General features: G+C 38.7%; 1 protein-coding gene across 1 annotated transcript; it reads right to left on the bottom strand.

Moving 5' to 3' along the window:
- Positions 1-15,851: 15,851 nt before the first annotated feature.
- Positions 15,852-57,901, bottom strand: si:ch211-216b21.2 (heparan sulfate glucosamine 3-O-sulfotransferase 3A1). Its single transcript, XM_026914739.3, has 2 exons — positions 57,008-57,901; positions 15,852-17,699 (listed from the first exon to the last, which is right to left on the bottom strand). The coding sequence occupies exons 1-2, from the start codon at positions 57,508-57,510 to the stop codon at positions 17,078-17,080; spliced, it is 1,125 nt and encodes a 374-aa protein (XP_026770540.2). The 5' UTR covers positions 57,511-57,901; the 3' UTR covers positions 15,852-17,077.
- Between the last annotated feature and the right edge of the window lie 14,188 nt (positions 57,902-72,089).

Genomic DNA, 72,089 nt, shown 5'->3' with positions numbered 1-72,089 from the left:
TGCATTTTCAAATCACACAAAACCTTTTTAATAAACAAACTAGACAATCTAAAAGCCTGTTTTTGATGTATATTTTATTAAAATTCAGAATCCTGCCCTTATGATGACCTCGTGATGTGTGGCACCTCAGATTATGCTGTTTTATCACATCAACACCTAAAAGTTTCCCTTGGCTCCATTACATTAAAGCGCATGTAGTATTTACGTCCCTGACGTGCTTCTGGTGGATTCTGAAGGCTTTTTAGCTGTTTTTGAAGCACCTTTAGTTCTCACGATCAAAGGCAGTTGCATGGATTGGCAGATCTTAGACTACAAGCATTTAAATGCTGCTGTGTTGCTTTTTCCTTCAAAGGTAAGGGTGTAGATTTCATGCCTCCAATGACTGGAACATCCCCTGAGAGTGGGGATTAGTGTAACAAATCCACTGGAATTGATGGGGTTAATGGCAGAGCCGCGGACCTCCGCAGTCTCACAGACACAGTTCAAAAAGCATGTTTAGCAACAGAAAGTCACCTGTAACTAAACTCCTCCTGTCCGTGTAATGCGATAAAACAATGTGGGATACGGTGTATTATACAGGCATGACTACGACTCTCTTATGATGATTAGCCTCTTAAAGTCCGGGATTCTCATTCAGTTATTCATCTTAATGGTGATTCCATGATTGCAGGGCCATTTTGCCATTTAGCTTTTTTTTTTTTTTTTTTTTAACAATTGACCATAAGAAAACTGATCTCAGGCAACAATACCTCATTTATTTACACAGTTTCTTTGTTGGTTGCATTTGCATCCACTTAAATGAGGATTAATCTGGGTTGAAAGTAATATGGTGCTGTTTTTTTAGCATAAGCAAATAAACCAAATGTGGTTAATTAGCATCCATGCTAATTATTAATTAATAACTTCTACATATCTAGAATTTAGAGAACAAGGTTGTACTTTCAGCTTTGTGAGTGAGAAAATGAAGAAAACAGATCTAGAGGACATACTTTTCTTCTTCCCATGATCTTCAGGAAATGTATGCAAAGCTCATAGATTGTTCCAAATATTTCATGGGGATGAGTGTGTTCAGGTAACAGGGCTGAGTGTATGAACTAAAATGCACAGTATATGTTTCATAACCTCTAACGGATGACTCATGGGAAAGGTATTATTTTAGTATTTTACTGATTATACTTGTAACATTTGAAATTAATTATCTGAGGCATGCACATAGGTTGTTGTGAAGGACTTTACCTGTGTTTAAAATGTGTTTACACAATTTACTTTGTATATATATTTAAAAATATACTGCCACAAATGACACGCCTATCATGGAATCATGCTTAAAGCATATTATTTAATAATTACAATCAGACTACTATGAAATGTATTTAGTTACAAGAGTAGAAGTGCAGGTGTGTTTGTATTTTCTTATCTTTCTCAGTTTTCTGATGCAGAAAGATCTGCTTTCATGGTTTTTCAAAGTCAGGTGGAGTCATTTTCATATGTGCAGCAAAGCAGCTACGGCAACCTGTTTAAAGCCATCAGCAGATGGGAGTAATTTTGAGCCTGCTGGAAAACAAGCGCACCTCGTTTAAGTTTTACTCTCCTAACGTCTGTTGCTCAAATGCTTCAGGAAGCTCTTTTTTTCATCCCTTCAGGCATCTGTTGCTGAGGACTGGTGGGCATATGTTTTCAAGGACAAGCCTTTTATACTGCTCGCTGATTGCACTTTTATGCTTAGGTCATGTCAAACATTGAAACAATAGCTAATGATAGGCCTAGTACAATAAATTATAAAAATAAAATGTTATCCACGTACCTCAGATGTAGTCAGACAGCCAAGACATGTCTTGTATCCAAGGTAGTTTTTGCACAAGGAGCTACAAGGCTAATGTAGCTAATAAATATGTTTATTATTATTATTATCATTATTATTATTATTATTAATAAATACATGTCAAAATCTTTATATACCTGCCTGAAACAACATGTTAAGCCATATACTGCCATTTTTAAATAAACAAATTAGTAAAATTGTTACTAGCTTACACTCTTTGGGGAGAAAAAAAGGATTTCCCATGAGCTCTTTGAAAAGTTAAGGCTTCCTAAAGTGTTCTATTTGGTACAGCTACTTGAAAAGGTTCTACATAATATTATTCAGCTAAGATTTTTACTTCATTTGGCAGTCTTTTTCAACTAAAACCACTTTCTTGAAGAGCAAGTTACATAAGATTCCTTCATACTTCTCGTTTTGAGCTTTTTTTCTTGACTTCATTAATTAGAATGAAATAAACTAGAATAGAACAAATCTAGGACTAGAGCTTGGACTCATTTGCACAACACCCACTACTGCAGCCTGATGTTGCGCAGCATACATTGCACAAACAACTGCACATATCTGCACCTTATTCAAAATACTGCTCGCACTGCTTCTGCCACCGATCTTACATCATATTTATATATTTTTATAGTTTTCCTTTCCTACCTGTATAGAAGTAAATTCTGATTTATGTACATTCTATTTTTATGCCACGGACAGTCGAAAAAAGCATTTCTCTGCATGTCGTATTGTGTATGGTTGTGTATGTGACCAATAAAATTTGAATTTAAAATTTGAATCTGAAATTATGTGAAAAATAAGAGGGTACAAACTGGAACCTCTTTTTTTTTGTAGGGGAATATGAATGGGTTAAACTTCCATTACTTATTAGCTGCATTATCATTTTATAGCATTGGAAACATTTTCTATGTAGGTTATATTTATAATAAACTACAAACACTTCATATTGTGTTATAATGCATTCATAAGGCATTATACACATTGTTATAATTATTTCTGAAAATGCCACTGCTTTAAGCTGTAATGCACTTTTAGAAATAATTGTAACAGTGTGTATAATGTCTAATGCCTAATGAATACATTATAACATGTTATGAATATGAAAAAGATCATTATGCATATGGCCTTAATAGAAGGTGGTACCAACCATTCAGTTAAAAAGCACAATGTGGCCATCTAAAGTGTTTTATTTATGTTGATATTCTGAGAAATCAATGCTCACAACATGGCAGCCAAGCTTTAATTTCACTCCTGTGTTTTTACTTTTGTCTCCTGGAAAAATGCGAAAGTTCATTAGGCATTTTTCTCTATTAGACAAATTACTCTGAACAGTGACTTTGGGCAATTTATATTCTGTTGCTTTATAAAATAATTTCTATATCATCATCTTAAAATATTCATGTTTTTATGGTTTTTTTTTGCTTGTTTGTTCTTCTTTCTTTGGGCTACAATGCAAAATCCACACAATTCTCCCAATTTCATCGCTAACATCTTTGTCCCACATATTGTTAGTTGTCATTCCTATTTTCTTCCCTGTACCTCAACCACAGCACATGCACTTTCTAAAATCTGCTGTAAACAGCATCCTTGTAGGCGCAGAATTATTTATGCATGCAAGGTAGCTAAACCCTATTCAGCAAGCATGGTGGACACAAAGCAATTCACTCTTCACATGATCAGTCTGTTAAATCATTAATTTGCTATCAGCATAGTTTAGGGAGTTGTCTATCCTGACCTTTAAGCGCATCACTTCTTCAGAATAACATCTTGGCCACCTCTTTACAAAACACTTCTGCACCTCCATCCGGGAGATTCGTTTGCATACAAACCAATTTGCAAGTGAAAGAGGCTTTGTAGACTGAAACCAAATGCATCCTTTTCCTGTAGCTCAGCTTGCTTCATGTAGTGCATCTATGTCCATGTGCTGGTCTGATTTTTCTCCAAACAGATTGACTGCTTCAAGTGTCCAATGATTTCTTTTAATTTTAACAGTTTTGAAAAGATTTTTTTGTTTTGTTGTGTTTTTGACCTTATCACATACATTACCAGAAAAATCCATCACATCCATATGTGATTCTTCCCCAAACTGTTGCCACAAATTAGGAAGCACACAGCTGTATAGAATGTCATTGTATGCTGTGGCATTGCAATTTCCCTTCACTGGAACTAAGAGGCCCAAACCTGTTCCAGCATGACAATGCCCCCGTGCACAAATCGAGCTCCATGAAGACATGGTGTGTGAAGGTTGGAGTGGAAGAACTCGAGTGTCCTGCACAGAGCCCTGACCTCAACCCCAATGAACACTTTTGTGATGATCTGGAACACCGACTGAACCCCAGACCTCCTCACCCAATATAAGTGCCTGATCTCACTAATACTCTTGTGGATGAATGAGCACAAATCCCTACAATGATGCTCCAAAATCTAGCGGAAATCCTTCCCAGAAGACCGAAGGTTATTATAACAGCAAAATCTGGAATGGGATTTTCAACAAGCACATATAGGTGTGATGGTCAGGTGTCCACAAACTTATGGCCATATTGTGTAGTTCAGTACCCGATGACATTTTCAGAGGTATGATGTGTATGATCCCGGGATGGAAGGAGGGGGATGCAGTAAACTGCAAAAAAAAAAAAAAAAAAATCATAAATCACTTATCTCTATTTGGAAAATGCAAAGGTCTTGATTACTCTAAACAGAGTTATAGAAAAGAAAAAAACCACTGAAGGTAAACTTTGCACACCCCATGATTTATGAATGTAAAAAATGTATATATAAAGATTTACCTCTATTTTAAAACATTTTCTACAATAAATATAATTCCAAGAAGTTAAAAATCCTGCCATAAGGCAATGAACTAAAATATGAGGCAAAGTCAAGACAAAAAATCTTTTTCAAAGCTGTTTTTCCATGATAGATTTAGTTCCCAGTCCTGATCTGCAGAAGGCAATATATGACTATATCTAATCCCAATATTACAAATGAGAGGATTCAAAAGCTGTGTAGAGGATATAAGAGGTTGATGAAAGTTATAAAGCATGGATGTACAAGTTATACGAGAACAGATTTATCACAGAAAGGAAAATACAAAACCTTAGCGTGATATAATTTTCTCCCAATATTAATGTCTTATTTTTTGTTGCTCATAATAGTGAAGGAACATCTGTGAAACTGAACCCACTAAATATCTTGTTGCTTAAATTAAATATCATTATCCTGTTGATTTTGTCCTAACAGTGTGCAAATGTTAGCACATTGTCCTACAATTAATACCAGAGCTGTCTCTGAGCCATTTATCCATTGGCATAAAGTCATCTCCCTATAATAAAGTGCTTATTTACAGTCCCATAAGGATGTGAGCACAGCCAGTTAATAAGTGCTTAAGCACAATGATTTAGGTCTTTGGTGGAACCCTTGTCTAATATTTTTACTTTTTGTACCCTTTTTTGTTTTTTCTTAGGCACTGATAGTGATTAAACGATAATAAATCACAACTACAACTACTCACTACATCAGTAAGTGAATAAATGATTCTTTATTCCCTATAATGGCTGATGCAAATTTATTCCTCCTTATATATATATCAGCATTTTTTTTTCTTAAATTCTTTTGAAGCTGTAAAACCATGGTTTAGTCTTAAAGATGCTTTCCAGGAGCTAACCTAATGCAGAAGTTCAAACGGGAGTCGAGCAGAGATGGTGATTCAAAGGCAGGACTAGCGAAAAGGTTAAAAGCTCCTGAGTCTCACAGACACATTCTTCAAGGGGCACGTAATAGGATCAGCGCTTCCATAACTCTAGTGAAGAGCCAATCCTGATCCGCTCCTGCCGGTCGAGCCTCAAAGGGACGCCTGCGTGGCGATGCGCACTGCTCTGGGGTTTTAAGAGCGGTGAGAGCTTTTTTTTTTTTTTGGCTTGAAACTCAATTTCCATGGTGTGTTGGAGAGGACACACTTTAAATCCAGGATATAAGGCTATTATAATTCAGGCCACATAACCTGCTCCTTCGATGGAAAGCCTCAGCCATGATTTAAGTGGCTTAAATGGACTTCTGCGGGGAAGGATTCATAAAAATAGCCCTTAACAAACTTTCCCAAGGCCAGGTCCTGCTCTGCTCTGTAGAGTCATCCCTCTTTGACATATTGTACTCGGCATCTTTAAACAAATTGTGTGATTTATGATGATGTATTGGCCCTATTTCCTCGTTCATCACATTAAAAATCCACCCAAGCACCTTGATGAGTGACTGAATGTGACTCCTCCATCACTGTAATTGTTCTTATCAACTCTCCAGACAAACTAGACTTAAAGATCTCTCATTTTCCTGGTTTGGACCTGGTTTTGAAGAATTCCAGACCACCACTGGTTAGCACTGAGGCCTTACACCAACAGGAAGTCACCAGACTACTGTATGAGAGCAATGTAGGGTGAACCGTGACCTCCCCTTTGCACCCGTTGAGAGATTTGTGCTTTGTCAGTGTAGACCTCCGTCTCCTATCGAGACTCATTAGTTATCGATTCCCCAGGTGCTCTGGCGAGCTGAGATTGAGATGGAGAACATGCGCTTGGTTGGACGTCTACACCCAGAGGTGAGAGAGCTGAAACCATGCAAGTCAGACATCCGCTGTTGAAAGACACCTCAGCGTGTTGTGACGGATAGTTCTTGTAACGACGGCCAGATCAAGAGTTAAAGCAAACACGCCAAGCACAGACACAAGCAGCTCAATGCCGCAGGATATCCTTCAACATGGGTCAATTTACAGCATCTCAGAACAGAAGCCCACCCCCCCCTCCCCCCCCCCCCCCCCCCCAAAAAAAAAAAAAAGAAAAAAAGAATCTAAGGGTTCTCTGGATGAATACTAAGCTTCCTAAAAGGGTTCAACTTGGAACACTCTTTCATAGGAATACACTCATTCTAGGGTTATACACAAATCTTTTTAGGCTTCCCCAAATGACCAACCAAAGGACCCTCAAAGGTTCTAGATTTAACCTTTTAAGTTAAGTACATAACAGTAAAACTGTACTGGAATATACAAGTAGTCCATATATTTTCATTTTGAAGCAATACATCCTTGAGGGGGGTCCTAAATGTTTCTTTGAAGCGGTGAAACTATGGATCATCAGGTTAACCAAATGCCGAAGTTCAAATGTGGGTCAAGCAGTAATGGGGTTCTTGGATACTTGGAAATTCTAAGTATTCCCCACAAGAACAAACTAATGAACCACAAAAGGTTGAAATTACCATTTTGTACAATTGTAAACATTTTTTTATTCTCTATATTTAATTTAGAAATACTAAATATATCTTATCTTCATGTTTTTTTAAGCTATACCAAATATTTACGGAAACTGAGATCCAAAAGCCCTTCCACTTTGAGGATGCTGGTTGATCATCATGAAGCAATGGAGCTTAAATAATAGACAGAGGCAATGTAAAAATGACTAATATAACCTTTTTTTTTATTTCATTTACAAAGACCAGCCATTTTAGTCACGGCATTTTAGTCACAAATTCCATGAATGCGATCTGTGTAGTATATATATATGGAAATCTGATATATGGCTATATATCAGATATACTGTACATGTAGATATATAAGTTACACATATGGTGATTATTTAAATAAATATATATATATATATATATATATATATATATATATATATATATATATATATATATATATAAAGACAGTATACTATATATTAACATATTCAAACATATACTGTATGTCCAAAACATATATTCAATGGTTGATTTTTAATTTTAAATAAAAATTCTGTGTTAAATCAGCTTACTGTACAAAGTACAATATGTTTGCACAATGTTTAAATCAATTAATATAATAATTATAAGTAATACGTAAGGAATAAAACAAAATGGATGGGGTGTGCTGTTGTAGGAAAACAATCAACAACAGGATGGTGTAATGTGGTCCAAGACAAAGCGGAATTATTATTTGTAAAGTTGATTATTTTCCAATAATAACATGTCACTCCTCTTATACTGTGATACAGTGATTTTAAGATTTTATCTTACATATACTGTGATACATTGACCACTTATACAGGGATTTGCAAAGATGTTTTATTTATTAAAGAATGACATCATCCTTTTTATCCATTTTTAGCTGCATTTAATGCTGTGGAATGCTTGTCTAAAAACAAGTTCCTGTTATCATTTGTGTTATAGCTACAATAAACAGTGGTTCTCTCACTTTATGCTGAAGTTAATAAGGCAGAAAAAAATGCAGCTTGAGGGAAATTGCATGGACTTTCCTGTTTTGGAAAACTTAAAGGGAACAGTTTTACCTGGCACTGACACTGGAGACTCCTTCCAAAAATTCTAAATAAACTTCTCCTCAGAGAAAATGTTAGCTTATCAACAATTACGCATTTCCGATATATAACTTCCTACTATATGAATGATAACATTTTAGGATGAATTTTCAGAGCTGCTGTTATAGAAACATTTCCAATGTTCCATTTTTAATAAAAAGGTTTAAACTTGTTAATTTAGTCCCATACAGAGTGTTAGGGTTAAGCAGACACAGACACAAACTTTCAGACTTTGAAGATGGATCAATTTACAGCATCACAATGGACTAAACCATCTATCATCCTTAGCTAATATGAGTTGCCTGCCAAAAAGAAATCTACCTGAATACACTATAGCCTTCTTCTGACATTGTATTTGAGCATGGTGTGGAATGAATAGTGTTCGGTAGAGCACAAGGCCTGTAGCAGATACAGTAGACTCGTGGAATGTGATACAGATGATTGCAATTTACGTTCACACACAATATCATTTAATAAGATGTGAAGCAGCTGACAGTTTCTACAAAGCCCAGAGTAGCACTGCACACCTTTTAGCTTTGGCTCTCGAGCGAATCTGCTTCTTGCCACTAATTAAAAGAGGTTCTTTGTGTCCATTTAATTCCTGTTCTCGTTTTAGCTGAGATCAGATGACAGCGTGAGGACAAAGAGAGAGCGAAGGTTCTGCGACAAAACACCAGGCTGTAAAGGATGACCTGAGGGTGCCCCAGGCTCACCACCTGGGATCTGTTACCTGAGACTTACACACACTGGCGTAAACACACCTGTATTTTTAGCTAACTCAGCCACATGGAATGGAAAGGATAGTCTGTTACGTATAACCTGTTTTTGTGCAATATTTACCTGGATGTCAGTTCTTTTCAGAAGAATTGATGTTGTTTCTTTAACCAACTTTCCACTTGTGATTCCAGGCTCTCAGTGGCACTGTACCTTCTGTAGATTTTTCAAATAAATGCTCGATGTGAGGAATGGCTGCCTCGAGCAAGCCGGTAATACATGAGGCATCATGCTTTAGCTAAACATTCCATGACTGTGTGAATTATTCTAGCAGCTGGGTGACACCTCAGACAGCTCAGTCATAATACAACATGTTTACACTGAGGCCATGTTTCAAATGCATTCATCACGCACTGAAGAAAGGCCCTGAAGAAACGCACTCTGCTGGAGAAAATAACGGAATGCCATACCTGTTTTTTTTTTTTAATGAATCTCAAACAAGACTTTATCACATTATAACATTTGTCATAGGAGAAATTTTGCAATCAGAAAAGTTGCACTTAACAAACTAGCCTAAATAAAGAATAAATCCCAAATGGCTCGCTGCTACCTATGTAAGTGCACTGCACAGGAAATGATGTAATGGCTTCTACATGGAATGTAGTACAGTGCGAGCCTGATATAAAGCGGACTGCTGAGGCAGTAATTAGCTAACCAGGTTTTAGCCAAAGGGTTGAATCCCAAGTGGTTGTGAAACTCAGTCCAAACTTTAGATACTAAAGACAAATATTAATTTATTAATATAATCTCTTCACCAAGGTCATGTTTCATTACCTCTTTTGTTGTCAGCTCACCCTAATTTCTGAAATAGTCAAACCTGATCTCTCAAGAAAAATCTATTCATTTGAATAAACAAGAGTGATTTTGTTTGATTCCATGCAAATGAAGTCATACAAAAAGATACAAACGCTAGGCTGCCCCCACCCCTTCCTTAACCTTCGTAACTTTGTATACAACTTTAGTCATGCAAATTGTTATGCTTTTGCAAACGAGACCACATTCTTGAAATGACTGAGATGAAACAAAAGTCTTTTGTTTACCAAAAGGTAAAGGTGTAAAGTTACTCTTTCTAGCAGAGCGAGTGTTCACAGGGATGTTAGCGCTAAGATTTAAACATGACTAACCATGCTTTTTTATTGTAATGTTACTAGTTACTAAGCTAGTTTTGCTGAGTATTGACTTCTTTGGAGGTAGCTAAGAAGCTGGGAAGATAATGAAGTTATAATGAAGGTATGAGATGATTCTGGTTTTCTTAAACAAAATAGAAAGGGGTGTGTAATGGGTTATATCCAATTTTCTGTCACCAGTTTGTCACCACAAAACAAGATTTGAAAAGCCAAAATGTACATGGACTAGTTTGTAGTAAAGCATTTGGGTTCTTAAAAGGTTTCCTAAAAGCGCTGTCTTGAACAGCAGAGCGAGTGTTCAGTGTAATGCTCATGCTACTGTTCAGCGATGATCTCAAAGCAGCGATGCTTTTGGGACTGTAAACATAGAAGTGTGAGTATCCGATGATGCTTTTAGCAAAGATCTCTGAGAAGAAAATGTTTCGCAACTTGATCAACTATGAGTTGATGCTCTGGTGTCTAATTGACCAGACTGACACGCTAACCTGATGACCGATCTGCCTGAAGAGATCAGCACCAACATATTTCATATATCTTCATTAATTAGACTTCCATGTAATCCCTAAGCCTTTGAATTTTGTGCTTTAGCTTGTGGTGGAGCTGCTGCACTCTTTGGTGCTGTGCTGCTTGTGTTTATGAATAATTGCTGGTGCTGAATTTAGTCTGCTCCTGCGTCTGCACATCACTCTGCAACTCTTTGCCTGTTAATTATTGATCTCCTCATCATCTGCACACCTCTGCCTGACTGAGCAAACTGGGTGCGCCTGAAACATGTCTACATGTAGGGTGTGTGTTATGTGATAAATGTGTGTACAACCAGAGTGTTTTTTTTTTAAAATAAAGAACAGTGATAGATAGAATAGCCCAAAGCATTATTCGGGTCTAAGGAAATGGTAATTATATCGCAGTTGTGTTCTTGAATCTGATTGGTCAGAAGGTGTGACAGCAATGCTAACAGTAGTTTAGCTGCTAATCACAGGTTTATATTAATGCGTTTATTCTAGTAAGTTATTCACTTCTGAGGTAACAGCTCAATCTCAGGGACTGCAAACTGTTGGTTGTGTTGCATCACAGGGCAGATAACACACAGGGAGGAAAGTACTATTTGCCCTCTTCTGCATGCCTGAGCTCATGGATGCCACTGATTGGTTAGTAGTGGTGCGATTGACAGGGAAGTGAGAGTATGTTCCTCCCACCTAGAGAGCACAGCCAGTTTTGCTTTCTTGGCCACAGATGGTTGTGGCATGGTCGGGATTGAAACTTGCGATATATCTTCAGATGATAGAGTGAACATTTTTCTGTTGCATCCCTCAGAAGCCTGATGTTGTCACAGGGAGTTTTTTTCCTCACCACCGTTGCCTCTGGCTTGATCAGTAGGGATTTAAATCCACATCTGGATTTCTGTGAAGCTGCTTTGTGACAACATCTATTGTTAAAATCGCTATACAAATAAGATAATGATGATTTTTGGGAAAATCAGCCCTGGATGTTTGGCCAATCACAGGTATGCGTTTATGGAGTGTTAATACTGGCGTAGAAAGAATTTATGTGTCTGTCACAATTTGGTGAAAACGTCAGTGTTTGTGAAGGTTTCTCTGTCTGATGTAATCTAATCTGCAGTCATAATAAGCTATGTGATGACTCTGTCCTGCCTTCTGTAGTGCTTCCTGACACTGGCTTATTTAACCTCAACATGGCACATAAGACTCGCGACAGCCAACATTTTAGCTCTAAACAAAAACAAGGTACAAAGCGCTCGGGACGAGACGTTTGACACGAACCACTGACATCGCAGCTTTGAGGAGTGACAGGACCTCCAGCAGCCCAGCGTCAGCTTCCTGACCCTGGGGAACGAGCAATCCTGACACCAGGCTTTTTCGGGCCTGCATGTTTAGACCGCTGTCATCCTGCTTTCCATCTGCTCAGTGAAAAATCTGAACTTAGCATGAATTCCGCTTTCCCTGAATGTCCTGATCAGTTAGGGCACTTTTAAAAGAGAGGGTTTCATTGCATTAGGAAGGACGCATGAAAAAGCAGTAAGCCATTTAAAGCGTGTGTCTGGATAGAAGGTCTTCTCTTAGATGCTGCTAATTACAGTTTAATGTTTATCTTCTTGAGCTGCACTTCAAAGCACACTTTTTTCAGTTTGATGCAAAGCATTGATATATAAGCCATATTATAGCCACTTCGTGACAGATGCAGCTATGATAAGCTTTGCCTGAGGTGTTTTTGCAGATCAGCCATATTGGAAAAATACAGATAAATCCAAGAAGCGGTGAAAATCACAGTCTCGTGCCGTGCTGTTACAGTAATACACGTGCTGGGCCACGCATAGCAGCCATGTTTGTTCAGGATTATCAGGATTCCTCTGAGATCTACAGAAAATAAAAAAAATCCTGTCCACATGAGGCCCATTGCATGACCCAAAGCTGTGTGTGTGTGTATCTGTGTGTATGTGTGTGTATATGTGTGTGTGTGTGTCTGGGTGAAATGGAGTACTGAGGCAGGTTTCAGTAAAACAGTGTCAGACCACCATCGCAGCATCAAAGAGAGCAGACTGATCCTGTTCTGCTGTTTACTTTCTTTTTACACGGCACAGACTCTCTCTCTCTCTCTCTCTCTCTCTCTCTCTCTCTCTCTCTCTCTCTCTCTCTTTCTCTCTTTGTGAATTCACTTCGATTTTTCAATTCATGCTGCTTTATTGGCTTGACAGTAACACTGCATTTGTATTGCCAAAGCTTAGGGTACAAAGTCTGAACATATTAAAGAGTAATAAAATAGGAGATTGAACATTGTAGAGTCTGTAAAATTACAAAATGAACAAGGTTAAGGTTACGTTAAATATTACAACACTAAAAGCCAGAGTAATAAAAAGTAAAGGAAAAAAGTTTTAAAAGGGTCCTGGTATATATATATTTTAAATTTTATTTTTCAGAAAATAAGCAGAACTTTTATTTTCCTTTAACAGCACATCCTCAAGTGATTTATAACAGTGATTTGCCAACATTTCAATTTTTTAATTTATTAATAAATGACATGTCATGTTTTCTTAGCCATTTATAGTTACCCTTAATGGTGTGAAATATCCATCAGAGAATTGAATTCCTGTTATCACTTAAGGCATAATGGTGATAAACTGTCATTCCCTCACCAGCTTCTCTTTTTTTCCTCTTTCTTGAAGTTAATAAGACAAAGAAATAGCTTGTCATGTTCCTGAGAAACCACATAGCGCAGATGACAAGTCTGAGTCTAAGGTTTAATGAAGATCTCACCGCTGGCTGTGGTGTATCTGAGAGACCCGGTTGAGGAATTTCATTTAACACTGAGCTGAGTTTACACACCGAGCCGTCTGCCCTCACCACTTATACACACTCGGAGTGTGAGTCTAGTCCACTCAGCAGGATAAAGACAGAAAAACATCCAGAATCCTAGTGAAAGTCTAAAACAAACACATGTCTAAGGAGAGAAAGTAAGGATGGAATGTGTAAAGGAGAAAGTAAGTAAGAGAAAGAGAAAGACGAATGGTGGCGAGTACAGATGTTCACAGAAGACAGAATAGAAAGAGAAGGAGCTTTGTGATAGCAGTAGGACCAAACACACAAACAATTGGCTAGGTCTTGCCTCTTTTTAACCATCCTAAATGTCCTTTGAGGAGCAGTGACCATCCACTTCATCCACAACCCACTTTTCTTAGCATCCAGACATGAATTTAAGCTCAGCCAAATTAGCCTCTTTGCTAAGTTTAGCCTGAGCCCTCAACTCAACAGGGACACACACAGGCCTGGTATAACATGCTCTCCAATGTGGAGTCCTCCGACAGCTTCTGGCAGAGAGAAGAGCAGGAGATAAGCAGAGACGAAAGGGAAAGGGTGGAAAGGGCGAGATAGGCGCACAGCCAGGCCTGTGGAGTAGAGGATTAAATGCAGGATGATGTGATGGCCTACGGTTGCCCAGAAGCTGGCACTCACAATGCAGTGTTTATAATATGCCAGATATTACAGCCATAGGGCCATTTATAAGGACCCCGATGAATGGGTTCTGTCATTCAAAGGTCAACTCCAAAATTATATTGTTCAAGAGTCCTGGCAAAATGTTTGACTCAAACAATTAAAAAAATATTACTTTTCCCCTAATAAAAAGTTATTCTCATAAGAACCTCCTTAAAAACACATATACAGTATATATTATATAAAATTGTAATACATAGCATACAATGCATTATTATTATTATTATTATTATTATTATTATTATTGTTGTTATTATTATTAATAATAATAATTTTTATTAAGGTTAGGAATTAGTCAAATTTATACACCCCTAAAGAATATTGGAAATAAATGCAGAATTTTTTTATACTAATTGACATGAAACATTATTTTTGCCTTTATTTCTTTTATGTCACCAAAACTGAGATGTCAGAAATCTCTCTTATCAAACTCCATGGACAAACCTGAAGAGCTTTCAACTCTAAAACCCTCACTTAGGAACACTTTGTGAACATTTTGACACAGAACTTTTAAGAAGAACCCACAGGATTTCTTTAAAAAAAAAAAAGTTAACATTTTTTTCTAAAAGTGGTCAAGGTAGAGCCTTTTGATTAAAAAAGTGTGTATGTAAGTATATAGAAAAGTATGTATAGAAAAGTATGCATTAACTGAATATTAGTTATCCACTATAAAAAAAAGAGTCATGCTGGTTCTTTATATTATTAAACATATTTTTCATTTTATTAAAAGTGTGCTTTATAAAAAAAAAAATCCATATGGGTTTAAATTAAAGCAACAAAAAACAGCAACACATGATTGATAATATTCCAAAGAAAAACCTCAGTTGCATTGCTCTCTCGAAATTGTCATTGAAAAGGTTGCAGAATGAGTGAGTGCTCCCTTGAGGCACTGTAAATTTCTGATATATACACACACACACACACACACACACACACATCCATTCACAGCCCACACAGCAGCATCACAAAACAGACTCATGAAAGCGTGTGACACGATCAGAAATAATACAACAGAAACAATGTGGGGTTGTTCGGTGCGACACAAACCATCAGAGTGAGACCATGTTCAACATCAACACACACACACACACACACAAACACGCACACCACGGACTGTGTCTGAGCACCTGAGCTGCAATCATTGGCATTAAAAACAAATAACTGCACCAACTGTGAAATGAGAAATACATAGTGTGGTATGGAGTGTAAAGAAAAGTGAGAAAAGCAAATATTTGGAACATAGAATTATACAGAATTCAGATTTAGGTTAGAAAAAGGTGTTATAAGGTACAAAAAAAAAAAAACATCATGTAACATTATGCACTCAAAACTCAACAGTTGAGGACAGATCCCAGTGAGGATTATTAAAAATATCTATACTATATGTGGGCTTGCATCATTTTTTAAAATAAATATATTTTAAAAATAGTTTTTATCTTTTGATCTTGTTTTAATGCAAAGCTTTACAAGCAGCTGGGAATTAATAAAATTATGGCAAAACTGGACTGAACACTTTTTTTTACATCATTTGATGCTTCACAGAGCATAAGTGTTCATCGGAAATGATGCATAGTTCTAGAGAAATCCAGAAATTTGACAAAATCCGGAAAGATCAATGCTCTCTGATGGTGTTTCAGTGCATTAGAGTTAACCAGCGGTTCTGAACATCGGTGCTCAGGACCTGCTGCCCTGCACAATTTTTCAGTCTGGAAGTGGAGTTTCCATGTTTTTCCCATGTCCATGTGGGTTTCCTCTGGGTTCTCTGGTATTCTCCCATGTCGTTCCTGCCTCATGGTCAGTGCTCATGGAATAGGCTCTGGATTCACCACAACAAAGTGGTTACTGAATACACATTTGATCCAACTAACTAGCTAATTAGTAAGCCCATAATGAGCCACCAAGGGTGTTTAGGGTAGGGAGAACTTCAATCTGTGGTGGGCAGATGGAACCTCTGAAGAAGAACGACATCCTCACCCCTGGCACCATGCAAATAACCAATCTGGATAATCTGGACTGGACTGGACATAAGTAATAAAGAATTGCATAGGTCTCTGTTGCTGATGAGATCAATGACATACACTTAACCCTCACGTTCTGTTCACTGGATGTCCCATTCACCCAAAGCATCTGTTTAGCTTTTATACATATACTATTGTAAAAATTAATTAGACATTAATTAGAAATTAATTTAAAAATAATTAAACATCTAATATACCTTAATCTCAATTATTTGCTATAATACAATATTACAGTATACCATACACACATACAAGTTTTAAAACGTTCCCATTTAGCACCTTTACAATTTGGTTTGTTTTTTATTCCATGTAGAATCTTACAATGGAGGGTTCCCTTTCAAAGAAAGAAGATTCCAAGTAGATCCTCTTTAGCAAGCTAATGATCCTCTAGCCAAACTATCCAAACTATCCAAAGAACCTCTGAGAAACCCATTTTCCTAAAAGTGCATCAGGGGAACCTTCTGATGGTTGGTTTGTGTGCACAAAAGGGAATATTAATAAGACTGGAAAGAAATATGAAAGTGATTAAAATGATAAAGAACAGTTATGTTTAACACTTTTACTTGATCTTCTTACCCTCATTAAAGAAATTGGACTAAACACAAAGTTTAAGTTAGAACAATATTTTTTTGCAAGTGTTCCAATTTGTTTTTAAATGAGTCATGCTCATCCAAACAGAATTTTTCAAAATGGTGTTACATACTCGTTACTGAAACTGAGGCAAGCGTGTAAGGGGCAGTGGTGTTTTATTGGTTAAGGCTCTGTGTTAATGATCGGGATCACCATGCTGCCACTGTTGGGCCCTCTGTTTGGAAAAAAGTGTAGGATGAATACATAAACGTAAATATTATCAATGTATCATAGAAACATTATGAAATGAACAGAACATAAGGGTCCACTAAACTTCATTTCTATACTGGTGTATTTCTTGTACTGAGTGGAACTGCAAGCAATCATAGTGTATGGTCTTTCCTCACACTTCACAAAGTTAGTCATCCCAGCCAAATATCCTTCCAGTCATCTGGTAGAACTTCATATTAAAGGGCCGATAGAAGTCTCGTAACCTCTGCACCACCTCAGGGTCGATGTTGGGGTGAGTTCGGCCTTTGGTTTTGCCCAGGCAGTGAGGTTTGCTGCTTCCTTCAGCCTTCTTCAAGCATGGAAAGCCCTTGGTCTCATTAAAATAGAAGTGTTTGTCTGTGATGATCCTCTTGAGTCCCAGGAAGTCCTGCACACGGCCGAGCTCTCCAGCTGGGTCACTGATCAGCCGTTCGCCGCTCACAAACAGGATCTGATGCATGGGAAAGAACTGGAGCCAGTTGTCCAGGTGCTTGGCGTAGATGCCGATCTGGATGGCGCTCCATGAGGTGTCAATAAGGCCTGTAGTCCTGTTTTTGAAAGTCAGGCTCTCAAAGGAGGGAATGTCTGGCTTTTTTGACAGTGTCTGTGTATAGTCTGAGATGGCCCGGGTGACCGGATCCCTCACCACCACTATGAGTTTGGTGGAACGTGACATGGAGTAGATCCGAGCTGGAGCTTCACGGGTCACAAAGTAGCTGGGTGTCTTCTCCATGGTGATCTGACCCTCCAGGGTCTTGGGCATCAGGTCTCTAAAGACAGGAGAGGGGAAGAGTCAGGAATCATTGGATGACCACAAACCACTCGGTAAATGTTTCTCTGCATTTCAGGCACAATATACAGTAGCTATTGGTCATTTATGAGCTCAAAAAAGTGTTTCCATTCTTCACAAAGTACCATTGTCATTCTCATGTTTAAAAGTGCAAGTGATCTAATAATCAATCCAGAAGGAATACCAAAAGTGAAATGGAATATCAGGCAAAGAATGTAACAGTCAATTAAACAGGAATACCAAAAGTGCAAAAGATCTAACAATCAGTCCAATATGAACACCATGTAATGGCTGTCACAATCAATCTAATAGGAATACCAAAAGTGTAAAGGGTTTAACAATCTGGTAGGAAAATGAAATTTTGTTTGCAGAAAGTTGTTTTTTCTACCAATGTTCTTGAGGAAAGCCCTTAACCCTCACTTGCTTCAGTGGTAGGGTGTCCTCCAAACTGGGACATACAGAGTTGATCATGTCATTGTATAGTACATGCCTATTTGTATAACAGAAATAGAGGCTATCCTTTTTTGACTCCTGCAGTCAAGCAGGATTCCACATCAGCAGGTTAAACTGACAGTGATCAATCAACAACAAATGGAGGATTGCCAATAATTATTGAGTCCCATTAAGGAGAGTGGATTAAGTGTGGTGTGACACTGACACATGAGCAGATTCTTTCCAGATGATCTATGAGCAGAATGACCTCTGCCAAGACAGGAGAGCCAGAGAATTTCCAACTAAAGCTCCCGTGGACCTTGGGACACATCTCCCCAGAGCCTTTTACAAACACCCTTCCATCACAGCAAAGCCTGGGTTTCTCTCACGCCACACTCAGTCTGATCTTTCATATTCCACCCAGACTACATCTGCTGAACTCCAAAATATACATGGCCGGCCAGTTCTCTTGCAGTAGCACTGGGTAAATATCATTTTCAACAGTATTGCTTTACAAAGCAAGCCATGATGCTATTGGACAAATAACCTCGGATTCACTTTAGAGCCACAGTCTATAGAAATGATCGATGTCTAGCAGATGCTGTCATGGTGGATACTTAGTTTCAGTGATGAAAGAATTCTGGTCATGAGAAACATCAACACATTGGAGAATCCATCAAAAGCAGTGAAACCTCCAACTGTCCAGAGGGATCAGACATAATATTTGGCTCATGGTTTTATTCAAACTTCGGTTTGACCTCGGAGGTTTAAAAGAAAGAAAAAGGCTAATCTATTAGTCTATGATGGACAGTCTCTGTCTCTCACTAACTCTCTCCTGTCTGCCCCTGTCTTATTCATTCATTTTTGCACTCTATCAGTCTTGTTCACTCATTCATTCTCTTTTTCTCCTCTCTCTCGGCTGCCCTCCAGGATAGTGACCTGAACCAAAGCGAATAAAAGCCCTATATTAACAATTTATAACCCTCATATCCACCAATTAGGACAGGGCAAGAATTTCCCCTTTACAGCCCAAGTAGAGAATGCATCCCTCAATTATTCATCCCATTCCACTCAGCATGGGGGTTAGGGACTGACAAAATGGCCCCCTTGCCCCCTATAGCAAGCACAGTTTACAGGCCATAAGTGCATTAGTGAGTCAAGGTCAGAGGCTTCATCGAGGCCCTCTGGTCTAACAGAAGAGATTCTCTGCACCCCACACCCGTGTCCCTCAGCAAAGAGCGTGTGTGTGTGTGTGTGTGTGTGTGTGCAGTGACTTTGAGAGTTTTTAGAGTGTGACAGCTAGTGTTTATCTGCCGCACAGCTGGGATGGTAAACGGTTGCGCTCGGATGAACACACAAGCTGTTGGAATGAGGCAGGAGCACTGCAAATCTCGACTCAATGGAGAGCGAGAGAAGGTGTTTGTTCTGCAATGTTTTAAACAGCCAGGCTTTTAGCGGGATGCAGTAATGTGACACACAACAAATGCTCTTTCACCATCTGTTGAAATCATAAATAAGACATGAACTTTTTTCTGAGTTGGCTCATTTGTTTACAGGGCTAGGTCAGGACTACATCCCATTATAAGTGATGGGTTTCCAAAACAAAGGGGTCTCTACTTAAAAGACCATATGATGTGCATTTTGAAATTCTTAAAGGAAAACAGAGGCTGAAGCAATATTTATCAATTTAACTCTGCTTACATTTATATAGTTCGATTTATAGTTTAAGACAATTTGTGGCATTTCATAAATGACTGAAGTCACTTCCTAGACCATGTCCTATTGGACGACACATGGGCACAACAGATACATTCTGTGAAAACAATGCCATGATGGTACAGTGGGTAGCGTTGCTGCCTCATCGATCTAGGGTCCCCGGTTTGATCCTAAACTTGGCTTACTGTCTGTGTGGAGTTTCTCCCAGTTGTTCTCCCAGTTGTTCTTACCAAAAGAAATTAAAACGGTTATATAACATAGACTAAGCTTAATCTCTGCTCACAATGTGTCCGAAGGCCATAGTACTTGGATAAAAATAACTTGTGCCTTGGTTATTTTCATCTTTGTTGTATGTGTGGACAGCAGCGTCTATGATCTGATCACGAGCCAGATCCTACGCTGTTAGTCAGGTGTGGTGAGGAATGGCAGCTACAGCACTCTGTCATGTTAAGACACGAGGCTCAGAGATGGAACTCGACCTCTCTATGGATCCGTAAGTGCAGACAGTGAGGTCAAGCCTCCCTTTCTCTGAGCTCCCAGGAATATGATAGTAACACCATAAAGGATGGAAATCACTGGAAATGTCTGGAGTCAATAATGGAGCTCATGTAAATACCGCTGATGATTTAGAGCTCCGATTCTTGGTCCAAGCCACAAAAAAAGTAGGCCTGATTCGACAATCTTCAATGTTCATCATTAGGAAAACAGTGAATATTTTAAAAGCATTTTAAAAGTAAACTACTCAGCCAAAACTGGATGGTGGCTGAAATAAAGGATAATCTAATGCACACTGTTGTATGAATCTCAGAAATTTGCTAGTACCGAAAATGTGTCTTATCTACCATCTGTGTGCAAAGATCATATCAAGTTCAGGACATTAATGAGTGGAGAACTGTTCCTGCTGAAGCTAGCGCCATTTTCTGCAGGCTGCTGATCCAAAAGGGACAACCACCCACCAATCCAAAATCTTACATGCATCCTCTTTGTAAAATAGATAGTAACCTCTGCAGAAGTAGCCTTTCATATTTAATAAGCTACATCTTGCTTGGTTAGTCAGAGCACCATCACTGTTGTGTTGGTTCATGGAACTCAACAGGGAGTCCAATCAAAATTTCATAAAGAGGGCAAGATCTGGTCGTATAGGATACTTTGGGGATACTTATGTCCAGTTTGTGGTTTCTTCCCTCCAGCTGTGGCTTCTTCCTTCCAGGCTGCTTCTTTTGTCCAGTCTGGGGCTTCCGTCATCCACCTTTGAGCTTTGTTTGTCCACCCTGGGGCTACTACTGTTCCTTCCATCCTGTTCCTATAGTCCAGTTGCTGCAGAGCTTCTTCTATCCATCCTGGGGTTCCTTTTGTCCAGCCTGGGACCTCTTTTGCCTGACTCTGGGCCTCTTCGGTTCTGACTGGGGCTTCTTTGTCCAAACTGAGGCTTCTGTTGTCCACTCTTGAGATTCTTCTGTCTGGTCTGGTGCTTCTTCTGTCCACCTTTGGGGTACTAATGTCCAGCCTGGGGCCTCTGTTGTCCAGCCCAGGGCTTCTTTCATCCACCCTTGAGATTTTTTCTGTTCAGACTGGGGCTTCTTTGTCCTTCTTTGTCATCTACTCTTGAGCTAATTATATGATGTTATAAAAATGGCTAAACCAGGGTGACATTGGATTAGTGTGTATCAAGTCGCATACTTATGTACTTGTACTTGTGTTCTATGTGTAAGTGCCTAGTAAGTGTGCATTAAGAAATATCTATACATAATAAAAAAAAAGGTCGTTGGCTGAGCTAAGCTAATCAAAAAAGCTAAGTAATATGAGGTAGCATTTCTATTGTCACTTCCCTTAGTTGTAGAACGATTAGTATGTAAACATTAAACTTTAAATTATAGTATGCAATTTGAGACACCACCATGACCATGACCAAGATAAAGCCTTTAAGAAGATGAAGGAATGAATGATGATTTGAGACAAAGCTTTTGTCTCATTTAAAGTGTTTGAAACAACACAAATTGTTTAAGTGACTAATTATTAATGAACTGCACTGTAGTATATACCCATTCTAAGAAATGCTAACTACTCACATTACCTCATGTAATTACCACAGAAATTAACTGAAATTACTTCTACAAGATGACTGTGTTCATGAAGGTTTGAAACTGAGTGCCCTATTAAAAGAGTGGCCTATTTCTTAGGGAAAGAGGGACAGAGAGACTAAATGGGCTGGATTTATGCAGCCTGCAAAAGATTTAATAGCTAAATAAAGTCTTCATAAACACACAATGATCCCAAAATGACAAAAGTCAAGTGAGCAAATCCAAGCACAAGTAAAGGAAGTGAAATAAAAAGCAAAAGAGACAGAAAGATGCATGATAGACAGACTCAGCAGGGAAACCCAAGTTACAGCTCTGAAATAAGTCTGTTTCTCCGCAGCCCCCTTGGCAATGAACACACACTCACACACACACAGCCTTTTCTAAACGGTGCTTTATTGGCGGTGTAGGTGATGTAACAGATGAAGGAGTTTGGCTTCCAAGCGCAGGAGATTTACAACCCTTTCCAGAGAAACCTTTCAAGTCTTTACGCTGCTGGACTACGACTCCCAGTGCACGCTGCTGCGTTGGAGCCAGGAACCGGGCCTTCGCTATGAAGGTTCAGGAGGAGGTCTGACACATACCAAGCCAAACTTTTAGCCCTGATTTTTCTCTAAGATACACTTATCACAATGCATAGCTGAAAAAAAACGACTAAGCAAGTTGCTTCCACAAATTAATCTGTTCTGGCTTTTTCCTATTTGCTTTGGACTACAAGAAGATGGTTCCTTAAGGGTTCTGTGGATATCTAGTGGTTATAGCTCTTCTACAGAGGTTCTACTTGGAAATGAGAAATCTTCTGTTGATGGTTTGTATATAGAACCTTTCTTTATGGGCTCCGTAAGAAACCAAAAAAAAAAAAAAACCTTTAGCATGCTAGATTTACTTCTTTTTAAGATAGAAATTTATTTGGAAATGCCATGTTCCCTCATGAACAGTAAAGGATGGAAAAAAGATGGAATAAAACATGGAACGTGAAATAAATTTGCTGACAAAGAATTTAGACAAATATATCCAGTAAAAATTATTTGTTTGAAAATGGGTGAGAAAAATAATATAATGCTATGTTTACTAAGCATTGGAAAAGATGTGGAAAAAAATGATTTGAATGTTAAAAGTCATCGTATTGTTAATAATGGAATTTAAACACCATTAGATTTATAGCATTGGAATATTCATTAATTCATTAATCCGTATTTAGCAAGTGCTTTATTCTGGTCATGGTCATGGCAGGTTCAGAGTCTTTCCTGGGAAGATAGGGTGCAAGGCGGGAAGACACCCTGAACGAGACGCCAGTCCATCACAGGGCATCATGCACACACACATTCACACATTTACACCAAGGAACAATTTAGCATAGCTAGTTCACCTACATTCAGGATTTTTGGAAGCAGGATGAACTGGAGAACCTGGAGAAAGCCTACATAGACATGGGGAAAACATGCAAAACTCCATGTTCAGGATTGAACCGGAGAGCCTGTAGATGTGAGGTGGCTACACTATCCCGCTGTATCACCGTGCCATGTAATACATATTAAATCAAAAACTACACACCTGTATTTATTGGTTTCGAATGAAATTTCCACCTTGAAATACAAAGTAGTTTATTTCAGTGTTCAGATATTCACATTTTAAAATTCATATTTAAAAAAATATCAAGCCTCTATATTCAAATTGTTTTATCAATCACAAATTGTGATTCAATAATTCAGTTTTCAGACACACACACACACACACACAAATGCATTCATCAGGTTGCTTATTCCAGTGGTCAGATTCATTCAGTCAAACTCAGTTTGCAAAATTCACTTTAAAAAATATTCAAGTTAAGCAGGCCAAGGTAATCAAGCCTAGAATGAGAGATTGTGCTAATCAGCTAGATATCAGATAATTGCGTTCCAGGTTTGATTTAAGAACTTAAAACCGTGACAGCCCTGATTGGGAATAATGGAAAATTCAAACTGTGCAGGTCAAACTATAAACTCTTTAGTTCATTTTGTCTGAGCCCTGATCTACTGCTTTGCTAAAATACAGTAAAAAGAGTGTTAAGAGGGGGGTGGAATGTACATCATCTGGATGCTAATCACAGAAGGCAAGAGTTCACCAAAGCTGTCCAGCCTGTAGAAAGAGCTGATTCACTTTCCTCAATAGAGCGCTAAATAAGGCATAAATATCCCCTACTGCACTTCACTGGCATTCAGAGCACATTACAGTCCAGTAATTGGCTCAATATTTATTTCTGAGGCTTTAGCCTGCTGATCTTCTCTACTTCTCTGTCTATGTTCATAGCCCTCGCTATGCTCAGTGGCCATTTTCCAGGTCGGTGAACTCCAGCGGAGGATGGTGCGGCTGTGATTTACTGGAACGGCATCACAGCGTGTGGAAAAATCCGGGTTTGATCATGCTTGTTGTTTATGACCCCCTGTGCAAAGCTTTCCCTGTCCCGCTACGTGCCTGGAAAGACTGGATGTTAGCATTAGTGTACTAGTGCTGATCACTGCTGAGCCACAATCCTGACGTTTATAAGTGAGTCTTCGAACCGCATGGCCTCACTTACCAGCATAAAATTGATCAGCCAATCACAAAACTGGCCATATTATAACACCACTAGTGTTTCATTTCATTTCTTCAGCTCGTAGCATGCACCACCACAACGTTTCACCTAAAGTTAGCTGCCTTTCTCTCAAACTCGGCTCATTTTATTACATGAAACAATACATTACCTGACATTAACAACTTTGCTAGTTAATTTGGTCTACTAGCTACTACGGGAGAAGTAGGATTAATATTGCTATGCTAACTAGTTACCTTGCTAAAGTCTGTGCAGGGATTAGGTAGCTGGATAGTTTGTTTAAAATGGTAAAAAGTGCAATTAAAACCATTATTTTATACTGACCATAGTGTCTAATCAGCCCAAAGAAAAGAAACGAAAGACTAATGATGAAGTAGTATGATCAAATTTACAATTGGCTAATCAAATTAAGCTCTGCCCTTGTTGAACCTGTAGCATCTGTCATTTAAAATCTAGACACATTTTCTACCTGGGTTTATCCAAAGTTTGCATTTGTGCAAAGTAAATGTGAAATTGATGGATTTAAAAAAAGTCTAAATATTGTGATATAAACCATGTCAGGTGTTATATTTTGCTGATTTTTCAGAAAAGTGCTTAAAATTTGTGCCACTTTTGGATATACAGTACATCATTTTGTATGCACTCTTGCAGCCCAACATGAGCTGTGTGCATGTGTGTGTGTGTGTTTGGGTGGAATTTAGGAACGTTCAGGGATTACACCTGATCCACTGTGATAAATGTCCTAATCATTCACTACAAACGGTGTGAATGACAGATTTACACACACGCACACAAACACACACACACACACACAGTATCAGTGTCAGTGTCAGTGTCAGTGCTGCTGTTATTTTTGACCCTGACCCTTAACCATTCCCAAGAGCCCCAAGTGGGATCAGCAGGATCTGCATAACTGTGACTGCAGTGTGTGTAAGAGTGTGTGTGCACATATCCATATATATATTTTCAACATACACTTTCAGCATGTCCCAAAGTGTTGTATTCCACTCATACCACAGCAAATTGCTAATGTTAACAATTATTAATTATTAAAGAACAACATGTCATAGTTTTTATCTTATTTATAGTCATGGAACATCTGCAAAAACACGAAATCCGTAAACTCATCACTTCTGCTATAGCAGCTATATTACCTCACCAGCCTCGCTTTTTTTCTGTCTCTCGAAGTTAATAAGAGAAAAATCACACCTTGTCATGGTATTGAGAAGCCTCAAATTGCAAACTCTGTCCTATAAACTTTCTTGTATTTAACTTTAACTTACAACTTTACCTTGACTGTTACAAAGCACTGACACTGGAGACTCCTTCCATAAATTTTAAACATCTCTTCACAGAAAATGTCACCATACCAACAATTACACATATTTTTCTGAAGCAAACACCATAAAAGACCCAGTGTAAGTTACTACAGAATCAAGAACTCAACAGCGCTGTGGTGAAAATTACATATGATCATGTGCTTTAAACTCACCTACGAATCTAAGAACATCGTAGAACAGATTATCACTATAATCACATTCTCAGAACAGAGCAGAAAAGTTACTTTACGTAATGATCGCTTCAGAGCATGGCCTCCTGATAACCTGATATATTACCGAACATTCTGTAGCTTAATGCTCTCTGGTATCTGGGAATAATTTATCACAATATCTATCAAGATGATGACCACTCTGTTAACGATGGAAACCTTGGATGTTTTTTTTTACTCGTAATCAAACTCCGACAGACGCCATGAACTCTTTCCAACAAACTGTCCTATAAAGTTTGCATGACATTTGTTAGAAATATTGGTAGAGTTCTCAGTTCTCTTCACTCCGGAGCTTTATTGAATGCCACCATCCCACCGCCATTTTTCCACCGTTTCCATGCGCAGAAAAAAAATCCATCTTTCACGGTTTTTGACACCAAATGTGAAGTGCCTTTTGTTATTTTTCCCTCTTTCCACATCAAGCACCACCATGTGTTTGAGTAAAAAAAAAAATGTATGGAGTTAGCTTTGCAGTGCAGTGGGTACTCATAAATTTCTCAGCGGTGCTCTAAGCCTGTACTTTCCCCAAGTCCCTAGTTTATTGCATAAGGAGAAAAAAAAAAAAAGTCGTGCTTCTGTGTCGGCTTCGGCCTTGAGGCTGAATTATTCACCTTGAAAGACAGACTGAAAGGGAGGGTGAGGGAGAAAACGACTGAGTCCATCTGAGGACGCTGGAGGTTTTAGACTCGTGGAGGAGGCTGATAGAGAGGAAGAGGAAGTCACACACTTCTTCCTGGGAAACCCAGAATGTTTCCTCTTCTAGAAGTTGAGGGATTAATGCATCACTTGCTCTGTTTAAAACCCTGAAAGAGCTACTAAGGCCCTCTTGGGAAATGAGCCAAGATGAAGCAAGAGAGCTTGGAGTGAGCTAAAAGCATCCAAGCACGATGGAGGATTTATTGCGTCTTACACTCATGACCCCCACAGGAAGCAAAACAAACAAAAATGATGCTGGTTTCAAGTGAGCCAGTACTTCTTGCATATGTTTTTTTTTTCTCTTTACAAATTCTGTACTTTTGAGAGCCACTTTTCTTGTGATTCAAGCATACTATTTGTGTTCATGTTCCTCTGCTTTATCTGGGGACTCGGGATGAGTGTGAGACGGATGAGAGAAGGATGAGAGAGCGCCAACATGGTGTCTGCATCACTTTTTAATATCGCTCTGACCCACTTGTTTCTGAAAGTCTTGAAGTTGGAGAAATCGCATAGCATGAGCACAAAGATGGGATTATCTTCGCAGACAGCATTTTCTTCTTCACTCAAGCTCGCTCTTAGACTTATTTCTGCCAAGTCAGTGTAGAGGGTCTCAAGAGCTTCAGATAGATAAAACCAAAACTTGGAGCTTAACACCAATCATTTTCGAGGTGTCATATTTTTCCAGTGGATTTCCAGTGCTGCTGCTTTAAATTAAAAATGTCCAGATAATGTCTTCACAGAATCTTTTCTCTATAGAGATTAGGAATCAACTGAAGAAGATGAAGATGCGGCAATGTCTGGAGAAACAGAAGTTAGTCATTGGAAAATGTCTGAAATCCAGAATCGAATGCTGCATGTTGTGTCAGTTTGACAGAACAGAGGATAGTTCTGTGTTCCAACTGCTTGTGAATTGTTTTAGGTTTGATCATCTCCCTTCAAACTCACATTTAAAGGTTATCAGAGTCATTATGAGGCTTTTAATTTTTTCTGCCTCTCAATATTACAGGCTGATGCCTTGGGAAGCATTACTGCTCCATGTGAGTGTGTATTAGTGTGTATCTGTGTGTGTGTGTGTGTGTGTGTGTGTGTGGGGAGAGACTAGGAAGTACTAATCCGCAGAAGCTTTCCGTGTATAAATATTAGGGTTAAAGCTTCAGAGCAGATTAGCCGTCCATGACTTCAGCAGCTCTGCTGAAAGTCTATTAAAAATGACCAAAAGACAAACAGAAATCCTGTGAAGGGCCATCTTCAGCGCAAACTAAAGCTGCCTCTGGCAATCAGGTTCTGTTTCGATGTCCAAGCAAATTCTGTACAATGCATGGGATTTTCAATTCCAATAACTGCACTTACCCCAAGGTTTTGCACTGGACCCAGAGGTGCCAAAATTACTAACAAGAAAATCCTTAGAAGGTAAAAAAAAAAAAAAAAAAACAGAATTATAAAAGAGATTTGGGTCTGAAATCTGATTGGCTGGAAGCTGTAACATCCTTGATATATTCACATGTGAGTTCATCACAATACACAGTAACTCTAAAGAATATCCTAATCTTCATCCGTTATGTTGCTTAGCAACCAATACTGTTAACAGACTATACTGTGTGGTGAAAGAATTGTTTATTCTGTATATTATTTATTATTTATTATGATTTATTGGGCATTAGATTTGATCATATTGTTTTGTATCATATTGTAATCATTTTATAAAAGCACTAAGCCCATCAAAAGCATATGTTACAGTGATTTTATCACAGGTAAGGGGTTTACTCTGCTTCACGTTATGCAATTAACAATTCGGGGTGTTGGGATTGGATGATTTGGATTGTTGCATTAATTTAAAAAGCAATGTTTGAAATGACGCAACAATCATAAATTATTATTATCATCAACTATAATTGAGTATAAATTTCAGATTTTCTTATTAGTGAAAATGGACAGACATCTGGCGTGCAAAAAATTATTTATATTTTTAAACTGATGTGAATAAATTAATAGGCAAGCAAGGTCCTTCTCTACGTCATGATCATTGTCAAATGTCAAAATTCCTCAAATTATGAATAAAGTTGATCACTTATCCATCAGAGGGTAATAAATCGAATTATATCAGATTTAGTGGTATTGTCAAATATTGAACCCATTGTAATGCTACTGATGTTTAGCCCCATACTAACAACAATGCCCTTACCCATGAAAAAAAATCACTGCAATGCACACCCTTGAATGGCTTATATAATAAGCAGTCCTGAGAAGCAGTCCACATTCTCAACCACTTGGTTATCTGTTGGCTCACAAGATTAAGATTTGCAAATTCACAGGTCAAAGTTCACCTAGATAAAGCGAAAGTAAATTCTACCTGGAGTCTCCAAACCTTGGTGAAAATGTGGCTGTAGACTTTTCCTACTGAGAGCAAAGAGAACGAGGGAGGGAGGCAGGATGGCCTGTCTGTGCCATACTCACACTGGGTGATTTATGCGAGCTGTGTGTGGTGCCTCTGTGTGTGTAACGATGGATTAAAGATGGCAGAGACCTTTACAGCGCTGTCTCCTGCAGCCATTATCACGCTAATGTAGAAGCCCCAGGTAGAGATGCTCAGGAAACTGCTACAATGGATTAGGAGATAAAACAAGTGCATAGAGACATCCAAACACTTCTTCATCTCGCCTTCTCTTACGCTCACATACACACGCTCCTCAGTTTCGTTTTTGCCGGACTGCAGTCAGCCAATCAGACAATCCTTGTGGCTCTAGTAAAGCAGCAGAACTTCAAAAGCATTTGAGATACGTTACTAATGGTATAAATTTCTTGTATTCTTTGAATCTATGGAATTAAATTTGTACCAAAAGTATTGAATGCGACTTTTCAAGAAATGAACAAAAATATACAAGGAGAAAGAAGAAGAACACTCTGCAGTTGAAAACAGTGAAGTCAGTGGCAACAATTTAACATGGTCTTCAAATAAACAGCATTCTTTGTTAACAGTTTTCTAAGCTTCCTTTTTGCTAATCATGGTTTATGAATGCGCTACCAGAGTTTTCGTTTACGCTATCAAAGTTTTCGTTTACGCTCCGTGAGTTTACGTTCGGCATTCTGGCACAAACCTCTTGTGTGGGCGGGCTTAACAGAGATGTACTCTCATTGGTTAGTGAGATTTGGATCGACAGCACCCTGACCTGGAAGCGAAAAAATCTCGAAAAAAATAGTCGTATGGGACTACCCAAATCTCAAATATTAATTACGAACTAATATACAAAGTAAGGAAAGAAGGAAGGAAGTAATTTCCACTACAAGGTGCAAACACTATAACTATACAGAGAACCGTATCCAGAACATTCTCCAAAATTCGCACCACTGAAGTCTCTACTTCCAGGTCAGGGAGCTGTTGGTCCAAATCTCACTAACCAATGAGAGTAAATCACTGTTAAGCCCGCCCACAATGGTGAATTTTGAAAGTGAAAACTAAAACTCTGGCAGCGTATTCATAAACCATGATTAGCGAAGAGGAAGCTTAGAAAACTGTTAACAAAGAATGCTGTTTATTTGAAGACCATGTTAAATGTTGGCCACTGAGATCATTGTTTTCAGTGGCAGAATGTTTTCTTCTTTCTCATTGTACATTTTTATTTGTTTCTTGAAAACTTACATTCAATACTTTTGGCACAAATTGAATTACATATGAATCTCTGCTGCTTGCTGTATACCTTTCGATTCAGTGCTCATGCTGTGACACCTATGATACAAGCTTTTTTGTGTGAAATTGTGTGAAATTTGGGCTTGACCAATCAGCAATGTTTATGACAGAAAGCTCTCTCTCAGTAGGTCATGCTACACAGAAAAGTACCTACTCTAGGGCAGGAACCACAGCCTTCCTGGAACAACAGTTAAAAACTAAAAAGTTCCCAAGTTCCTCAAAAGTATATCTGGTTCCTAAAAACACTGATGACTATTTACATAGACTCCTGAAAAAAAATCATATATCCTGGAACAAAGACCCAGTAACTATGTATGTAAAGGTTCATGAAAAGGTTCCTGAGTTCCTCAAAAAAATTCCTATGTACCTGAAAGCTTCCTGGACTCTGGAAGTCTATGGGCCCTGAAACAAACAAACAAAAAAAAACCCAGGAACAAAGTTTTTGAGTTCCTGAAAAAGTTCCTGAACTCATAAAAAAAATACAGTACATGGTTTCCTAAAAATGCCTAAGGTCCTGAAGAGATTCCTGGACTCCCAAAAAAGTTCCTGGGTTCCTCAAAAAATGCCTAAGTTCCGGAAAAGGTCCTGGAAAAGTCCCTGGGTCCCAGAACAGAGAACCAGGTAATAATTTCTTGAAAAGGATCCTAGACTGCTGAAAAAGTTCCTGGATTTCAGTGGACATGTCCCCTATATTTAATGTGTTATACACATTAGTTCCATACCTGTCTGTTACATATGAGCCTGTTTAGACCTGACTCTGGATCTGAAGTACACTTCTTTTAAATCTGTGTAGAATCACAATCCACTTTTTGGATCTTAATCCACAGAAACATATCTCACATAATTCTGTTTTCCATTTCTACTTTTAGATTGCACAGGAGACAGGTTTTACTTCAGCTGGCATTAGTTTAAATTGCAGAGTAAGAGTGTGAGTATCGATTGACAGCCTAATAAGATGTCTCTCTCTCTCACACACACACACACACACACACACACACACACACACACAAACTAGGGGAAATCCCTTCTCATTCCTGGCCCTGTTCTCAGACTTCCCTCCCAGCTGGGGTTCTCTGCTGTAGCAGGCGTATAAAAGCTCTCACTGTTCTCTACAAATCCACCTGCCCAGGTGGACTACAGCCAGGGGAGTGTGTGTGTGTGTGTGTCTGTGTTGGCTCTGGAGCTTTGACTAAGATGTGGGTAATAGTGAGTTCTGGTCCATTCGCTAGGTGTCTTTAACAATACACTGCCATGGAGACAAAGAACAATATTGTTGCGCTGGTTATATCTGGAAGAGCATAGATAGCCTTGTTGTTCTACTTAAAACATTTCCATGCACTGTAGCTTATGAATAATTCCTGAGTAATTTAAAATATTTTAAAAATAATTACAGGCCTATTTAAACCATTATTTTTGCTCATTGTCATGGTTACATTTCATCATTAGACAGTATTTGGAGTACGGCTCTACATCAGAGGCAACCTAATGTAAGGAAATAACAAACAGGCAGCCAATAATGAAGAGGCACAAATTAAGCAGCCAATCAGAATGAGGTATTTAATACCAGGTTTGTTTACCTGGTGACAAAAATAGACAGTGAATGTAAAAAAATAAATAAATAAAAGGTTCTTCATTTGACTTGTACAGTTGAGTGCAAAATTTTGCATACCCTCAGTACGCAACAAAAGAGACAAAGGAATTTATTCTACAGCAACAAATCATTTGGTGAGTTACATTTTACAGATGTAACCTTATTTCTTAACCGCAGATCCTCTAAGTTGTAATATTAAGAGGAGCCCAACATCATACACAATCTTCCTGACCATTTTTAATACAACAGATATCACTACCTTCTCTTTCTTATTTTTCTGTTGATTTTGACTTTCATTTCATTCTGTTCAGTTTTTCCAGCAAGACACAAGTGTTGCAATTCAAGTTCCATGTATTTGTAGATAAACTGTAAAATACGTTTATGTGAAAGGTATGTTTTATCCCCCCACCACCCAAACTTGTGCAAACTTGGGAGGTGCAAACTTGTGCCCTCAGCTGCTGTAGATGGAGGAGACCTTTGCACAAGTAAGTGCTTAAATGCCAGCTTTTGACTAGAAGCTATGCATGCAAATTGGTGGAAGCCAGGAAATGTGCATAAGTGAGCTCTGAAGGCTGTAAATGGCCAGCAGTGTCTGAGAAAAATAAGTGTAAGAAAACTGCCAAAACATTGGCAAGTGCTGCTCCGTCTCTGCTGTAATATGTAGTGTTGCTATTCAGAGGAGGAAATGCTTTTAATATAAAAATGCAACATATTGTTCATTTCTATTTAGAGACTCTAGATCACATTCCCTCAATAGCAACTGCTGACTGAGCACTCAAACCCAAACTGCCCAGGCGGGTGTCACATGAAGTCATATTCGTAACGCTATCATACCATAACTTGGGCCTTTGGAGTCTGTGTTGACCTACATTGCTATATCAAACTGGAATTTCTGATATAATACCAAGAGAAAATCAAATAGCCAACTCGGGGGTCCAAGCACCAATTTGCAATTAGTGCCCTCAGTGGTCAGTCCGTAGCAAGTTTCGTAGAACACTAGAGAGACTATAGATAAACATACTGTTCAAGTTTCTTGACAGTGGCTTAATGAAAGCTAAATGGCTAAAGACAGTCATGTTTTAGTAACACAGTCATCATTAGAAACCTCACAAAATTTAAATAAGGATTAGTACAAAGTATACAAAATTATATAAAATTATATTATCACACTTATGGTTCCTGAGTAACAGTTATTTTAACTTAACCCCGCCCTCCATAGATGACCATGCCCAAAACTTTGCAGACATCCTCAGAATTTTGTCTTTTAAGTTTTGTGTGAATCCAAACAACCAATCACAGGTTTGAGTTAATTAATTCACCCCACTAGAATTGATTGGCATGTGGTGGCCATATTGGTTTTTTGATAATGATTGAGTTTCAGACTTTTGAGTAAGTTGACACCAAATTTGTGAAGATATAGCAAAAAAAGAAAAGAAGAAGATGAAGAAGAAGAAAAATCCCAGCAAAAACAACAGGGTTACAACACCTTTGGTACTTGAACCCCCAATGCACACAATTAAAATATTGTTTACTTCCTGTTTGGCTGCCGGTTTCCTCAGCTCCTCCTCCTGCTCTGATTTGACCACGCCCACTCACCATTGATGGCACCTGTGTGTAATTCATCACACCTGTATAAATACCCACTTGTGGCCTCTCAGAAAGTTTTGCAAGTTTTTCTCTGCACTTCTGAGCTGTGTAACTTTGTTTCTGTGGCCTCAATTTCTGACTTTTTCATAATCATTCATGAAAGAAAGGAAGAATATACGTTATGACTTCACAGTATATGCAGAAGTCTATGAGATGAAAATGAGCTTTGAAACAAACTACAATTGTTATTGTGTGACCGACCCCAAAGGTCCAGATTTTTAAAAAAATTATTTACATTTTTGTGGCTATTTTTGATAATGTATCACATTGGTCAAATTTGTGGAGGGCAACTGAGCAGTGAGATCACAGTTTCCAAAGTTGAAATATACTATACAGCCAAAAGTTTGTGGACACCTGACCTGACATCATATCCATATTTGTTTGTTGAACATCTTGTTCCAGATTTATTCCCCCCTTTGCTGTTATAATAAGCTCCACTCTTCTGGGAAGGATTTCCACTAGGTTTTGGAGCGTGGCTGTGGGGATTTGTGCTCATTCAGCCACAAGAGCATTAGTGAGATCAGGGGTGCAGTCTGTGCTCCAGTTCATCCCAAAGGTGTTCAGTGGGGTTGAGGTCAGGGCTCTGTGCAGGTCACTCGAGTTCTTCCACTCCAACCTTAACACACCATGTCTTCATGGAGCTTGCTTTCTCCACAAGGGCATTGTCATGACGGAACAGATTTTGGCTTCTTAGTTCCAGTGAAGGGAAAATTGTAATACTACAGCATACGAAGGCATTCTAGACAATCGTATGCTTCTAACCTTATGGCAACAGTTTGGGGAAGAACCACATATGCGTGTGATGGTCAGGTGACCACAAATGTTTGCCATATACGAAATATCACGAAATGCTATTTTGTCCATTTTAGTATAGTCTTAAATCATGTTGCATACACGCACACTTTATATGTACACACTCATGCTAACACACCTAGCTACTTAGATAATGTGCAACAATTTGCAAAGTTAGGGTTAGAGGTGAGTGTTTAAACATTTTTTACAACTTCATGTGGATGAAATTGAACAAAATACAACCACTACCTAAAGAGAGGCTGTAGTGACTTCAAGAGAGACAAAACAAGAGTATGAGCTGTGTTACTCTGTTTCTGTCCTTAATTTCAAAAAGCTGGAGAGAAGAGACAACGGCAAAGCTAAAACCGAGATGGAAATAAAGCACTCTGCTGAAGTGTAAAGTGCTAAGCTGATTATTGTCCCTTTCTTCACTCGCGCCTGTTTTTCACTGTCTACACTCCTCCACACTCATCTCTCACTTCATTGCATTACCCTTCCTGTCTCTTCTCTTTCTATCCATCATCCCGCACCTTCCTTTACTATTTTTATTCACACTACTTCCTCACACATGTGCTGCTCTTTCCAATGCACTCTCACTCACACTCACTAACTCTCACATGTTTTTTAAGGTTATGTATTTATACAGTCTCTCTCTCTCTCTCTCTCTCTCTCTCTCTATCTTTTTCTAAAAACCGCGAGTCCCTGCACCCTTCCCATCATGCAGGCCTGCAGACACTTTAAATATTTAACAGGAAATCCCTGCCTCCTGTCACATCCAGGGCAGAACAAATAATGAGAGTGTAATGATGAGTTAGCGTGGTGATTTATCCAGGTGGAGCGAGAGGCAGGCCGGACAGGGGGAGAGGCTTAATGATACGGTTGAAGGCGCCTTTTCCATTCCCAGGCCTGTTTTGCATTAGCCATTAAGTAAATAGCCCGAGAGAGGAATGGAACAACACACACCTCTCCCTGTCACACAACACCACCATGGTCAGGGTGAAGAGCGAGACTGTGGTTACCACTGCAGTCGGGTCCAAAAGTCAGCGTCCACTACTGAGAACGGCTTTGGAGTCAGCATTTATCAAAAACTAATCTCAGATGATATTCCGTTCATATGTATTATTTATAGATCATTATATAAAATGTGTTTTTTTATCTGCTTGAGATGTCCTAATATGAATCTGGGATATATCTGAAATCAAGAACTTTTCTTCTTTTCTAAATTTCTCTTGACTCTTGAATTATGACAGTAATGATAAGATAAACTTTTCTCAAGTCCAGCATTGACCATATCTATTCTTCGTCATAGTACCACACTAATTGGGTGTTAAAATTATTTTTGTACCAATTGTTGATTTTTTCTCCTTATTCCTTGTTACGTACTTTCTATTTGTATGCATTAAATAAAAATGCCCTAAGTTTGTGTAAAACCTGAAATGTGGCACTATTTGTTCTGCTGTATAAACCTGAGCAACATCAATAAAAAATCTTTAAGTACAGCAATATATTTCCTGCATACTATATGGTGTTACTTTGGGACACAATATATTTTAATCATGTAGTAACATACAACACCTTAGAGCTTTCCAAACAAATGGGACAGTTTGAATACTGTTCAAATATTCATATTTTGAAAATGTATTTAAATTTTTTAACTTGTACTACATGTTTTTCCTAAACTTTTTTAGCCAAAAGACTCTGAAAGTGGTCTGATTAAATTCATATAATTTCTGGCATACTTTATGTCTATGTGTCAATTTTCCAATTTAATGCAAGCCACATGTAAGTACTCAATTATTAACAGCCACTTTATTTTTTGTGGCTGATTCTCAAGTTGCCTCCTACAGTGAATATAGTGCACTACATATGTTATATTAAATCATATACGGACCAAGAATATGTAATGAACAGGAAGACATTTGGGATTCGGATGAAGTGTGGGTTTTGAGGGTTTTTTTTTTAAAGCTCCTGCATGAAGTAGAGTTGATGATGCCACACTTTTAAATGGATCTCAGGTTGCTTAAAAGCCAAGCGGAATATCAGTGAGCAGAAAATATAACTACGGGTCAACAAAAATTCATCTTCGGTAAGTGCTTTATCCTGAAAAAATGTTGTTGTGCATCTGGAGCCTATGCTGGGAATATCGGGTGTGAGATATAGGAATATACCCTGGATGCGACGCAGGGCATCGCGGGCCACCGTGCACACATTCATTAACACTTAAGGGCAATTAAACATAGTCTGTCCAATCACTGGCATGTTTTTGGGAGGTGGGAGGAAACCAGAGACCCTGGATGAAAACCATGAGGACACAAGGAGAACAAGAAAAACACTGAAGTAGAAACCCGAGCTCAGGATCGATCCAGGCACCATGGAGCTGTAACATAGAAATGCTACCTACTGCACCAGGAATTTGTAACATGACATGTAATGATAAAACTATCACATTCCCACACTCTGTCTTATACAACATGCATGCATATAGTTGGTTCTTTGGGTAGTTTTGGGTTCCTCTTTGCTTCTTGTACAGTTCTACATAGATCCCTTAAGGGTTCTGCCAGAGGGACAAGTCAAAGAAACCCATAACAGTTTTAGACTAAACCTTTTTTTTTCCGATAAGAGTGCACTGTTAAAATTTACGATATTATAAGCATTCAAGTATTTATATTTGAAATGTAATCCAGAGTCCCTTGAGGAACCCTATTTTAATAGTGTACCTTAGACTTGCTCAATTAGTCTGGTCCATTATGTATTACACGCTGTCATTGTTTTAATGCTAAATGATATTAGGCATGAATGCCATTTTGTTTTTTAAGAAATCTTATTTGAGAAACTGGTGTTAGTCTTTAATAACTAATAATATAAAAACAGTTCATGGTGGTGCACTCAGATTTCTGGACCTGACTGTCAGGAGAGATCGATAGGCAGAGGGAAGGAGTAAAGCAGTATGAATATGAGACAGAAAGAGAAACAGAGAGGTGGCTGGGAAGGGGGGCGGTGAAGGTGAAGGCTTGATGATAGGAGAGATGGACGAGGTGTTGAAGAAAGCCTCTGTGGTTTGTTACTGTTGTCTGAGGTGATACAAATGGCAGTGGTCGACTGGGCTCAAGCCCAGACTCAACCGAATGGAGAGGAGGTCTGTGGAGGAAGACAAATCTGCCCATGGAGAGTTCAAAAGAGCAGAAACACCTCCTCCAAAGAGCAGACACACAACCGAGCTCCAGCCGATATGGCCTGAGACCCAGCGTTAGAGGAAACGATGAAATGCTGGCATTCTGGTATTTATATAGAAGAAAGGAGACAGACGAGGTGGAGGATATCACTGCAACACTCCAACAAAGGGTCTTTTGAGGACTTGGGTTTTGTTTCTGAACAAAGAATAGTGATCAGAGTGATAGATGAGATATATTTTACATTTTTAGAGAGGTCGGAACTTTTCAAAACGTGCCAAAAGGTGCTTTCAGCAGAGGAATGAAAAGCCTTGATCCATTAACGGTGGTGGCAGAAGGGTTAAACAAAGCTTGAACAGAGAAGCTTCTAGGATTATCTTAAAATCTATAACTCTGGTCCTTTCTGAAGGCAGATTCCTTAAACCTTTAACACGCCGAGTGTATAAATGACATAAAAAGCTCGTATGATGAAAATTTTGACGTGAGCTACTAGCACAGCAAAGAAGTATGAAGATGTTGCTAGAAGATATCTTCATCTTCAGTAACCACTTTATCTTGGTAGGGATTGCAATGAATCCAGAGTTTATCCCGGGAAACGCTGCGCACGAGGCAGGAACACACCCTGGGTGGGATACCAGTCCATCACAGGGACCAAGCACACATTTTTACACTCATTCACAACTAGTGGCAATTTAGTGAAGCCAATCTACATATCAGCATGTTTTTGGGAGGTGGGAGGAAACCGGAGAACCTGGAACAAACCCACACAGACATGGGGAGAGCATGTGAAACTCTACGCAGACAGAAACCCGAGCTCACGATTGAACCAGGGATCCTGGTCATCAGGTAGCCACCTTGAAGCCGTGCAAATAAAATCTGAACAAAACTCACTGAAGAGGAGAGCACATGGCATGTGAAAGATACCCTTTTTTCTGGTAGTTCTAACTTTCTCTTCATGCTGATGTTAATCTTTGACTTTTGAATTCACAAACATCAATCTTATGAGCTAATACAAAACAAGGCAAGTTTTTGCTTTAGTTAAAAAAAAAAAATAGAGGAGCTGGTGATTATTAGGTAGCATTCACACTGGGCATTTGCCATGTTTTCTTGCTCACATCTAAAAAAAAAAAACAATTCTCTCAACTGCCAAAAATTGTAATATATTATAGGATTTTCCTGTTAGCTGTATAAGCAAGCTAGCAAGCTGTGAGGTCATGTTATATTAGCTAGACATTTTTAACCAGTGAAGCACAAAGATGCTACGTGATTATCAATTCATTTACATTTCTAAACAGTACTCTTTGGTTGGAGTGACCAATTGGTCCATGTTGTTTGTGGATCTTTTATAGAACTGCCAAAATTTGTCCAAAATTCCCAAAATGTGTCTGTAGCCAAAACTGTTGCCTATCCAAACCAACACAGTACTTTCAGATTGAAATGCTTTAAATATTGCAATGAATATCAGTATGACTGATGGTGCCGTGCCTCCATTATGAGCTCTATGTGTGTGTGTGTGTGTGTGTGTGTGTGTGTGTGTGTATGTGTTTATGTATGGTGCTATCATTGTGCAATGACAGTGTGTATATGTCATGTCTTGTATGGTCATGGATGGCATCTGGGAAATAACTAATGCTGTGGGCAAAGCCAGTGACTGACTGTCTTATGTGGCGATGTATTGTAATAAAAAATGTTCAGTGGTGCGAGTGTGAGTGTGAGAGTGTGTGTGTGTGGCGGTCTGGGTGGGCCGAGACCACTATCTGCTGATGAGTCACATAATCAATCAGTGAGTCTGTATTCAATTCCTCATTGTGATATAATCGCTCCGCAGAACGCATTAACGCTGAGGAACGATAATGAGGGAATATGTCGAGAGAAAGCGAGGGAGGCAGCAAGTTCACAACCCTCGCATGATGGATACCTTGTACATACCAAACAGACTCCGGGAATAAATATGGAGGCATAAAGAAGTGTGATTAGACAAATAAATAGAGTGTAAAGAATGTAATGGAGGCGGGATGGCATTATAACTACATCTGCGAGCAAAAGAATGGAATAAAATGCATACTAGATGAATCCGTATTTGCGGTGATTTAAGTGTTAATATATTCATAGCCTGATTTACACATGCATTAACACTCAAGCATGGAAAATTGGAAGTAGTGTCTATAGTGCATGTCCTACTGCCCATTGTATTACATAGTATGTACTCACTTTCTGTTTCTAGCCTGTGTAACGTTGCTGAAAAATGCCTTTGTGTTGACAGGAAGTGGCTTATATTTCTCAAACATATTTCTCAAATATATTTAGGCTAGTAGTCTAAAAAACAGATAAGAAATGAGCCACCAACATGCTTATGATGTCTTATTGACTTCTAAATCTGCCTTTTTGCACATGATATCCTCCCAAATTGCAGTAAATAAGCAACTGATTATTTTTGTAGACACATTTGCAAGCCTGTCCTAACCATCGCAGGTTGGGTTAGATTTTAGAGAAACCTTTTTGTATCCAATAATCACACTGCTAAGCTAAACATATCATCTTTCTGTACTCCCTGTTGGAAATGCCGTCTCCTCCACAGGAGAACTGTGCAATCAAAATCTGATTAGCAAATTAGATTTTAAAAATTCCAAAACATAATTGCTAAATAATTTGCAATAAGCTCAATTTCTCCCCTGCTGAAAACAAATGTTTCATATCAGCTTAAGAAAAATAGCCTTGACCTTTAGCAACATGGTTTTCATTTATTTCTGTAATGAAAGCTCAATATTAATGACATCATTTGGGTATTTCAGATGTTGTTCTTCAGATGCTGTTCTGCTAAAGTCAATATTGCATTGGGAGATTTTGTAAAAGTGCACACTGCTTTCCAAGTAGGGCTGCATGTTATTCTATTTGAGATGATTTGATGCCCATCTAGATGTTTGAAGGACATATTTAAAGCAGTATGATTTATTTAAAGCCTAATAGAACTTGACAGACATGTTGCTTTAGCACTGACAATAAAGACAGAGGATGAGGCAAAAGTGATTTCTAAATAGCAGTGCTTATAGTACTGGTGAATGATACTGTTGTAACTGACAGTAATCTTCATATTTTTAATTAAAAACCAGGCTAGCTCTCCCAATCAAAGTGTTTTAGCATGTAGTACAAGATAAGAAAACACACAAGTTCATTACGTTCATTAAATATTTAACCCACTGCATTTATTCTTGTATTCATTTGACCAGAAACAACTGTAGGAAGAACACAGCAGCAGCTAGACCTTTGAAAGAGACCTGTAAAGCACGAGCCTTTCACTACAACATAACTTACTGCTGGTTTGATGCAGTATGATGAGATACAATTCAATATTGTGCAAACAATTATTTAATCAATAAAAGTGTTATTCTGCCTTCAAGTCCTCCTTGAAGTTCATGCGTACAAGTTCAGAGGTCACGATTACGACACGGTATGTGTTCGAGTGGTTTTGGTGAAAAGAAAAATAATAAGGATGGTGTAAGAAAACGTCTTTTGTTTATATTTACTTTGTTATCATCAACGCCTTACTGAAAGAAATTAACAGTTAACATGCAAAATTACCACGTAGATCTTACCAGTTGTCACATACTGGCAGGAGCCGTGACTTTTTGTTACTGAAACGCCCGCCAAGTCAGAAAGTCTGGGCTCATAGAAAAAATACAAGTTCCTGAGTTGTAATTACAACATTGTTTTGGCGTTCATGTGCGCTCACATCGTAATTACGATATTTCCGATAGGACTTGAAGGCAGCATTAGCTCCGGGAAGTGGGACGCCATGCCTCCTTCACTAAGACTAACAGCACAGAAGCCACAGCTACTACTTCCTCTTCTTACTTCCTGCTTTCCTGGAAGACAAATTTTTCAGTCAAAGATAAATAAAGACAAGAGAGATGAGTGAATAATTAAATTTTTCTCCTCCCCCCCATCTGTGCATCTGATAGTGTTTGTTATTAATGATGTGTAGGCTGGACCACACGGGAGGGACAAGTGTAACGGGCGATTTCTGTCAGCGTGGGAAGGGCGACGTGGCTCTGAACTCCCATTTGTGCTAATAAAACTTTAAATTGTTTGTGCAATGACATTACCGTTGTCCCAGGGGCCATGGTCGACGTCAATTACACCGATAAGCAAATGAAAATAAATCGCCAACAATTCAGCCCACCCGCTTGCCCGTCTGCCTGCCCAGGCATCCAGTAAACAGCAGGAGGAAACAGGAAGTGATCGGAATGAGAGATTTTAAAGAGGAGCATAAACGACTGTGACATCGTACAGAATTCTCCCAAAGGCCGATCTCTAAGAACAAAGGGAGGATTAGAAACTTCCTTCCTAGGGCTGAAATAGGGAGCAGCAACAGATGGTATCACAGCCCATGAGGGTTAAATATAGCTGCAGAAAACATGAGATATTACTGAACTCTTACTGTGATGGTTTGGGAGAAGGAAGTTCATGGAAAGGAGTCATGCTTTACATAGCTGCACGACGGAATAAAGATCCTCTCGCGGGTCATTATTTAAAGCTTGATGGAACTTGACAGCCCTGTTGCTTATGCACTGCTTGATGTACTGTATGTCACGTGAAAAGAAAGAACGAGGATGAGGCACAAGTGATTTCTAAATGGAAGTGTTCATGGAGCTGGTGAATGATGCAGCAGGGTTAATTGGAAAAATGAAATATTGATGAGAAAAATGGAGGTAGAATCCAACAGACAGAAGGAAAGTGATAATAATACTCCTCTTTCTTATTCGGTGACCAAGGTAGATGTCTCAGTCAATCAGGTGAGACTCAGAACGGTTCTATATAACACTACAACACTGGCTTTCCCTTTCAGAAAAGTGGTACCCCAGAAACCATTCAATTAACCTTTGTTTTAAAGAATGTACCAGCTACCAGAATCATACACACTACCATGTCAGTATCAGTGCTGTGCTGAGAATGGACCTTCACCCATATATCTGCTCAGTGGTGGACCTTTCCTTTGATGGAGGACATGTGGGGCTGAGACATTACACAAAGAAACATATAGGTAGTGTCATTAACTGTATGTCTAGAAAGCGACCTACAGATAAGTGACAAATTAAGTGAAAACCAGTGGTTCTTTTTTTTTTTTTGCTATGGGGGGCATTTATTTATCTTTCTGGCATGGTTTGGCTCGACTGCTCCTTTTAGAGCAAAGCCTCACTGCAAGTCAACCCAAACTTTTTTGGACTGATCAACTTATGATGAAAGTGATCTCTTTCCAGGAGAACTCCACCCCCGTCTACACAGAACGTTTGATGAGGATTAAAACGATGTAAATCATATGCTATGATCTCTACAGTCACCAGATCTAAACCCCATTGAACACTACGGGAGATTTCAGAGCAACGTGTTAGACTTTTCATCAGAAGGGAATATCTTTTGGAAGAACAGTATTCATCATACCAGTACAGTTCCAGAGACTTGTAGAATCTATGCCAAGGTGTATTGAAGGTGTTCTTGTGGCTCATGGTGGTTCACTACCTTACTAACATCATACCATTTATGTTGTTGTTGTTGTTGTTGTTGTTTTCCTTTAATTTGTTACTCATCTGTACCAGGAAGTGAAAAGTTTTCACAATAAAGTGGCAACTCTGTTTCTGCATCAATGTTCAGATGCTCTTGGAAGAGTTGAACCTTCAGGTGCTTCTTGAAAGTTGTGAAGGAATCTACAGAGTGATGGAAGCTGGACACTTCAGTTGAGTTGCACACACATTACTTTGTCTGAGGTTGTTTTTCAAAAAATAATTCTATAATGCATACATAATCATAGTTCCAGCCCAGGAATTCTGACTACTGGGTATATTTCCCAGACATACGATAGAAAGAGATGTTCAGTTTTGTTCTACTTGTCCAGAACAAGGAAGGATCGCATGAAGGATATCTTCTTTCTGACACTTTGAAACCACTCACACACACTTAAACCAGGTGGATCAATATGCCAGAGCTGCTTCAACACGATGTAAAATGTCTCAGGTGCTGAGACAAGTGCTGCTGCAACATGCTGATGGTAGGGTCAGAATTTGGTGTCAATCACATATATCCAGGGCCACAACCTGCCTTGTATCAATGGTTCAGGTTGGGGTGGTGTAATGGTGTGGGGACTGTTTTCAGTGGGCCACTTAAACACCAATCGAGCATTGTTTGAATGCCACAGCCTGCTTGCTGACCATATCACTTTATGGCCATCGTATAAAGGCTACGTCCAGCATAAATAATGTGCCATATTACAAGACACGAGTTGCCTCAAACTGGTTCCATGAACATGACAGAGACTTCAGTCACCAAATCTCAATCCATAAGAGCACCTTTGGGATTTTGTAAAAAGGGAGATTTGTAGATGAACGTGCAGTTGACAAATCATGTGATGATAAAATGTGACACAATCCCAAATTCATCATGTACCAGAATCTCAAAGCAATGTTTTCAACATGTTGTGGAATCAATGGCAGAAAGAATTAATGCTGTTCTGCAGTCCTACAAAGTATTAGTATGGTGAGTGTTTATAGAACTAACATGCATAATGCTAATAAATGTATATATATCTGCAATATGAAAATAAAAAAAATCTGCTTTTTAAATTTTGCTCTGCCTTTTCCTTGAAATGTTGCATGACAAGATAAGCAAACTGTTTCAATACTGAAGTAATGAGATACTTTGCAAGTCAATAAGAGTTCACATACTACATGTATAATGCTAGAACTATCTGGAACATTACTGTTACAGCATACCCAGTAGTGCATCTCTTCTTAAAAATCTCCATAGATAACAGATGATGCTAATTCCACAACAGAGATTTAGATTTAAAAAAAAAAAAAGCAAATTAGAAATTAGCATTTTTTCCATTTGCATGCAGCTCGGAGAGGCTCCTCTCCTCTATCACTCGGACGTGTTTGTCCTATGCAGACCCGACTCCATGCCTAATGAGGAGTCACGACCGGCTACATTAGCAATTATAAACGTTCAGGTTGGGATTAATCGAGTTACAGGCCATGCCCCTCCTCCTACTCGGCTCCTGCAGTATTAATCACAAGCACACACCGGCGCCGTTGTGTGTTCTGGACCCTCTGTCCTGTTCTAAACTGTGCTACTGCGCTCCAACCGCCCATAAACCAGCGGCTAACTCGTTTCTGGTGATGGATCTGTTTCAGGCTAGCTTCTGCTACGTGAGGTCACGGCTGTTTGACTGTATCTCCTCATGAGGAAATGATAAGATGGATAATGTGCTGACGTTGATATTGTGGTTGAGAAAAATGACCCAAATATTTTTTATGAGTGAAATAATACGAGTATTACATTAGCATATACAGTACACTACTAAACAACAGTATCAGAGAACACAATGTCTTATCATTTTATTACCTATAATATGCTGATTCTTTTGAGTTTGTCATGTTAAAATAACCAATATGTGTACACACAGATGAGAGTGTAAATAAGAGACTTTGGGAATGTGTACGATGTGTGCCCCTGATAAAATGAGTGGCAGCCTGAGAGAAGCTTTCTATATAGCTATTGAAACTACAGGCTTTCCTGAATTTAACTATTTTTCTTTTTGCATGTACTTCAATCAGAAATAAAGTTGTAGCATTCAGCCCTAAAAGTAAAAAGGGAGGAAATGTAAAGATTTCATTACTACAGACATTTTGACAGCCTGTGTCTGATTGCAAACTGAACCGATGAGGTTTATATCTATTTTGTTATGGTATGTGGCTGTCCAACGACTTGATCAAAGCATGTCATTCACTGAGTGAGAAAACCACACTTCTCTAGCAAGGTTTTAGACATCTGACTAAAAAAAACAGAATTTTTTTTACGCCTCCGTACCCATCAGATCTTTGCAGGCAGATGCCAAGGCAAGATTAAAAAGTAAACAAATGTGTTATTTTAGTAAAATATATTTATATCTATCAGGAAATGCGTCGTGGATCTGAATGAGGACATTTAATTCTGTCTCTGCTTCAGCTCACAGTGAGGACGTTACATGTTATGGTTGGTTGGCATTAATTACAGCCTGACCACACACACTGTGCCTGCGCCTTGGCTGATTCAGGGGAACTGGAAAATTAAGTAATTTTTTTTTTTTTTACTGATCTACTCCTCTTACAGGAATGAACAGCAATGCAGAAAATGTAACTGCACTCAAAAGACGGTCTGTATCCTCACATCTAAAAGCATGAAGTTAAACCACCATACTGCACTCACGATATAATTTATTACCTATAATCAAACTGAACATAACTGGTGTTGACTTCATCTCCAGCCAAACGGTACTAAAGCGCTGCTTCTACGCCACCTCATTAATAAGAGGATGGAAAAGAGCGAGCACTCAGGAGGTCTTCGTTTTTACGGCGTCCTGCGTTCTGTCTCTCTTCCCTCGTTTGGTTTTGGGTGGAGAACACTGAGAATCGCTATCCCTCTCCTGCGATAAAGCCGTCGCCTGTGCTGTGGGAAAGTGAAATTCATCAAACTCTTGGAGCGCCTTCATACCGCCGCTCGACCGCTGAGGGCCGTAACAACGTGCATGTGCTCTATCCATACCTCATTTACCCACAATCCCCCGCTCCCTGGCTGGGACAGCACTGCCGCTTGGTTTGGCTCCGGGAAGGGACAGTGTTGTGGACAGTTCTGCAATCACCAGCAGTTGTCAGGACTCAGGGTTTTGTTGTTGATGTTGGGCGAATCGTTTCTCTCGGCGGTTGATGGTTTGGAAACGACATCCGCCACTTCACGCTCTCTCAATTTTTTTGTCTTTTATTTCTTTTTGTTACACTTCTTCAGACACAAAAGTATACACGCACGCTTCACGAGCCAGATTATAACACTACTAATATTATCGTTAATGCCTTTCTGATACAAAAGATGCCACATTTACATGCAGCCAATTAATTTGTCAGCAATACGACAGCATATTCTGATAAAAAAAATTCATGTAACACCTAACTACGACTATAGTAAACTAATTGAGTCTGGTCTGAGTGAAACGTTTGTCTACTTTAAAAAAGAGACATAATCAGACTACACTATATGGCCACAAGTTTGTGGTCACCTGACCATCACACCCATATATGGTTCTTCCCCAAACTGTTGCCACAAAGTTGAAAGCACACAATTGTATAGAATGTCTTTGTACACTGTAGCATTACAATTTCCCTTCACTGGAACTAAGAGGCCCAAACCTGTTCCAGCATGACAATGCCCCTGTACACAAAGTGAGCTCCATAAAGACATGGAATGCCAATGTTGGAGTGGAAGAACTCGAGTGTCCTGCACAGAGCCCTGACCTCAACCCCACTGAACACCTTTGGGATGAACTGGAACACTGACTGCACCCCTGAACTCCTCACCAACATCAATGCCTGACCTCACTAATGCTCTTGTAGCTGAATGAACACAAATCCCCATAGCCACGCTCCAACATCTAGTGGAAATCCTTCCCAGAAGAGTGGAGGTTATTATAAAAGTAAAGGGGGACTACATCTGGAATGGGATGTTCACTAAGTACATATGGGTGTGATGGTCAGGTGTCCACATACATTTGGCTATATAGTGTATGTTTCATTTATTCATTCACGTTCAGTAAATGCTTTATCCTGGTCAGGGTCATGGTGAATCGGGAGCCTATCTCGGGAACACTGGAAGTGGGGCAGGAATACCCCCTGGATGGGACACCAGTCCATCACAAGGCACCCACACACACACACGCACAATCATACACATATTCACACCAACTTAGAGGAGTAACTTAGAGCAGCTAATCTGCCTTCTGGCATGTTTTTGGGAGGTGGGAGGGTTGTGGTGGATTTGGAGACTGTTCTGGAAACACTATGCAAGGCATCGGTATACTGGACACGACACTAATTCATCACGAGGCACCACGCATTTAGAATTTAGAGCCAATCCACCTACTGGGATGACTTTCTTAGAGCAATATTTGTGAGTGGTAAAGTTATACAGGTTTATATATAGCTTTATTTGATGTTCTCAAATGATATCATCAGTTACTGCCAGTAAAATTCTGCTACGAGCCTCTAAAAAGCTCAGTAGTAAAAATGTTGTAAAACCACCCATAAAAGCTGTGAATGAGCCTCTCTCATCAATTAACTGAGAAATTGCCCATGCACTCATTTATGTCGTCAGCATATCACTTTCGAAGCTAATCCAGAAATCCACTTTGGTTTTAATCTGTATAATTGATTTTATATTGATAAATGATATTATATTATAATCACTAAATTACATAAAAGTAAAACGTTTCCTTGTATAGTTTGTCGATAATCCTGTTTTGATCTTGTAAATTAAGAACAGCTTTCTCTTTCTCTGGAGTAAATAAGACGTGAACTGAAGTCAACAAGCAGTGTAACCTGAGCTGAGTGTATCTGAGGGATTACTGCACACACCCCTCACACACACACACACACACACACACACACACACACACACACACACACACACACTCCTACTGACGTATGGCTGTTCCCAGGGACCCAGCAGTCATCAATTACCCTTTCTCTCCATCCTGTCTCCTCACGTGCGCTCAGATCTTGTGGCCTGTGCCATTTGGTTGAAAGTTATCTATTAGGTTCCTGCTGGGCTGCCCTCAGTGACACTGAGCCACAACAGGTGAACAAATCAGGTGTGTGTGTGGATACGAGTGTGTGTGTTTGTTAAGGTGTCTTGGCAGCTGCCTGCACCTGCTTTCTGTCCTCAAACCGAGATTCCCAGAATGCCTTCCGGGCAGCTGTTGACATGTCCTTGGACCCTTGAATGATGAAAAGAGGCCTCGGGGATCAGCTGTGTTGAGTGTGTGAGTGTATGTGTATGTGTGTGTGCATGTGTTTGTGTGTTCATTCCTTCATCAAAAGGTGACAGACCTCTCATGTCCCACTTCACGTTAATCCCCTGGACATGAATTTTCACAGCTCATGTCTATTGCCATGGTGTGTCTTCTGAGATCCTGTTACTGATCTCCTTCACCCCAAAACATGATCTACAAAGAGGTCAGGACTTAACACTGACCCAGAGCTGCTCACACGCCACACACAAACACACACCTGATGTGATTACACACAGAGTTGAAAGAATGCACCACCAGTATTCATAGTATTGTTGTATTTATATTTGTACATGATATGTACTTATTGTTGTACTCATTTCATCTCTTTTTAAACATTCAGCCCTGATCTGGGGTTAATTTAATTACAACCACAATGAGGACATGCTAATAGCTTCTATTACAAACTAACTTGTTTCGTCGACATAAAGGTAACTATTAATGGATAAAAATTATGACATCATTCTTTAATAAAATAATACTTTTTTAAATATGTAACCATTATAAAACATTTTTGGATGCCCTGTTTTTGGAAGAGAATCAAAAATAGTAAAAATAATTCTGCTTTTCAAATCAGCCTGATTATTTTCCTATAACAAAATTATAGTTTTATTCCTTACATAAGACAATATAGTTCCTTACATTAACAATATTGTTATATTGAAGTACATTAGAAAATACAATACAGCATTTTGCACACACAGACACACACACACACCCACACACACTGTAAAAACTGCCATAGAGTGCGTTAGCTGCCTTCTGTGAATTAATGTGTATAATAGTTAATGCTAATATTTTCTGATGTTAGCTGCAGTATTAGCTTTCCGCTGCTCAGACTTTCTCATGTCTAATCATAAGATCAGCAAACTCAGAGGACGGACCAATCATGTTTTGTGCACTTACTTTTTATTACTGTCAGTAAGCATGTGCAACACATTTACAGCTAAAAGTTTCTTTCTCCTCTGTATCGCCATACTGCTCTCTTCTGTTAGTGCATAGTGAAGAGAATGTGGACATCGATCAGCCATATCCTGCTACGCCTCATATTCGTCTTTGATGATGACTGGCTAGCAGACAGAACCTAATAAAAACAGGTTCAAATTACACACCAAAAATCACAGAACATTACAGCACTGAGGCCCAACTGCCATACACACACAAACACACACTCACAAACCCAGATAAACAGAGAGCACTCACCCTCTCACATTTTACCTCCATTTCCATTAAGAGAACATGTTCCAGCAGTACTGCAGCCAAACCAGATGAAAGAACTGAATAAACAGCACACACACACACACACACACACAGATATGTACACCTCTGAAACAGCGCTCTCTTTGTTTAGTGTGATCTCACAGCCCAGCAGGTTCATATCATCCTGCCATTACGGTATTACAGAGCAATCTGCAGCAGCCTGGCACAGGTAGAGAGAAATCACACACTAACACACAGCAGATACACAGGTGTGTGTCGAGCAGAGAGTGAGAAACTATGCATAAAGTACGTGACTGTGACTGGGAGACTCCACATCCATATTGTTCTCATTTGCCTCGTTTCAACTGCAGGATTGTTGCTGTGGCACAGGAGGCCCGTTCCTGCGGTTCCTCCATGTGTGAAACAGCAGATGTGTGGGAGAACCAGGTCGTACACACCACGCTCAGCTCCAGAGCGTTTATAATGAGAGGGAATTAGCCGTCCCACGGGGGGCAAAGACTGACATTTAACAAATGAATCAGTGAAGTGAATTGAGAAATTAGCTTTTTCAACTGTCAGTCCATAAACACGGCACTGATCTGCCTCTCTTTCACACATACTGTATGATAACTGTACTTATACTACAGCCTTGCTGAATTCTTGATTCTGATTGGTCAGACAGTACAGCTCTGATAGTAGTTTATATAAATGCACTCATTCTGTGTTATCCTTTCTATAGTAACAACAGGGAAGTTTTGGTGATTTTTTTCTGTAAGGAGACGTTTATTTAGCATTTCTGGAAGGAGTCTCCAGTGTCCAGTGTTGGATATCTAGATACAGTGCTGAAACGTGACTTATGTGACCTTTATGTCACCAACTTTTCCAACTAAGTCAAGTATAAAAAAGTGATATTTATAGCACACTTTTTTTTCTGACTTTTGGATTTTCCATTTAGTTTTTGTAAATTCACATTTTCGAAATTTGCAGGTTTTATATTTATACACTTCTTTTAATATTTTACTTTTAACATTTTACTTTACCACCACTTTAATACTGTTGTATATTTGTGTTGTTGTGCATTCTTGGTGTGTCTCTTTTATATTTTTTATATTTATATATTGATTTTTTTTATGTATATATGTATATATATATATATATATATATATATATATATATATATATATATATATCTGCTGCTGTAACCGCAAATTTCCCCATCAGGGGACGAATAAAGGATTATCTTATCTTATCATTTGTATAGTAACAACTTACACAGGGACTTGTCTGGCAAAAGCTTCACATATTCTAATCCTAATAATAAATGTAATAAAGAAAATTTAACAATGAAAAACTGACTTGTTTTGCAGGTGCTACTATAGAACATAATTATAAATGGTTTAAATGCATGTGGTGTTCTTGATTCATTATTAAAACATAGAACATTTGTTATTGGAAAATAATCAACTTCGGAGTGGTAACATTAAGTCTGTTTTGCATCAAGCCACATTACACCATCTTGTATTTTCCTATCACAGCATATCCCAGTGTGTTTTATTCCTTAGGTATTTTAAAGGTTTCTACCCTCCATGTACAATCTCATCTTATACGTTCAACATACAGTGCAAACACAACAACATGTTGCTGCTCTCGACATAAGCTCCATTTGTTATTATATAGATTTGGTCTGTTTGTGTCAGTGGATTGGTCTACTCATTCTCACGACGGGCGAATCTGTTCGGACGATAATATATGTAATGACACAAGATGAATAGGGCTTTGGTAGAACTTAGTGATCTTGTATGAGACAAGGTGTTGAGCAGAATTGCTTTCGAAAGCTAAGAAGCATGAAACTATTATTACACGCTTCTATGTAGGGTTCTACATAGAAACTTTAAGGGTTCCTCCAGAGCAGCAACCTAAAGAACCATTCCAGAGATCAGGATTTGTATGAAGACATGGGTAAAGAACATTATTCCAAAAATACTTCCGGTCTGGATTTTTGGACTAGGTTTTAATGGAGCCCTAATGGCAGCACTTTTTATACACGTTCCTGAAATCCACACGAGAGGGGTTTTTACCGCAGAACCGCAGAGCTGCTGAGGGGAAAGGAAATGAGGAACACACACATACACACTCCCTCGCTCTCTCTCCCTCAATCAGAGATTTGCCCCATTCTCTAGAGCTCTATAAAACCCCTGTCTTTGTCATTAACTCCACTCGATGTGCTATTAGTGAATTTCCTCTCTGACACACTGCTGCCTCTACAAACACTGTTACCCCTGATTTAGCACAATAAAACACCATTCTCTAACTGCTTCCCTCTTACAATAAGCTGCGCTTTACAGCTGTGTATTTAACGAGAAATAGTGCTGGGAGGAGTTACAAAACGTCAAAATGAAGATGAGTAGAGATTATAGGACGTGAGGAAATGACAGCATCTCTAGATGTTGATTTCTGTCTGTGGGATGGTGCAACCCACAGTGAAGGGTATGTCACGACCTCTGGCTCGACCCCCGTGCGTGTAGGTCATGTATGTTTAATGACCAGGTCACAACCCTGTGATTTGACACCCGGCGCGTTCCCAGGCCTTTAAACTCCAAACAGGTGAAGGCTTCTTCACTTCTTCAAAAGGCAAGTGTCTAATTAGTGCTGCTCACAGGACACACCTCTCGAGGTACCAGTGTTCCTGTTCCTGTTGTTACGGTGATGAAGAAAGAAGAGGTGTAATACTGACTCACACAGATATTTGGAAACGTATACTGTATTAATGCTTTGTATATGCTACAAGTATATCACTTCGGTTGGTAATATTGTCCTAAGACACAATGACGAAGAATGTAAAGTTTGCAAAAAATGTCAATTAGAGCTTACTATTTTACAAAGGTCAATTTATAGGAATAGCTCTGCCAAAAATGCTCACAATGTGAACTTAAGCCGCGGTCACATTAAAAATTTACACTACAAACCAGGCACGATCACGGCGCGACCAAGAGACTGGCGACAAAATTGCCTGTCAATTAATTCTGGTTTTGCCAAAATGCAATATTTCTCATTAAATAACCAGCTGCAATATGTAGCTTCATGTAAGAGGGAAACAGAGAATGGTGTTTTATTGTTCTGGATTTGCCAACCTTTTAAAAATGCAGTTCAGATCCATTCAAGCATACCAAATCTAAATACTAAAATCTTACACAGGCAAAGTTTTGTTCGATGACAGATTGTACATTGGAATCTTCCTTGCTTGACTGTATGTCCAAGATTGTTATCATCAAGCCAGTTAGTTACAAATCCACTATAAACTGTAAAGGCAAAAAGTGAGTTTTAATATCTAATCTAACCTCCAGGTTGACTCTGCATTACACTAATCATCTCTGCTGCTAAAATGAGCACTTCCTCCATTTTGATGTGCTGTGCTGCAGTATGAAGGACTATCCCTAAATAGCTGAATAGTGATGGGAATTCAGGCTCATTACAGTGAGATCATTTGGCTCAGCTCTTCAATATGAGCCAGCTCTTTCGATTCCCAAGTGACTCATTGGCAGTTTTATCAAAATCAGCCTAGTTGTCCAGGAAATTCTTACCAAAATAGCAGTATAATTTGCATCGTTATAAAATATATATAAATATGTTTACATGTAAAAGCCCACAATATACAGCATCTGTGAATTAATATCTGCGTCTGTGATTGAATTCCACTTTTAATGAAAGACAAAGATTATTTTCCTTTTTTTGTGATTAAAGGCATTGATTAAAGGCACGATCAGTGAATTCAGAATACTGATGAATTTGCAGCTGAAGTATATGTTACAGGTCTTTCAACACAGAACTGTTGAATTCTTAACTCTGATTGGTCAGAAGGTAGTGATTAATTTTCTGTAGCAGCTGCCCTGACAGTGGTGCTGTCTATAAGGGAAATCACAGGTTTATTTTAATGTGTTTGTTCTAAAATGTTATAGTTTCTATAGTTACAATTCACACAAGGTCTTGGAATGAAACACCTTGGGGGTGGTAACCGCAACTTTGATTGCTTCACAGTACCCATCGATTGTTTTCCTGATTGCTTATCATGGGGTTTAATCAAGCTTTTTGGTCATTCAGGGTGACTGGAATTTGCTAACAGTCATAATAACTCATTATCATTATTGTCTATTCCTATAGGCCCATTTCCTCTTTATTATTTTTAAGCCATTGATCTGATTTGTTGGAATTTAGATCGCTTTCTTGGACCTAAAATGTCCTGCCAGTGGTGTACCCCCATGTCTCCGGATTCCCACACATCACACACACACACACACACACACACACATGGTCTGGTGTGTGATTCCTTCAGACAAAGAGCCATCATCCATGCAGATGGGTGTCTCAGTGCTCAAGCATTCACAGCTCGGCCTGAAAAGAGTCCCATAATTCCGGCAAATTGGACACAGCGATTAGGGCTGAAAAAAAAAAGAGGCCGTATTCATAATGTTAGCTCTGGGGAGAAAGAGGGAGACTATTATTTTAAGAGGGTTTGAAAGGCGGGGGAAAGAATTTATGGAGCAAAACTATTCCTGAGTTTGTTTTCTTTATTTTAGAGCCATTTGCACGTATCCATCAAATGATCATGGCTGGCATAGATCTACTACACCATGCTTTTATAAAGAGCTAGCAGTGCCATTTTTCTATACTGTCTCTCGAACAGCTGAAACACACACACACACACACACACACACACACTGTGTGATCAGTGGAGTCTGAGATCTTCTCTGTCAGGATAATCACTCCTATGCAGTATGAGCTAAATACTTAAACCCTCACAACACTATTAACAACAGGACACAGAGACACATGCTGTCGAGTGCTTATTTATTTCACTCATGTCGTTTTTTTTTTTAAATCAAGGGTCCCTCTCTTCTCTTAAGATGGTAGGGGGTAGCCATTAAGTTTAAGCGGCCTTCAGAAGCCTGTGCCACATTCCTCCGAAACTTGGCAACAACTCAGGATTGATGGGACTCTCTGTGCAGATACACAAAGGATGAATAGGTAAACAGAAGGGTGTGAGAGAGTGATGGCGAAAAGAGAGAGTGAACATTCAGAGGGAGGAGGAGGGAAGGATTAGGCATGAAGAGACATGCAGGGAGTGCGTTTAGCGGAAAGGTTTGATTATTTCTTCCTTTTTTTTTTTGCTTTGATATAAAGGTGAATTCTACCTGAGGGGCGTGGAACATAACCTTTCATTCCAGGTCGAATTGCTTTTAATAAGAGGTCTAGATCAAGGACCATGGCTGTTAGACACACACACACACACACACACACACACGTCAGATACGAGTCACTCCGAGCTTGTGCCCAAAATCTGATCCGACTGATACATATATACAAACACAGTGGCAAAAACACAGTGTGATGTGTGGTAGGATGTGTGTTAGAGTGTGTGTGTATGTGTTTATGTGGCCTTTAAACCAACACAGAAGCATGCCATGTTCTATAGCTTAAACAGAGTTACAAATCCATCACACAATACCAAACTAATCTGATAAACATGCATATCAGGATTAAAAGCAAGAGAAGACAGTGAAGTTGTGGATCTTATTGCACTGCATGGTGTTTGTGCGTTAAATTTTAAAGGATAGACAAATCAAGCAAATCATGCCCAGGTACAAATGTAATAATTAAAAAAGTATTGGACAAAACACAACTTTTGGTATAAGACATTATATAAGTTTACATTTCTCTGCTGTGGCTTTGATATGTGAATTTTCAACCTGATATTCTAAGAAAATTGTATAAATTTAAACAAATGAAAGTGACGTACTTTCAGGTAGTTCACTTTTATGTCACTGGTATAATATGAAAATAAGAAAAGGTAACTTTAATCCTAACTTTAACCTTCCTAACAGTTCAGATGACGTGAGCCGCGTGAAAGTGTGAGACCATGCTGGACTTTATTAAATATGCCTAAATAAATCATTATTAATTCATTTGTCCCACAATTAAGAGCGAAAGTCACATTAGGAATTATGCAAAGCGAGTTAAAATCTAATGCTAAAGCTGTGCAGAAAATGGGACAATCAAAAAGAGTTTTAAAAGGAGAAACTTACATGATGAATGAGTTCAGTTTCAGTTACATGAGTTTACTCACTCAGATAACATATATGCAGCAGCAATATCAGCACAGTTCATATTACAAAAGCTTGAAATGCAGAAGTTATAATTACTAACTTTACATCATTATTTTTTCTCTCACTTTGCAATTCGTTAGATATTAAAAATGTTAATATGCAAATTCATTTAATTAATTCTATATTAAATATACAGTGTTCAGAATCAAACGTTAAAACCAACATGAACGAATTATAATTAAAAATATATATCGATTTTTTTTATTTTTTATAATTAAAAAACATATATTAAATATATTTAATTAACAAATTATTAATGCGACACTTATTTTAATTAGTATAAGTAAGTTTATTAATCATCTCACTCACGCTCTTCTACAGAAATCAATACAAATCCGAATAATAATGTTTTAATGAGAACAGAGAAACTTTTTTTTTAATCCAGAAAGCTCGTGTTAAACTTCACTCTAACTTTCCAAGTGTGTGTGTGTGTGTGTGTGTTCGCGCGTGCGTGCGTGCGTGTGTGTGTGTGTGTGTGTGCGTGGGAGTGTGTGCGTGCCTGTGTGTGTGTGTGTGTGTGTGTGACAGAGAGAGATCTGTGTGTTGCCAGTGTGAGGCAGTGGAGACGCGCTTTACACCAAATCACCGAGTTTCTGAAAACTTTCCACAAAACTCTATAAACTACACAGTTAACTGACTGTTTAACTAAAACAACTGCTTTATTAATATTAATATTACAGTGAATTTCTTGCGACTTTTTCTAACAACGCTTATAGGCTATTGGGATAAATATAGTGTGTGTATATAAATAAATATGTGTGTGTGTGTGTATATATATATATATATATATATATATATATATATATATACACACACACACACACATATATATATATATATATATATATATATATATATATACACAATGTGTGGATAGATAGATAGATAGATAGATAGTGATTTGATATTGATAGATATTGATTTCACCTCTTTTTAATGTGAAATACATAACTAGAATAGAATAGAATACATATTTCTTTTGTAGTAGCTATATTATTTAATATGAAATCGTCAGTTATTAACTCTCATACTGTAATGGAAACTGTAATAATAATAATAATAATAATAATAATAATACTTTGGTAGTGTCATATTGACTCTACGACAGTGATATCGTTTTACGGCTGCTTACCTGTACCACGCCAATCCGTTGTCATAGAAACGGTCGAAAAAGTGCGGCTCGGCTCCCGCCGCCCTCACGTCCGGGTGCACGCGGAGAAACTCGAGCAGCGCGCGCGTGCCGCCTTTCTTCACGCCCACGATGATGGCCTGCGGCAGCCGCTTGGTCCCGTCACCGAGAGGCCGGAGCTTCCCGGGGGCTGACGGAAAGCCGAGCGCGGCGTCGCGGACCTGCGGTCCGGGCGCGTCACCTCCGCCGTCGAAGCGCTGCCTAGCAACCGAGCCGACGACCCATCGGTGGAGCACGCGCTTCCTCCGCAGCGGCGCCTCCGACGCGTCGACGAGCTCCGACGCGGACACCGACGCGGACACCGGTGAGCGCAGCGCGGAGCCGCCGAGCTGCGTCAGGCTGTGGAGCAGGTAGAAGGAGGCGAGCAGCGACACCAGCATGACCGCACACCTCCTCAGGATGCTCTTACCGGACACGGGGGTGTTCCCCGGTAATTTACACGCCATGTCGCGCCACGCGTCGCGGTAGTCCGAGCCGGGGCCATGCTAGACGCACATTCTCTGGGCTGGATATCCAAAAGATGCATCAAAAATTATCTCCAAAATGAAGTGGGATTGAAAGCAGTATAGAGTTCACTTTGCGTAGCCGTGTTTCTTCATCTGCTAAACTTTTTAATGCAACTTTCAATTAATTATCATCTGTAATTAACCCACACATTCAACCTGTCTTACAGCTGCAAGTTCCAAATAAATTCATTCGCGAAAACAGATCATTTGCATATAAAATAAAACGAAAACAAAGAGCTGACAGTTCCAGTGCTCATGTCGTACACATATAAAACGACCTGTCAACTTTGCAGCAAACTTCCAGCTCCACTGCCTGCGCGCTTCCTGAGCCTCTGCAGCGCGGCGACGCGGGACATGACAGACACTGCCGACGTCCAATCAGCTCGCAGGGATCCTGCCTTCTTTGCATAGCTGATGAAAATAACCAATGAACATGCGGAGTGGGCGGGGACAGAGTCATGCCCGGTGTGGAGCTGTCACGCTCTCAGGCAAAGCAAATGTCGCTTTCTGAGCGCGTGCTGTAGTGACATGTAAATAAAGAAAACGTCACCAAGTCCATGCACATCATTTATTATCAATATTTAATATTCTAATGACAGAGCTTACAAAAACAAGGCATTGTTTTTCACTAAGATGCAATTAAAATCCAGCCATAAAATCAAACTGTAAGTTATTATACTGTGCATACAGTACCTAATAGTTTATTATTATTATTATTATTATTATTATTATTATTATTATTATTATTTTAATGTAATATAGCCTGAATAAATATTATCATAAATATCAATGTGTTAAAACTTTTAATTGGTTCAAAGTTTTATATAACTTTTTTAAAGTTTTTAAAACTTTTTTTTTATTATTATTTTTATTTTGTATTTTGTATTTTGATTCTCTCAGAATGGAACCAAATAGTACTTTACCTTGTGGCTGATGTGGAACCATCGGTTGCACCCTATACCTTTTATAACTTTATACTAAAGTTATCTTTCACGTTAAAAATAACTGAAGGTAATTAAGCGGACTTTACGGATCACTAATGTACCTTTTGAAGCTTTACATTAAAAGTTACATTACACCACATGCACCTTCCCAGGTGAAAGATGTACCCTTTAACGTACCACCAGAGCAACATGGACAAGTACAGCTTGGTACCTTTTATTTCTGAGACTGTAGTACAAGCAGATGCTATTATTCAGTTATTCACTGCTCTGCAATATTCAAGTCAAGTCAAGTGGCTTTATTGTCATTTCAACCATATACAGCTACAGTACACAGTGCAACGAAACACCGTTCCTCCAGGACCACTTGTTATGGTGCTACATCAAACAACACAGAACTACAAGAGACTACACATTTCTACAAAAAGTGCACGTGCAAACGTGTGCAAACAGCACAAGACAGGACAATAAGCACTAAACCAGGACAACAGGCAGAGTAAGAGACAGTGCAACGCCGACCAGTACACAGTCCTAGTGTGAAAGTGTCAGATATAACAGCAGTGCAAAAGAATATCAATATAATAAAATGCTGTGAATTGAATTCAACATTCAGTAGTATTATTGTGGATAATTTAAATGTTTATGACTGCCAATGCTCTCTATAATCATCGGATCTTTTAATAATAATGTAGTATAAAAATATGCTTGTATGATATCATAAACTGTGATATATTGTATAAGTAATAAAACACTTGGGGATGTACAGTTATAGGAAAAAAATCAGTGATAGTGTGGTGTGATGCTGCCTGTCATGAAGCAGAGTTAATGTTCATTAAAGCATGTCCCGAGGTGTTTTATTCCTCTTATAACACAGCATTTTTCACAATAAAATTTTTTTTATCATTATTTAAAGAGTGTCTTTTTTTTAATCCCTTTATGGTTACATTTAATGTTTTGGAAGGCTGTGGCACATTTATAATATTATAGCAGCTATAAATGGTTGTTTTCTTACCAGCCTCTCTTTTTTTCTCACTCTTGAAGTTAGTAAGACCAAAAAAAAAAAAAAAAAACCTGCAGTTTGTCATGTTTTTGAGAAACCGGAAAGCATTAACTCCTCTGTCTTTACCTCTGACTGTTTCAAAGTGCTGACACTGGAGACTCCTTCCAAAACTGTTAAATAAACATCTACTTACAGAAAGTTTACCATATCAACAATTATATGTTTTTTTTTTTATTTAAATCTGTTTATGTGGCGTGTTCACCATACAAATCCCTGTTTAAGTTGTTTCTATAGAAACAATAATGTATTAGAACGAGTGCATTAATATAGAAACCTGTTATTTCAACTGCAGCTGGAACTACTGTCAGAGCTGCTGTTATAGACAGTGAAAAACAAAACTTTCTGACCAATCAGAATTGAGAATTTAAATTCACTTCAGTGTAATAAAAGTCAAGATGGCATGATACCACTTTTTTCTTTTCTGATACTGAAACCAAAAAAACACAGAATCTGTCTGCTCTTGTTTTCTTTAAAATCTACAAAACTGAAAGTTTTTTTTAACTTAAGCACTGCGCAAAAAAATAACTTAGATTGTAAATATCATAAAGTATACAGTATAAATATAATAAAATCAATCCTAATAAAAGAAAAAAGTCTCTTTACATGTAAACATTTCCAGTTCCAAAATAAATTTCTTTTCCAAATCGAGTTCCAGTCTTTACCGTACTATTTGTTAGAGTATCTGATATCTGATATGTTTTCTGCCATCTCTAAATAAAAGCCATGTTTTTATCACAATATTATATGAAAATGTATTGGAACATAATAAAGAGAAGTTGAATTCTGATTCTGTAACTTGCTGTATGTTCACTTTATGCACAGAATCCACATTTTGGCCTGTTTTTCACAGGAGACTATTTTAAGGGCAAGTGTGTATCATTTTTACGATGCATTTAAATAGCTAATCTTGCACCAAACAGGAGCATGAAATTGATGTTGCTCAGACGCACAGATTGTGAGTTTGTGAGTTTCTGCGTGGAGATATGGGTCTAATGAGATTAATACCAACCTGCATTACAGCATGACGGAAGATAAAATCATCTCAGCAACCAGCAAGGGAATAATAATGATAATAATCTCCTCAGTCTTTATAGATTCTGTGCCTGTGTGTGTATGTGTGTGGGTGTGTGAAAGAGAAAGGAAGTGTGCATGTGCAGATCCTACAACACTTTCCTATACTTTTTGTTTCCTGTAAGCATTTTCTCCAATGCATCATCCCATCATTCTGTCAACTTTCAGATATTTGGAAACATTCGTCTCATCTCCCGGCTGATCCTCCATGTGCCTTGATCGGTTCTTCTCTCAGAGGCCACCTAAGACGATCACACTCGATTGCTCTATTTACTTTTTTGAATAACTAGTGAACAGCACAGAGTGAAATAAAAGTAACAGAGCCACATTACTTCTTTACAAGTGAACAAGAACGGAACCAAATGTTTCACATCTGCTCCTGTAGTTTGTGCCATTAGCATGAGAAAGACGGCGCGCTGCTTCAATGCGGCACGGCCCGTCGCTTCAGAATGGCAATGGAGAGCTCAATCATGGCTCGCTTTATGCCAGATGTCTCCGTGTTGCGACACAAAGAAGGGGCCGGCTCACATTTAACAAATCGTGGAAAGAAAATGGAGGCTTGGCTGCCCGTCCCCCGAGGTCAAAGCATCTTGCATTGTTTTCACTGGCCTTGTGATGGAGGAATGCAGGGTGATTCAGTGACTGGGGTGACATTTGTGTTCCAATGATATTACATTTTTATATACACATGTATGCAACAAAAAGCCATTTTACACAGTCATTCAACAACCTATGTGCATGTTTCAGATAAATAACCTAAAACATTACTATAACCTATCAAATCTAGAGCACTTAACAGCATTTATTCCTGCCCCAGTCCACTATAACTAAACTTTTACCTTGAAATACAATCATATATTATTTTTGCCTTAATGTGTGGATCTGTTTAGCAGCTCACGCTTGAAACATCCTTTTCCACGAGGCGTTATAGGTTATAGGTTATATAAAATATACGTTGTATTTTCACAACATTCATTCCTATAAAATATCTGGAATATTCATTCCACAAGTCACACGTTCAGGAAATTGCAGCATCCGAATTTCCTGAAGATCATGGGAAGAAGAAAAGTCTCGTAATCTTTTATTTTTATTTTCACTGATGTTGTGATATTAAGTGATGAGGTCACTTTGGAAGTGGAACTCTGTTACCTAACCTATAGTTTGAAATTAAATTAATTAAAAAGAATAATGTTTAAGGAAATATTTGAATGTCGGTAATGCTTTCATGCCATGCTAGATAGCAAGATTCTGTGTATTTGCTAATTTTATGCTAAAAATCTCATCCCTGTTACTCAAGAGCAAAATGCAGCCTGTAGGCAAATAAACCTTATAAAAATTAAAAAAGAGATTGTTGCCTGAGATGGATTAACGTAATTATTAATGGTTAATATTTTTGTTTTCTTAAATTCAATGTTGAGAATGATTTTAAAGAAATTTTCAAGAGTTTTAAGAGGGCTTGATTAATGATATTTACAATGATTCTGGCATGGCATACTTTGGCCAGGATGCGTATTTAGACTCTTGTGGAAGAATGAAAAGCAAATGGTGGCAAGTAATTACATACTCAATTTGGAGTGAAAATGAGATGCTGATTTCATGACACAAGCTACTCAGCAATGGTTGCAATCGAAGCAAAACATTTTGGTTGGACGTCTCTTTCAAGGCTTTATTTTCATTCTCTTTTAATCCCATATATCAATTTATTCCTATACCACTCTAGAGAATGAAGATTTTTCCTGAATGCTCGTCTGCATTTGTGATGACTGAATCACAAAGGTTTTGTCTGTAAATACTCCCACAAGGACAAACGAAAGAGTCAGGATGTAAACTTAGAACGGCTCGGGTAGTTGCTATGGCCCTGTGTGTTGTCTGTGGACAGGTTTATGCGTGGCTCAGGGACATCTCAGCAAGGAGGAGACATCTTTACTGCCAGCGCTGGCCAAAAATGCGCAGAGCCAGAACACGCACTGAATCCCAGCACAGGAAATGAAGCCTAGGGGCAAATGAGTCCGAGTTTCGGCATCGGGAAAACAGAGCTGCGGTCGGTGCTCAGGAAAGCAGAGCAATAGGAAATGTTAAATTAGCATACATGGATAGCAGTGGTGTTGGATCACTGGTGTATGAGTGGATTTATGTTGGTAAGACAGGAAAAAAAAGAACATATGAGATTTCATTACTCTGAGCTCAGTTTGGTGGAATTTGGTTAACCATCTCTACATTTAAGGGTTTTTTTTGGTTCTTCTTCTAAAAGTGAAATCCTCTGTTGTAGAGTTCATTAAGGGATCCCTAGATCACAGGTTCCCAACCCTGGACCTGGAAAACCTCCTGTGCTGCAAGTTTGAGTGTTTTTCTGCTCTAGCACACACACACACACACACACACACATGTGGAATGGGTGTTATTAGCTGATTAGTTGGGAGTGTTGGGAGTGTAGTAAACACTAAAATGTGGTACTCCAGGATAAGGGATAGGAACACGTTCCCTACAGGAACCACCCAAGGAACTCTTTACAATTTTATAACGTTTTTTTTTTTTTACTAACATTGTATGTGGAAAGGGTGGTGTGGTGGAGCAGCAGGTATCCAGGGTCCCGGTTCGATCCTGTGCTCAGGTTTCATCCCAAAAACAGGGATGTTTTTGTGGATATAGGTGGATTGTTGACTCTAAATTGCTCCTTGGCGTAAATGAGTGTGTGAATGTGTGTGTGCATGGTTCCCTGTGATGGTCTAGCATCCCATCCAGGGTATATGCCAGCTTCATACCCAGTGTTCCCGGGATTGACTCCGGATCCATCATGACCCTGACCACGATAAAGCCATTACTGAAGATGAGTGAATGTTTCCGGATGAAACAAGCTAACATCTAATTTGTTACTGCTTAAATGCTTTCTTTTTTTTGCTTCCACGGTTTATTTAGGAAAATTCTTGATTTCTATATCAAAGTAATTCTATCAAAATTCCCAAAAGTCACTAGGATTTGGAGTAAATACCTTCACAAGGTCTTATCAGTCAGAATGTGCCTTTCAAACTCCTAGTCCCAATAAACCTAAATCTTTTAAGTCTGTGATTGCTTTCTAATGAGGGCTGTGTTGGTCTTGTGGATATAATCTGCAGTACAAAGTCTAAATAAAAAGTCAAAGTGATGAGTGTGAGTGGAATTTATTTAAAGCTCTGTATAATCCCACCTTTTTTTTACTCTATGATTCACTGTGTGTGCTTTCAGGTACCTTGTAAATACAACAAGCCTGAATGTAGCAGTTTTATCAGCAGAGGACCAGATGACTCTCACACGCCCAAACAGTCCATTCTCTTGTGAGTGCTGGTATATTTACTGTTGCAATATACACACAGCTGTAGCGAGTGATGACGCTGGAGATTTGTTTTTAGTGGTCTCATCTGGCTCTGAAGAGGAAGAGCTTTCCTTTTTGTGGCATGCGGAAATGCAAATAAATCATACTCTTAATCAAATTAGGACAGCGATCTGAGCTTCTGCTTAAATGTTTAGATGGAGATTAATTGTGCGGAACTGCGCCAGGAATATTTACACGTCATTTATGCTTTACAAATAGACACAGTTATCTTAGTGAATCCTGCTGAGGAAAAATATAGACTGGGGAGTTGCTGCATAGTGGATGAGGCTTCAGTTTAGATTTGTGTGTGTGTGTGTGTGTGTGTGTGTTGGGGGGGGGGGGTCTTTCTCAATACATACTAGTTTCCATCCCCTATGAGACAGCAAACCCTAACCAGACCACAGGTCATGGATCAGGAAGTAGTCTGAGTAGGAGGGGCCTAAGCCTTGGGGGCGGGGATTATGCAAAGGAAGTCTTCCTACACTTATTATAAATAATGAAAAGTAATGCAAGCACGCGCCCAGAGAGCGCATTTACAAGTGGGATATCAAGACAATGGCAACAATTGTGCTGAACTAATTTTTAATATGCACTAATGAGCAAGAGAGAGAGAGTGAGAGAAGAGAGAGCGAGTAAAAGAGAGATTATTCGCCTAAATGACAGATGTGACCTTTATACAATACATGAAGGAGTGTCTCAAGATCAACATTTTCCTTGAAAATTCTTTTAAAACCTTGTACATCTCTCTCTCTCTCTCTCTCATTGAGACTTCTAACCCCTCCACTCGAACATCCTTTGTGATCATTCTTACCAGGAGGTCCTCTGTTCAAGAAGTGACACCATCATCAGATGGGAGGCACTCCAGGATAAATAAATGTCAGCCATGTTCCCCTCCTGACTCATCTGTTACTGTGTGCTGGAGCCGGAAAAAATGACTACTATGGGAAATTGAGCAGCCATTAATGATGGAGCAATCAGGCCAGAAGTCTTCATTAAATACCAGTAATGATGAGGTGTGGACTGCCATGTCCTGCTGATCCTTAAATACACTCTTATTGCAGCTTTAATTGCACTTGCTTGACCCTGTCATTGTAAACTTTGCATCTGCTACTGTATATATGCCATTAATTCAGGCAAAGTTATCTGGGGACATCAGATTGCTTTGTCCAAACAACAGACCTGACCAAAGAGCCACTCTGAGCAAGGGAGTTCACTTCTGAACTCTTGTCTTTTCTTTCTCTTGAACTTAATAAGCCAATAATAATAATAATAATAATAATAATAATAAAATACAGCTTGTGATTTTACAGAGAAACTATAAGGAACCAACTCCTCTGTCCTGAACACCTCCCCATGTATGAGGATTTAAAGTTACAACTTGTGTTACAAAGTGCTGACACTGGAGACTCCTTCCAAAGATGCTAAGTAGTCATCTCCTCATAGAAAAATTCAGCATATCAACAAGTATGTTTTTTTTTAATCTGCTAATGAGCATCCTAAAAGTTTGAGTTATACTGAAGTCAAATAAATGCCTTCCTTTCAAATTTAATTCCATGTCGAAAACAGCTCAGTATTTATAATATATTACATTCTACTTGTGCATGATCTTTCTAAATAATCAGTCCATGAACTCACATCAGTATGTACTAAAAAAATGCACAAGGAATAAGGTTTAAACAATTTTCAGTATTCCACTGAAAAAAATCTAGCTACACAGAATTAGCCTTACAAGTGTATTTTATAACTTTGTTTATTTGTATTACTATATTATTAAAAACCGTCTACCTTTGTACAAACTCTTTTGCTCATCTAATTCGTAACGCCGATGTGATTTGAGTCCAGACTTTATGAATTGCTAGTAACATTTCTAAACAATGCCTCTGAAAGTAAAACACACCAGCTGTCTCGTCCTCACTCTAATTACATCAAAAACTAGCACCGTTAAATCCTGAAAACTGCTACCACAGTCAGAAAGTCTCTGATTGACATCAGCGTCGCTCTGTTTTCGTCCTCTCTCTCCATGCAGACCCAGCCAGGTGTTGTGTAAGCACGGATGGAAACAGCCTACTCCCTTTCGAAATATTCAGACACCTGAGAGCACAGGAGTGCAGCCAAAACCAACACGTCCCCGTCTATCCAATCAGGGCAGAACCGGGGAGCTCTTTTAGAAAGGTGGGAGAATGAGATCTACTCCCGTAAGCACTAAGGGCTTAATGATATAAGATATATTACACAAGAGGCATCTCACTTTCCATACGCTTTAGTTATGGTTTTGGTGTAATAAACCCCTATGAGGGGTGTGTGAGCCTGGATGATGAGATGTGCTGAGGTTTTTTTTTTTTTTTTTTTTTCAGATAATGGGATTAAAGACAGTAGACAAGAGGACCATTGTACACGTGTGTGCTGAGGCAGGAATAAAACCAAGAACTTTACACTTTAGAGTCAGAAATGGAGGAATGGAAGGTCATGGGAACTGATGACTGACAGAAAACGTATGTGTATGTGTGTGTGCGTGTGTGTGAAATGCAGATAGTGTTACATGAGAGGTGTAGCGAGGTTAATTCACAGACCTTACCCACTGAAGTGAGGTAAATATTAGCTGAAATGTTCCATGTACTGTTTCAGAGTCAGTCATCCAAGCCAATAACCAGTGGATGTATTACATATTATGTATTATATATATATATATTACCATGTAGTTTATGTAAATGTAAATGCATGCACTGGACAGGCTTGGCTACTGTATCACGAATTTTTTCCTTTAAAACAGGTGTTTCCAGAGTTTTGATTTTCAATACCAGACAATAAAATGGAGAAAAAACCACAAGGGCCTGTCTTGAGTACTAAATAAGATTTCCTGTTAAGTCTGTTAAGTAATGTTGCTCACAATTACAGGAATGGGAGTGTCTTCATGACGTACACGTGGTTGTGACACAAAAAGTTATACATCATTTTAATACAAACAATACAAGTTGCTTTACCTTTATTATAACCACATGTTGCACTTGAGCATTAGTAGGTCACATGACCATAAAACATATGTAGACTACACCTGACTAGGAACTCAATAACTTACCTAATCGCATCTCTAATGTAATTTTACTAAAGTAGGTCATGACCACATGTGGGGTCGTTTCATTTCTAAATGAGAAATCTCCTCTTTTGTTTAATTTTACAAATTAATATTGTGTATATTGCTCTGTGAGCCATAAATGGAGATTTAATGTCTTACTATTTTGAAATGTTACCGGGATCCACATTCAAACAAGCCACATTGAAATTAAGAGTATATGTATATGAAAGAGCATATGAAATTATAAGTATATGAAATTAGTGTATGTGCTATTTCTCATATGTTATTATATTATTTACTATTTAACTATTTTTTCGCTATCCGGACACTCTGCATTAGCATTGAGCTCAGCAACGAAAAAACTGAACAAACCATCGAGTGTCTCAGAAGTTAAGAGAATGAACAAGAAAATATTCTGAAATATTTTCAATATATGGATTTACAAGGTAAATAAAACAGTAAATTAAAAAAAGAGAAAACAAAATGCCAATGCTTGGTGATACAGAAAATTATTTCCATTATGTCCATTTGGGGATGTTTGCCCAAAAAGTTTGCGAACCCCTGTTTTAAACATTGTGTATATTTAATTATTCTGTGTTTTAAACTCGGACAATACATAGTTTTGATGGAAAAGAGCGATTCGGATGGGATATATTTACCTGGGGTTATATCTGCTGGCCAATTTATAGAAGGTAAATCACAGTATAATCTTGCCAGTCTGCAAAAATTACTGATATGTTGGATTCACATGTTGGTGATAATATTCCAGAGATACTCCAGTAATAATTTTATTACCGCACTTCCTCATGTAAAACTAATCCAATCCGAATAAGGCTTTTAATGCTGGCTTGGAGATAAAGAGTTATTAGTTTTCATGTGAAACCAGACACCGGGGCGTTTTTCATCCTTAACTATGAGTTTCACCCCTCACTGATACCTACCTCATGAGAAGATCTGGACTGGCCACACGGAAAATATGTAATGAACACTATTAGTTAACGTCAGCATCAAGTCTAATGCTATTAGCTGGGACATAAGCAGAGCGCTCATTTACACAGTCTTTGTGGGACCCCAACAGTATAATTAAATTTCAGCCGTCTGTGACTTGTTAATATGAACCAGAGCATAAAGGATGTCTTGTTAGCCACACTGGATGATCGTAAGGGATAAATTAGGGCGCGACAACACTGGGTGCCACACTGTAAACACACTGTTTGTACTTGCTTTGCACAATGTTGCTAAATTATGTGTATTTGGATTCCCTGGACTGGCTTCCACTGCTTTACCACACCTGCTTTAAATGAAAACTCCACTGTAAAACATATTAAATATGTTTATTCATGGTTAAAACATCCTAAAACCGAAAGCGCATGTGCTTTTTTCTCTCACTCATCATCTTCCAGCAATATTTAATGACACATGAATGAGAAATCAACTATAGAAGTAGTGAAGACAGGAAATGTTGGACTCAAAGTCCCAGAATGCAATGCAGCTATGTGTATGATGCAGAGAATCAGCTCAGCTAGCTAGCAATCTTCAAGATGATGAGTGCGATGGCACTGACAGCAGTATTAGCATGAAAGTTGAAGCTTCAGAAGCTGATTTGTTGAAGCAGATGGAGAGGTGTGAGAGCTGGACAGACTAAAGGACTGACGCGCTGTGGGTAATGTAGGTAGCCATTAACCATAGTGAAAGTAGACCAACATGTCAGTGAAAGAGGTTTAAACTAAAAAAGTCAACTTGATTTTATTAGAAAGTAAATCTCGAATGCTGTTGAAGATCATGCGTTAATTATAGAGATTAATATGCAATTTGATCAAGGTGGTATTTTTTATTTATCCTCATGAAGACCTTGTTAATACGTTGAGTCAGGTAGAGCAGGAACATACCACAGAAGCAAAATAGTAGTTATACTGCTTGGACATGTACGTAGGTTTCTCTTAGATTTCATTCCAAGGAAGTCACTTGTGCGTGATCGGTCCTAGCTTTGGTTCGAGAAGTGAAACACCAACAGACGTTGTCACAAAGCAACTTCAGACAAAGACAGGTTACAATCTAGATGTCTAATGAACAATCCACATGACTAATGACAGTGAGTTCAACAGCATTGTGGTATAAATACCAGATAACACACTTGTGTGAGGCAGGAGTGTGTGTTAAACCGAGGCTGACATTAGCTTCCTGTTAGCATAGACACAGAGATTTGGAGCAATGCAAATTTAGCCAGCGTGGTCTCATACTTGGAACTACTTGGGTATGAAAATATACAGGTTAGAGTTAGGGGCAGGGTCAGCATTTGTACCTTGTCATGTCCACTGGTGATTTTAATCTCATTGTATAATATTCTGTAAAGCTTTTCTTAAAACGTATGTTAGCTGTAGGATACATGTTAATAGATACGGATTATTTTGGATGTTTTGATGTGTACTTATTGTGTATTTATGATCTCATCAATTATTATTCTTAAATCTCACTTGAAAAGTCTTAAACAGCATTAAATGCAACTTGAGGATGCTCGTAAACAACGCTGTTGCTTATTTGTTTACCAATCCATCAGCACTGTCTCCTGTTTCTTGCGATGTCGTAGCTTTTTTGTATCTTTAGCCTTGGGCTAATTTGCACTTTGGTAAGAATTTGTTTGCGAAGTAGTCAACAAGGCACTTTGGTACGTCCCTATAGATAGAAGCATCTGCCTAATACCGTAAATGTAAATGTAAATGCAAATGACTGAAGCACCAGGATTAGAAAATAGTGAGCATGACACCCTGCATCAGGTTTAACCCATCGCACCGACACGCAAAGGTGTAGACTCAAAGAAGTACAGGAAGTGTTTTCTTGTGTGTCATTTCTAAAATTTAATGATACTAGGGAGGCATCAATGCTATTTTTTTCAGAAGGCACCATTTTGGCATGTGCTAATACTGATTTTGGTACCAAAAATGAGTAAACTACGAATGAGGAAACATTTTATTTAGCTCTTTTTATGCTAGTCACTCCCATGTGTTGCTATCAATGAACTCCCCGTGCTAAGTTTTATGTTTAAGATGTTATAGCGCATCATTAATAGTGAGTGTGAGGATGGCCGACCTGAATGTGGTCAATAAAAATGAGCGCAAGTTGCCATGAATTGCATCTTGACTCGCAAGAAAATTGTAGACGCAGGCAAATGAGGAGAAAGTAAGTGCGCGTCATTCAGTGCTCAGTGCTCGCACAAGTGAAGTGCTCTCACTTGTGACAGTTTCTCTGTGCTCTCACTTCACTGCTCCATGCTTGTGAATATGTTTGTGTGCTTGCATTATCATGACACCTTGCTCTCATTTCTGTTAAAGATACTGTTTAAATATATAGATAAGATGTTTTTTTCAGGTTATTTTCATTATAAGGTGGTATTTTCATAGTGCAGTTGGCAGACTGCTTTGCTTTTATTGCCATCACTAGTAGTGAAATACATCCAGATGTCATATCGATGTCATATCGTGTCGCCTCTTCATTAGCGCACCAGTGTTGTCCAGGCTATGTCACATAGTATCATGCGGTATCAGTAATAGAGCTTTTTTTTTTCAAGTTTTCACAAACATGAGTAAAGTATCAGAACAATACCTGGTACCAGTATTGCTACTGATGCATCCATAAATAGCTACAATACATGCACATCAATATTCTGATATTAATTGGAATTTGGCAATATTTTGGAATTTTGTCACAAAAACACCGCAATCTGATTGCCCGATTCAGATTAAGACAATATACTGATTGGAATTCCGATTCCCACCCTGGGAATATGCCTGTTTTAATAGGAAATTTGTTGCAAGTAAACACCTTATTCAGAAAATCCACTCAAAGGAGATATACGCGCATGCTCAGTCCGCAAGAAACTGTTGGTGCTAACAGATGTGTAGCTGCAGTCTAGGTATTCAAGAAGGCATACTTACAACAACCATGTATACCGGAATATTTTGATGCCTGTATGCATATAAATATTGTATTCGGAATATGGCTGCAACCCGATTATATAGACCTTAAACGGAATTTGATGTGCGTGTAAACATAGCCAGTGACACATTTATAATTATTCTAAAGCACATATGCTTTCACTTCTATTATATAGGCTGTGATGTCATAGTTCCATCTCTATTCATTTCTCCTAAAAGGATTTACCTTAAGAGCACTTTAAAGAAAGGAGGATTAAAATAAGAAAAGGACTCAGCGTCGCAAGCGAAGATTCCATTTAAAAGTAAGTGTTTACATCAGATATCTCCTAGCTGAGCTAACGTCTCTCGCAAATCCTTAAATAGCAGTACTTAGCTCTAAAAAGGCGTGTTGGTGCAGGAGGAGTGTCTTTTGTCATGGTACAGTGTCATTATGTGCAAACTGTTGCTGATGTGTTAGTCTCTCAGCACGATGAGTGAAAGACCAGACAGGCTGACTGCTGAAGCTTCAAAGCTGCTGGTTAGCCTTGAATACGGAGATGTTCTGAGATATTTATACCGAGGTGACACTTTATTAGGTACATCCCTGTTGTATCTGTACTCATTGGCCATTTTATCAAATAAACCCTCCATGCAGGTGACTCTACATACTCAATATACAATTACTGACTGTGTTGATAATGTATATTTGTTGAACCATCCACACATACATTATAGACATTTAGATAGAAATGTGAAGGGCCTTGTCTATCCTCCTCATACTCCTTCTCCATGCTGTAAAATCAGCAATTCTCTATAGACCATCAATTTCAGAGCTTTTCTTTTAAAACAGCATGGTTTTCCCTGAGCAGTGTCAACAAGTAATTATTTTTGTGTGTGTGAGCTGATTATGAATGCAATATAATTGCTTAACGAAAATTCCAAAGGTTGGACATTATTAAACAATTAGCTTACTCTCTGGAAAAAACATTGTTAACCGCTTCCCATTCTGTGTTTGGTTTTATATTTTAGTTCTGCTTGTAAATGGGAAGAATGTTTAAACTATTAGCAGAGCGTTTCCCCTGTTAGCAAAGCAGAAGATTGAATCCGCTAACAT

The sequence above is a fragment of the Pangasianodon hypophthalmus genome, chromosome 12, assembly GCF_027358585.1.
Source record: "Pangasianodon hypophthalmus isolate fPanHyp1 chromosome 12, fPanHyp1.pri, whole genome shotgun sequence".
NCBI classification, from domain to species: domain Eukaryota; kingdom Metazoa; phylum Chordata; class Actinopteri; order Siluriformes; family Pangasiidae; genus Pangasianodon; species Pangasianodon hypophthalmus.
The sequence above is the reverse complement of the archived record's forward strand: the minus strand, read 5'-3'. Positions and strand labels throughout refer to the sequence as shown.

Excerpts from the sequence above, each read along its gene's own strand:
- si:ch211-216b21.2 (XM_026914739.3), bottom strand. The coding sequence starts at position 57,510 with ATGGCGTGTAAATTACCGGGGAACACCCCCGTGTCCGGTAAGAGCATC. Across the intron at positions 17,700-57,007 it reads AACGGATTGGCGTGGTACAG|AGACCTGATGCCCAAGACCC; the intron begins GTAAGCAGCCGT and ends TCCTGTCTTTAG.